The following is a 72,089-nucleotide window of genomic DNA, read 5'->3' as shown; positions in this document are numbered from 1 at the left end:
TTCAAAAACCCCAGGATGATGGAGGGAAAGATAACCTGATCCCAGAGGCTACTGCTATATTGAGGTAAATTTAAAGGCCGTCAGAGAATTTCTGGCTCAAAAAGTATATGACAAAATCCCAGCTCAATGAAGAAGTTCCGGGTCATCAGAAAGGATTCCAGTTCAAAATCCGGTTCAAGACACATCTCTCTCTTACAAAGCGTTGAAGCTCTCAGATATCCAGTTTACAATCCGGTTCAAGGGGAAATCTATCTCCCACAAATCACTGAAGCTGTCAATATCCGGTTTAAAATTCTGGTTCAAGAAGAATTTATCTCATGCAAATATGTTAAAGGTTGCCGAAGAGGACCAGCTACCCTCACGCGCGGTTCAAACATGGGTATCCTGCCTTATGGGCTCATCTTTATATGATCACTTGGGGGTTTCCTGTTCAAACATAGGTGTAGTCACCAAAGAGAACATGGTGTTACTACCCTCTTGATGCAGCTATCAAGCCAATAATATCAAAAGGGGCCAAAAAGAGTTTGTTGCATAGCAGAACTCAAACATAGGCACCCGACGAGCACAGCTCAGAAATATATCACATGGGGGCTTCTGCTTATAAAGCGGAGTTCCGATTATCCATTAAACCGGCTTATAAAGCCACGACAAAGCTTGGGAGCTTCACACCCAAGGGGCCAAAGAGAGTTTGTTGCCAAGCACAACTCAAACATAGGCACCCACTGAGCACAACTCACAATGTTACTTGGGGGCTCTTTGTGCAAAGCAACAAAGAGTTTGAAAGGACCCTTGTAATATGCTATCAAGCACGGCTTGGAAGCCTGGTGTATTCACCTAAAACCCCGGGTTAACCTGCCTTCATCAAGTAACCACTCCTTTCCAGGTAATCCTGGCATGACCCGCCGAATGTTTGACAAGTCAATCTTACACAGACCCTGAACTTGTCAAAGTTAAAACAACGATTGGTTAGTTGGAGGCCCATCTTAAAAGGCTTTGCAAAAATGGTTTAACTCAGCGGCCTGGCAGCCCATGAAAAGCCTCGAATTTGGGCCTGGCAGCCCTTGAAAAGCCTCGACTACACAGTTTTATTTGCCTTTGTCAAGATTTTTTCTTTTTTGATAATTTTATGTTGAACCGGCGTCTATTGACCCGGCATGACTATCAGTCATCAAATTAACCCGGTGTTCATTAACCCGGCTCGACTTTCAACTACCAGTTGTCAGTACATAATCACTTATAATCCGGTGTTTATTGACCCGGCCTAGCTTTGGACTATAAGTCGCCAGTATATATTTGGATTGTGCCATTGGAATTATGCGCTTATAAATCATTGGGTATATTATTCAAATAGCCAACATGGCTGGATTTTTATTATGGTTACCAATAACTAGTATTATGATTAAGGTTTTCAAAGTCGCTTTAGCGCAATGGCTATCATATTATCAATAGATATGATTTATTCTACAATTGAAGGAATAGTCCCGAGTTGCTGCAGGCTTACAACCCGGCACTTGGGGGCTACATTATTTCAGTTGAAATTACATCAAATACACAAGTCTCATGTCACTGCAAGCATGCACCATGACACTTGGGGGCTAATGCAAAGTCATTTTTTGCTCACCTTATTGAAGACCCGACTCATCACATTGTAATGAGCCGGCCCTTGGGGGCTACCAATTGCTTCTGTCAACAATTTAAGGAACAAAGCTTTTTATCCATTACATTGAAGGGTCCACTGCTCAGTTGGTAAAGCACAAGGCTCTTAACCTGTGGACGTGGAATTCAAGCCCCATGATGGGGGTTACATCATATGATGTTATTTTCATTGAAGTATATATCAAAGTCCCAGCTCAATATTATCTTACTGAGCCGGCCCTTGGGGGCTACACGTTGTTGTTCAAAGTTTACAAGATTATATTTACAAAGTCCCTGCTCATTATTGCATAATGACCCGGCCCTTGGGGGCTACACTGGTTGAAGTTTTTATGAGCATCAGGCAATTACAAGTCCCAGGTTGCTGCAAGCATGACAACTCGACACTTGGGGGCTACATATGTGGAATACTCAATTCTGACTAGTGATTGAGATGAACAACCTAGATTTTTTCAAGATTGTGATATTTATATTGAAGCAAGTCTTAAGTTGTTGCTATGCTACCTTCTTAAGACTTGGGGGCTACAAGTGATAGGCATATAAGAGGTACATTTTCAAGCTGGTTGTTAACTACAAGTATGGCTCGGTGCTATCAATATTTATAAACCGGTGATCTTGGCAATGATAAACCGGCAAGTTCTACGTCCTTAAACCGGTTGAACATCAGATGAGTATTTCAAGGACCAATATTGTTTTTAAGCATTGGGAGCTGAATCAAAGGAGTTATTCTTTACAATATATTTTCTATGAGAAACCAATGTCAGCAAGTTGATTATGAAGCTGGCCTATTAAACCGGATTTTCTAGAAGAAGGAAGTGACAAGGACTTAAGGATGATGAGGATCAGTTTAACATGGATAAATCCAAATTAAACTGGGGGCTAATGTCGGGGATATACCCCGCGGTATGACCCGGCCGGAGTCATAATCCGGCTGGGACTTGGTAAACCGGGGCGGTCTTAAACCGGCAGACAGTTAAGACAGATGGCTAACACAAACGGTAAACTGGCGACTGTTAAATCGGCAGAGTTAAGACAGATGGTAGCACCGGTAGGTGTTAAGTCAATCATAACCCGACAGACAATGTTAAACCGGAAGACAGTGTTAAACTGGCAGACAATGTTAAACCGGCAGACAATGTTAAACCGGCAGACAATGTTAAACCGGCAGACGTTAAGAATCCCAGGAAAGGAAGTCAAAATAGTTTAAGTCTTAGTCCGAGATGGACTCTACATGTAACCCGCCTCTTTAACTTATATAAGGAGGGGCAGGGCTCCCCAAAGAGGGAGAAGCAAGAAACAATCTCTAGGGCTAGACACAATTAGAGGAGAGTCGCTTTACAGCAACTCCCTCGTGATGATAATGAGATTTAGCCTCAAACAACATGTAGGGTTGTTACCGAATGATGCTTCCCGGGGCCCGAAGCTGTCTAAATCTTTGTCTTGCGTATTGCGTCTCTCGATTCCACTCAACCCCTCTCAAGCTACCACATGATGCGTTGGCCTCGCGACTAAGTCCTCACACTAAGGACATCTGTCGTGTTAATTCCACGACACTACACATAGACAAGTCGTGGTGGTAACCCTATGGGCCATGACAATGTGGCAGGCCAGTCATCAACCCGTGGTGCCCCTGTAGTGGTGTATTTGCAGTCAGAGAGCCATACTCTTGATGACGGGAACCGCGGCGAATGTTCTTGGTCCAACCAGGACTGAGCTAGGAGCTGGGGCTATTGACAGAGCTGTGCAAGGAGAAGAAGGAGAGGATGAGGCTGGTTCTCAACCTATGGAACCCTATGTTGGCACGAGGTTTGATAGCCTTCAAATTGCTAAGGATCACTACAAAAGCTACGCACTACGGATGGGTTTCTCTGTCAAGATGAACACCTCTAGGCGGACACCCCACACCAATGTATTGGTAAAATAGCAGTTTTGCTGCAACAAGTCCAAGAAGCCCAAAGCTGATGATAGAGGAGCTGAGGCTCCTCCTGTCCTGGACCCTATTCCAGATCCAAAAACTGTTGACAGTGATGAGGAAATGGAAGATGAACCTCCAATCTTTGCTGAAGAGGAGGCTGGTCCTAGTAAGAAGAAGAAGAAACGGAAACGCGAGACAATAAAGCAGACTCAATGCAAGGCGAAAATGTTGGTGAAGCTGATAGATGGGCGATGGGAGGTGACGCACTTTGTTCGTGACCACAATCATCCGTTCGTGAACAAACCTTCGGTGTCCAAATACTTGAGATCCCACCAAGGCATCTCACCTGATGAAAAAGAGTTTTTGCGCATCTTGTATAACTGCAACTTGACTACATGTGTAGTGTTTCTATATCCCTTAAAGAATTAAGTTTCCCTCTAGGCAGTCCAGTGTGCAACTGTTATGGTACTATTGTGCAACTTAAATGACTTAACTGTGCAACTGGTGTCCAACTTCCCATGCTGTTTGTATATCACTTTTGCTGCTTGTTGTGCAACTAGATTGCCTTCACTATGCAACTACACAATGTCCTGTATGCAAAAAGTGCAAAGTGTTTTTAAAAAGGTGCAGCTAGGTGTCCATTTCCTGCAATTATCTTCTGTGCCAACACATGTCCTATTACTGTGCAGCTGGATGTGCGCATTCGTGCAACTAAAAAAGGATATACTGTTTTGTTTTTGTATTATGCAGGACGTATGATGCATATAATGGCAGAGTTCTATGGATCTGAGATGATGGTGCCGTTCGGACCAAAGGCAATAACAAATGTGTGTACAAGTTTCCGTAGAGATGACACAAAGGAGGGTGACATGATTGAGACAATTGCGCACTTCAAGGATATACAGAAAACCGATCCAGACTTCTTCTATAAGGCAAAATATGATGAAGATGACAGAGTTGTCAACATATTTTGGGTGGATGGCTTAGCTCGAAAAGCTTATGCTGAGGCGTACCACGATTGCATATCGTTTGACACTACCTACATGACCAACATGTATAATATGCCATTCACACCCTTTATTGGAATAAACCGACATGGCCAAGCTTTCATACTCGGTTGCGCGTTTGTGAGGCTGGAGTTGGCATCAAGCTTTGATTAGGTCTTCCAAACATTCCTAGAGGCTATGGGTGGCAAACCTCCTGACAACTTCATAACCGATCAAGATGGTGCAATAAGGCAGTCAATACAGAGCATCTTTCCAACCACCGTGCATCGATGTTGCCGATGGCACATCATGAAGAAGGCCCAGGAAAAAGTTGGTTGGCTGTTGTTCCAGGGCTCTCTGATGATTTCAACTACTGTGTTGACTTTAGCTTCACTCCAGACAAGTTTGAACAGAATTGGGCTGGGTTAATGGTGAAGTATGAGGCTATTACACACACACACTTTGAGAAGTTGTACGAATACAGGTCAACTTGGGTGCCGTGCTACTTCAAACACAGGTTCTTCCCCTTCCTGCAGTCTACACAGCATAGTGAGGGATTCAACGCTCTCCTAAAAAGATATGTGAAACCACACAACTCGATGCTGAACTTCGTCAAGCAATATGAAAAAAATTCAGAACCACATCCTTGCCAAGGAAGGCTGCAATGATTACATGACAGAACACCTTGAGATTGAGCTATGGTCCAACTTCCCAATAGAGAACCAAGCTTATAAGACCTACACTAGGGACCTTTACCGCAAGTTCAGAGAAGAGTTTGAGCTAATTGGCCGTTATAATGCATTACAAGTTGGTGCTGATATATTTGAGCTCAGATCGAACCAGGAATTTGTTGCCAAATATGGTTCTCGAAACTACTTGGTGCAGGCAAGGGCGGAGGATGGTTCCTATTTGTGTGAGTGCTGTAAAATGGACAAGGACGGCATCCTCTGTTGCCACATCCTCAAGGTGTTCACCCATATTGGAGTTGATGTCATACCGGAAAGGTACCTGCTAAGACGGTGGACACCTACTTCTGTACCTAGTGTGCCAGGGACTGGTTATGAGCAACCAGATGAAATGCCTCCTCAATCAAAGAAGCAGATAAGGGAGAGGAACATGATATACGATTTTCGAAAACTAGCAAAGTTTGCGTGGTTCTGATCCAGCACAAGCTATTGTATACAAGCATATGCGCGCAACACGTACCGAGATTGGCCACCTGAACAAGTCCAAGAAAAAGAAAAAACCGACTGCTGCCATGGGGCCATCAGATGATGGCAACCCTCGAGGACCTCCTCCACCTCGAGGCCCTACACAGCATGGTCCACCACCTGCTCCCCCACCTGGCCCAACAAGCAGAGCCCCGCGTGCTCCTCCCAATGGCCCTACAGGGAGTACTCATGGGCCTCATCATCCAGGTAATTACCTACCCAACAACTCCATCTAACTAGGTGTGTGATTTCAGTTGCACACATCATGGTGCCCAGTTGCACAGAACATGCTATCCAGTTGCACAGAACATGCTACCCAGTTGCGCATGCTATGAGCATCAAGATAAAACAACTAACTGGGTTTTCCTGTTCTGGCTATACTTGATGGAAACCCTTGAGGACCTCCTCCACCTCCAGGCCCTACATGACATGGTCCACCACCTCCTCTCCCGCCTGGCCCAACAAGCAGTGCCCCGCATGCTCCTCCCAATGGCCCTACAGGGAGTACTCACGGGCCTGATCATCCAGGTAATTACCTGCCCAACCCCCATCTAACTAGGTGTGTGATTTCAGTTGCACACATCATGGTGCCCAGTTGCACAGAACATGCTACCCAGTTGCGCATGCTATGTTATTTTGAGCATCAAGATAAAACAACTAACTAGGTTTTCCTGTTCTGGCTATAGTTGATGGCAACCCTCGAGGATCTCCTCCACCTCCAGGCCCTACACAGCATGGTCCTCCACCTCCTTCCTTGCCTGGACCAACAAGCAGTGCCCCGCGTGCTCCTTCCAGTGGCACTACAGGGAGTACTCAGAGGGCTCATCATCCGGGTAATTACATGCCCCAACTCCCCAAGCAAGTGTGTGTGTGATTTCAGTTCCGCACATCATGGTGCCCAGTTGCTATTAGAACAGGCTACCCAGTTGCACGCGCTCTGTTAATTCAAGCATCAAGACAAACAAACTAACTTGCTTTTTCCTGTTCTAGCTACAGGTGATTACCAACCAAGTGGCATGACGGGCCATGCTACTACAGGTTTTATTTTTAACTTAATTTGCACACAACAACCAATTAGTTGCACAACATAAGCTGTGTGGTTGGAGAGAACATTAGTCATGGTTGCGTGAAAAAAACTAAACTTTTTATATGATTATTCCACAGGTGATCAAACACAAGCTTGTGATGGTCCTGCCCAGTTGGAGGCTCCATCCCCAGCACAAGCCTATGATGATTTTGTGCCTAGGGATCCTCCAAGGTCTACTACAAAGGGTAGGGCGAAGAGTCGACGGTACAAATCGACGCTGGAGCTACACCCAAAGAAGAAAAAAAAATGCAACCACTGCTAATCTACAGAGCACACTGTTGGTGTGTGTCCACTCAGGCTGCTGTGATTCTCTTGTATCGTTTGTATCAAAAAAGGGAAAAAGGAAAAGAATGATGGTTTTTGAGCAATTTAGGGGGCAAAAAGTGGACACATACAACAACTATGCTTTCTCCTCTCTAAGTTGTTTTCCTTGAACTAGTTAATGCACTGTGTAAAAATGATGGCTATTTGTGCCTTTGTTGGAAAATCATTTAATATTTAGTTATCGAACAATTGTATGCCCAGTTCTTGTAATGTGTGAACAAAAGTGATGACATTGAGTTGCAAAAGAAATACTACTAGTATGCAACTACAAAATGTTTATAAAAATTGTGCAAACCTGCAAGGCATCGAAAAAATGGCAAAAGAATAAAAAAGTGTACTGACCCAGTCCTTTTTGTATCTCAGCACCTTCCTCCATGGGGCAGAGTTGTGCGGGCTGGTGACCCAATCATATGCCAGCTTCTTCCTGAGGTTGAGATCTTCCTTGGCCTCATAGTTGGGCAGTAGGCTCCCGTTCCACTCAGTGGCGTTAAGCAGTGCGAACATACCACACTCATTGCTGTAGTGAGGAAAAACAAAAGAATGTTGGAGGCTTTTAAAACCAATAAGACAATATACTCTGTGGCACTGTGCAACTATTTATGTGTTAATGTGCAACTACTTATGTGGCACTGTGCAACTACTGATGTTCAACTGAGAAAGTCATAAAAATGAAAAACAGATTGCAAACTAGTTTTGTGTCTTAAAAAACTAAATATTGTACAAGTAGGAAATTTTAAAAGACTACAGATTGATTGAAAAAAATAACAAAGAATGTAATGCTTCTTGTCTTACTTGCTAATCTGCTTCGGTACATCGATGTCAATAATCTGGAAGTGCTCGACGCTCTGCTTTGGGTAATGCTTCCTCCATAGCTGGCGTACTGCCCCCGCAATCGTAGAGGCGGTGTCCATCAACTCAATGTCTTATAGATTTCTGTTTGAATCAAGGACTTCGAAACGTCCGTCCCTCATGTTGATGTTGAAGACCCAATAATGCCTGCCTCCTTCGCGGTCGTTTACATTATCGCACTCAAGCACTGGCAGCATGACCTGCACGCGTGAACAATTCAGATACAGATACACATTGTAGGTAAGAAAAAATACTACAAAAATGAGATGTGAAAGTTGAAACAGGTTGGCAGAAGGGTATTTGCCAACTAATAGATGTGTCATGTGCAAATGAACATGCTGTGAGTGCCAAATATGAGATGGATCATGTGGGCACAACACTCACCAAATCTTTCTTGCCGAGACGGTTCTTGTGTTCAAACTTCTTGTTTATCTCATTCGTATTGTAGATACCCTGATGTAAATTGATCTGCAGAAAAATTATAAACATGCCTCACGCTCTAGGGTATGAAAAGACTTCCTGGTTGGTCAACAAAAGTGGTACAAAAGAAAGGAAGAGGGTATAAAGTTTTTGAAAAACTTACAGAAAACCTCAGTGACATGACAACTTTCTTTTACCCTTCTGGTAAGTTATCTAGGATGTGTATGATTCCAGTCTCAATAACAATTTTTGAAAGCCACTGCTTTGGCTTCATCGGATCAACTAACTCCTTCAAAAAAATGAAGAAATTACCATACCTGATTAACTCAGGGTTGCATAAAGAAAGACAAGTTAGCTTGAAGGGTCATATAAAGAAAAGAAAAAAATGTGCAATTAAAAAAACAAGAGTCTGCAATTTAAAGCATTGTTTTGTGCAACATGCTCTGCTTGATGTGCAACTAAGTGGGTGGTACTGTGCAACTGAAAAAAGATATGTATATAGGCTGTGGGGAGTTGGCTTGCCTGGTGTTCTCATCATCTAGTACACTAAATAGACAGCCAACCCCCAACTAAGCTGACTAATAGACAAACCAACCTAGTACAAACAGGAAGCCAACTAAACATGACACCTAGTGCTTAGTACCACCCAGCCAAAAAAACTATAAAAACATGAGGACAGCCAACTACTACAGTGATGCAGCCAACTTGGCAATCAGCCTTGTGCAACTGCACAGCTTATAAGCCAACTAGTTTCACTAAGGCAAGAAATAACTAGGTCGAAAAATAGTTTACTAAAGACAACCAGTTGAGTATGAAAATTTGTGCAACTGGGACAAACAAAGGACTAGGGCAAAAAGAAATGCAAAACATGAAGCAGAGCAACTTTCTGCAACTCAACAGCATATAGACAACCAACATACTACAAAACAGGAGCAAACCTAAAGCATGACAACTAGTGCAAAAAAGCAAAACACGTGGACAACCAACTAGTACATGGATGTAGAAACCTAATCAGGCAACTTGTGCAAACTGAACGACGCGTAGACAGCCAACCTAGCACAAAACAGCAAGCAAACTAAGCAGGGCAACTAGTGTCCAGTGTAGAACACATGGACAGCCAACTAGTATAGTGATGCAGCCAACTCAGTAGGCAAACTTGTGCGCCTGAACAACGTGTAGATAACCAACTAGTACAAACAGTAAGACAACTAGTGCAACAGTAGAGCATATGGACAACTAACTAATATATGGTTGCAGCCAACTTGAAAGAACAACACAGAACTTGAACTCGACATAGAACTTGAAGAAGAACTAGGGAAATCATGAACAGATCTCAAACCCCCTGCCCTTGACAGCAACAGCCCTGGACAACGAACAAACGCTCTCCATCGCCTTAAAATCGCACAACGGGCGCCCTGGACATGCATCCCCTGCTAGCTTTCGAACACCGTAGCAATACAAGTGCCTGTGCCCTACCCAACTACACCACTCTGCTTTGCAATTAAAAAAACAAAGAGTGTGCAATTTAAAGCACTATTCTATGCAACATGCTCTGCTTGTTGTGCAACAAAGTGGGTTGTATTGTGCAACTGAAAAAAGATATGTACATGGGCTGTGGGGAGTTGGCTTGCCTGGTATTCTCATCATCTGCTTCTCGGATATGCCTGACCCAATAGACAATGGCAGCGTAAAGCTTGTTGACTGCCTCGTTGGAGTTGAAGGTATTCTTTTTGTTGTAATCAATGAATGGAGACCTTTGAGATGCTCCGGGCCTTATTACCCTCCTATGTCTTCGTGCAACAGGTGGTCCTGAAGAACTGCTCGTGCCAACTGCTGGTTCTCCGCATATCGGGGTGTGGCAGCTGTCTGGTGATCCAACATCTGGTTGGTGAGCTAATCCCTTGCCAACATCAGCAGCAATGCATCCTTCATTTGTTGTTGCTGGGTCCAACTCATCCTCGTCTATGACAACCATGTTTGCTTCCCCTGTTTGTGCTGCTGGAGCAAGTGCTGCAGCATGCCCAGCATCATCATCTATGTCCAGGTCAAAAGTTGGTGCATCGCAGTACCCGTCACCATGATAGTGTTGGAAATATACCCTAGAGGCAATAATAAAAGTGTTATTATTATATTTCTTTGTTCATGATAATAGTCTTTTATTCATGCTATAACTGTATTATCCGGAAATCGTAATACACGTGTGAATACATAGACCACAATATGTCCCTAGTGAGCCTCTAGTTGACTAGCTCGTTGTGATCAACAGATAGTCATGGTTTCCTGGCTATGGACATTGGATGTCGTTGATAACGGGATCACATCATTAGGAGAATGATGTGATGGACAAGACCCAATCCTAAGACTAGCACAAAAGATCGTGTAGTTCATTTGCTAGAGCTTTGCCAATGTCAAGTATCTCTTCCTTTGACCATGAGAGCGTGTAACTCCTGGATACCGTAGGAGTTCTTTGGGTGTATCAAACGTCACAACGTAACTGGGTGACTATAAAGGTGCACTACAGGTATCTCCGAAAGTATCTATTGTTTTATGCGGATCGAGACTGGGATTTGTCACTCTGTGTAAACGGAGAGGTATCTCTGGGCCCACTCGGTAGGACATCATCATATGCGCAATGTGACCAAGGAGTTGATCACGGGATGATGTGTTACGGAACGAGTAAAGTGACTTGCCGGTAAAGAGATTGAACAAGGTATTGGATACCGACGATCGAGTCTCGGGCAAGTAAAATACCGATAGACAAAGGGAATTGAATACATGATTGATTAAGTCCTTGACATCGTGGTTCATCCGATGAGATCATCGTGGAACATTTGGGAGCCATCATGGGTATCCAGATCCCGCTGTTGGTTATTGACCAGAGAACGTCTCGGTCATGTCTGCATGGTTCTCGAACCCGTAGGGTCTACACACTTAAGGTTCGATGACGCTAGGGTTATAAAGGAAGTTTGTATGTGGTTACCGAATGTTGTTCGGAGTCCCAGATGAGATCCCGGACATCACGAGGAGTTCCGGAATGGTCCGGAGGTAAAGATTTATATATAGGAAGTCCTGTTTTGGCCATCGGGACAAGTTTCGGGGTCATCGGTATTGTACCGGGACCACCGGAAGGGTCCCGGGGGCCCACCGGGTGGGGCCACCTGCCCCGGGGGGCCACATGGTCTGTAGGGGGTGCGCCTTGGCCTACATGGGCCAAGGGCACCAGCCCCTAGAGGCCCATGCGCCAAGATATAGGAAAAAGGGGAGAGTCCTAAAGGGGGAAGGCACCTCCGAGGTGCCTTGGGGAGGATGGACTCCTCCCCCCCTCTTAGCCGCACCCCTTCCTTGGAGGAAGGGGCAAGGCTGCGCCTCCCCCCTCTCCCCTGCCCCTATATATAGTGGAGGGGAGGGAGGGCATCCACACCTGAGCCCTTGGCGCCTCCCTCCCTCCCGTGACACCTCCTCCTCTCCCGTAGGTGCTTGGCGAAGCCCTGCAGGATTGCCACGCTCCTCCATCACCACCACGCCGTTGTGCTGCTGCTGGATGGAGTCTTCCTCAACCTCTCCCTCTCTCCTTGCTGGATCAAGGCGTGGGAGACATCGTCGAGCTGTACGTGTGTTGAACGCGGAGGTGCCGTCCGTTCGACACTAGGATCATCGGTGATCTGAATCACGACGAGTACGTCCATCAACCCCGTTCACTTGAACGCTTCCGCTTAGCGATCTACAAGGGTATGTAGATGCACTCTCCTTCTACTCGTAGCTGGTTTCTCCATAGATAGATCTTGGTGACGCGTAGGAAAATTTTGAATTTCTGCTACGTTCCCCAATAGTGGCATCATGAGCTAGGTCTATTGCGTAGATTCTTTGCACGAGTAGAACACAAAGTAGTTGTGGGCGTTGATGTTGTTCAATATGCTTACCGTTACTAGTCCAATCTTGTTTTGACGGTATTGTGGGATGAAGCGGCCCGGACCGACCTTACACGTACTCTTACGTGAGACAGGTTCCACCGATTGACATGCACTTGGTGCATAAGGTGGCTAGCGGGTGCCAGTCTCTCCCACTTTACTCGGAACGGATTCGATGAAAAGGGTCCTTATGAAGGGTAAATAGCAATTGGCATATCACGTTGTGGTTTTGCGTAGGTAAGAAACGTTCTTGCTAGAAACCCATAGCAGCCACGTAAAACATGCAAACAACAATTAGAGGACGTCTAACTTGTTTTTGCAGGGTATGCTATGTGATGTGATATGGCCAAAAGGATGTGATGAATGATATATGTGATGTATGAGATTGATCATGTTCTTGTAATAGGATTCACGACTTGCATGTCGATGAGTATGACAACCGGCAGGAGCCATAGGAGTTGTCTTTATTTATTGTATGACCTGCGTGTCATTGAAGAACGCCATGTAAACTACTTTACTTTATTGCTAAACGCGTTAGTCATAGAAGTAGAAGTAGTCGTTGGCGTGACAACTTCATGAAGACACGATGATGGAGATCATGATGATGGAGATCATGGTGTCATGCCGGTGACAAGATGATCATGGAGCCCCGAAGATGAAGATCAAAGGAGCTATATGATATTGGCCATATCATGTCACTACTCTATTTGATTGCATGTGATGTTTATCATGTTTATGCATCTTGTTTGCTTAGAACGACGGTAGTAAATAAGATGATCCCTTACAAAATTTCAAGAAGTGTTCTCCCCTAACTGTGCACCGTTGCTACAGTTCGTCGCTTCTAAGCACCACGTGATGATCGGGTGTGATGGATTCTTACGTTCACATACAACGGGTGTAAGACAGTTTTACACAGCGAAAACACTTAGGGTTAACTTGACGAGCCTAGCATGTACAGACATGGCCTCGGAACACGGAGACCGAAAGGTCGAGCATGAGTCGTATGGTAGATACGATCAACATGAAGATGTTCACCGATGATGACTAGTCCGTCTCACGTGATGATCGGACACGGCCTAGTTGACTCGGATCATGTGATCACTTAGATGACCAGAGGGATGTCTATCTAAGTGGGAGTTCATAAGATGAACTTAATTATCCTGAACATAGTCAAAAGACCTTTTGCAAATTATGTCGTAGTTCACGCTATAGTTCTACTGTTTTAGTTATGTTCCTAGAGAAAATATAGTTGAAAGTTGACAGTAGCGATTATGCGGACACTAGAACGCTTATGTCCTTAATGCACTGCTTAGTGTGCTGAACCCCAAACGTCATTTGTGGATGTTTCGAACATCGAACATACACGTTTTGATAACTACGTGATAGTTCAGTTAAATGGTTTAAGTAGAGGCACCAAAGACGTTTTCGAAACGTCGCGGAACATATGAGATGTTTCGAGGGCTGAAATTGGGATTTCAGGCTCGTGCTCACGTCAAGAGGTATAAGACCTCCGACGATTCTCTTAGCCTGCAAACTAAGGGAGAAAGTCTCAATCGTTGAGCTTGTGCTCAGATTGTCTGAGTGCAACAATCACTTGAATTGAGTGGGAGTTGATCTTCCAAATGAGATAGTGATGTTTCTCCAAAGTCATTGCCACTAAGCTGCTAGAGCTTCGTGATGAACTATAACATATCAGGGATAGATATGATGATCCTTGAAATATTCATGATGTTTGACACCGCGAAAGTAGAGATCAAGAAGGAGCATCAATTGTTGATGGTTGGTGAAACCACTAGTTTCAAGAAGGGCAAGGGAACAAAGGGATACTTCATGAAACGGCAATTCAGCTGCTGCTCAAGTGAAGAAACCCAAAGTTGAACCCAAACCCGAGACTAAGTGCTTCTGTAATAAGGGGAACAACCACTGGAGCAACATTACCCTAGATACTTGGTAGATGAGAAGGCTGGCAAGGTCGATAGAAGTATATTGGATATACATTATGTTAATGTGTACTTTACTAGTACTCCTAGTAGCACCAGGGTATTGGATACCGGTTCGGTTGCTAAGTGTTAGTAACTCGAAATAAAAGCTAGGGAATAAACGGAGACTAGCTAAAGGTGAGCTGACGATATATGTTGGAAGTGTTTCCAAGGTTGATATGATCAAGCATCGCACGCTCCCTCTACCACCGAGATTGGTGTTTGCGTTGAGCATAGACATGATTGGATTATGTCTATCGCAATACGGTTATTCATTTAAGGAGAATAATGGTTACTCTATTTTGAATAATACCTTCAATGGTCTTGCACCTAAAGGAATGGTTTATTGAATCTCGGTCGTAGTGATACACATTTTCATGCCAAAAGATATAAGATAGTAATGATAGTACCACTTACTTGTGGCACTGCCATGTAAGTCATAATGGTATAAAATGCATGAAGAAGCTCCATGTTGATGGATCTTTGGACTCACTCGTTTTTGGAAAGTTTGAGACATGCGAACCATGTCTATTGGTGTATATGCATGAAGAAACTCCATGCAAATGGATCGTTCGGACTCACTTGATTTTGAATCACTTGAGATATGCAAATCATACCACATGGGCAAGATGACTGAAAAGCCTCATTTTCAGTAAGATGGAACAAGATAGCAACTTGTTGGAAGTAACACATTTTGATGTGTGCAGTCGAATGAGTGCTGAGGCATGCCGTGAATATCGTTATGTTCTTACTTCACAGATGATTCGAGTAGATGTTGAGAATATTTACTTGATAAAACACAAGTCTGAATTATTGAATGGTTCAAGTAATTTCAGAGTGAAGTAGAAGATCATTGTGACAAGAGGATAAAATGTCTATGATATGATCATAGAGATGAATATCTGAGTTACGAGTTTTGGCACACAATTAAGACATTGTGGAAATTGTTTCATAATTAATACCGCCTGGAACACCATAGTGTGATGGTGTGTCCGAACATCATAGTTGCACCCTATTGGATATGGTGCGTACCATGATGTCTCTTATCGAATTACCACTATCGTTCATGAGTTAGGCATTAGAGACAACCACATTCACTTTAAATAGGGCACCACAAAATTCCGTTGAGATGACACCGTATGAATTATGGTTTAGAGAAACCTAAGTTGTCGTTTCTTGAAAGTTTGGGGTTGCGACGCTTATGTGGAAAAGTTTCAGGATTGATAAGCTCGAACCCAAAGCGGATAAAATACATCTTCATAGGACACCCAAAACAGTTGGGTATACCTCCTAATTCAGATCCGAAAGCAATATGAATTGTTTCTACAATCGGGTCCTTTCTCGAGGAAAGGTTTCTCTCGAAAGAGTTGAGTGGGAGGATGGTGGAGACTTGATGAGGTTATTGAACCATCACTTCAACCAGTGTGTAGCAGGGCACAGGAAGTTGTTCCTGTGGCACCTACACCAATTGAAGTGGAAGCTTATGATATTGATCATGAAGTTTCGGATCAAATCACTGCCGTGCCTCGTAGGGTGACAAGGATACGTGCTACTTCAGAGTGGTACGGTAATCCTGTCTTGAAGGTCATGTTGCTAGACAACAATGAACCTACGAGCTATGGAGAAGCGATGGTGGGCCCGGATTTTGATAAATGGCTCGAGGCCATAAAATCCGAGAACGGATCCATGGACTTTGGTGGACTTGCCCGATGATCGGCAAGCCATTAAGATAAATGGATCTTTAAGAAGAAGACGGACGTGGATGGTAATGTCACCGTCCATGAAGCTCGACTTGTGGCGAAAAGTTTTTCACAAGTTCAAGGAGTTGACTACGATGAGATTTTCTCATCCGTAGCGATGCTTAAAGTCCGTCGGATTCATGTTAGCATTGGCTGTATTTATGAAATCTGGCAGATGGATATCAAAACGAGTTTCCTTACCAGTTTTCGTGAGGAAAGGTTGTATGTAATACAATCAGAAAGTTTTTGTCGATCCTAAGGATGCTAAAAGGTATGCTAGCTCCAGCGTTCCTTCTAAGGACTGGAGTGAGCATCTCGGAGTTGGAATGTATGCTTTGATGATGATAAAATTTTTTGGGTTTGTACAAAGTTTATGAGAAACTTGTATTTCCAAAGAAGTGAGTGGGAGCACTATAGAATTTCTGATGAGTATATGTTGTTAACATATTGTTGATCAGAAATAACGTAGAATTTCTGGAAAGCATATAGGGTTATTTTGAAAGTGTTTTTCAATGGAAAGCCTGGATTAAGCTACTTGAACATTGAGCATCAAGATCTATAAGGATAGATCAAAATGCTTAATAATACTTTCAAATGAGCACATACCTTGACATGATCTTGAAGGTGTTCAAGATGGACCAGTCAAAGAAGGAGTTCTTGCCTGAGTTGTAAGGTACGAAGTTAAGACTTAAAGCTCGACCACGGCAGAATAGAGAGAAAGGACGAAGGTCGTCCCCTATGCTTAAGACGTAGGCTCTTCAGTATGCTATGCTGTGTACCGCACCTGAAATGTGCCTTGCCATGAGTCAGTCAAGGGGTACAAGAGTGATCCAAGAAAGGCTCACAGGACAGCGGTCAAAGTTATCCTTAGTAACTAGTGGACTAAGGAATTTTCTCGATTATGGAGGTGGTAAAAGAGTTCGTCGTAAAGGTTACGTCGATGCAAGCTTAACACCTATCCGGATAGCTCTGAGTAGAGAGACCGGATACATATAATGGAGCAATAATTTAGAATAGCTCAAAGTAGAACAGTTATTTGGAATAGCTCCAAATAGAGCGTGGTAGCTGCATCTAGGAGATGACATAGAGATTTGTAAAGCACACACGGATCTGAAAGGTTCAGACCCGTTGACTAAAACCTCTCCCACAAGCAACATGATCAAACATAAAACTCATTGAGTGTTAATCACATAGTGATGTGAACTAGACTACTGACTCTAGTAAACTCTTGGGTATTAGTCACATGGCGATGTGACCTGTGAGTGTTAATCACATGGCGATGTGAACTAGATTATTGACTCTAGTGCAAGTGGGAGACTGTTGGAAATATACCCTAGAGGCAATAATAAAAGTGTTATTATTATATTTCTTTGTTCATGATAATAGTCTTTTATTCATGCTATAACTGTATTATCCGGAAATCGTAATACACGTGTGAATACATAGACCACAATATGTCCCTAGTGAGCCTCTAGTTGACTAGCTCGTTGTGATCAACAGATAGTCATGGTTTCCTGGCTATGGACATTGGATGTCGTTGATAACGGGATCACATCATTAGGAGAATGATGTGATGGACAAGACCCAATCCTAAGACTAGCACAAAAGATCGTGTAGTTCATTTGCTAGAGCTTTGCCAATGTCAAGTATCTCTTCCTTTGACCATGAGAGCGTGTAACTCCTGGATACCGTAGGAGTGCTTTGGGTGTATCAAACGTCACAACGTAACTGGGTGACTATAAAGGTGCACTACAGGTATCTCCGAAAGTATCTATTGTTTTATGCGGATCGAGACTGGGATTTGTCACTCCGTGTAAACGGAGAGGTATCTCTGGGCCCACTCGGTAGGACATCATCATATGCGCAATGTGACCAAGGAGTTGATCACGGGATGATGTGTTACGAAACGAGTAAAGTGACTTGCCGGTAACGAGATTGAACAAGGTATTGGATACCGACGATCGAGTCTCGGGCAAGTAAAATACCGATAGACAAAGGGAATTGAATACGGGATTGATTAAGTCCTTGACATCGTGGTTCATCCGATGAGATCATCATGGAACATGTGGGAGCCATCATGGGTATCCAGATCCCGTTGTTGGTTATTGACCAGAGAACGTCTCGGTCATGTCTGCATGGTTCCCGAACCCGTAGGGTCTACACACTTAAGGTTCGATGACGCTAGGGTTATAAAGGAAGTTTGTATGTGGTTACCGAATGTTGTTCGGAGTCCCAGATGAGATCCCGGACGTCACGAGGAGTTCCGGAATGGTCCGGAGGTAAAGATTTATATATAGGAAGTCCTGTTTTGGCCATCGGGACAAGTTTCGGGGTCATCGGTATTGTACCGGGACCACCGGAAGGGTCCCGGGGGCCCACCGGGTGGGGCCACCTGCCCCGGGGGGCCACATGGGCTGTAGGGGGTGCGCCTTGGCCTACATGGGCCAAGGGCACCAGCCCCTAGAGGCCCATGCACCAAGATATAGGAAAAAGGGGAGAGTCCTAAAGGGGGAAGGCACCTCCGAGGTGCCTTGGGGAGGATGGACTCCTCCCCCCCTCTTAGCCGCACCCCTTCCTTGGAGGAAGGGGCAAGGATGCGCCTCCCCCCTCTCCCCTGCCCCTATATATAGTGGAGGGGAGGGAGGGCATCCACACCTGAGCCCTTGGCGCCTCCCTCCCTCCCGTGACACCTCCTCCTCTCCCGTAGGTGCTTGGCGAAGCCCTGCAGGATTGCCACGCTCCTCCATCACCACCACGCCGTTGTGCTGCTGCTGGATGGAGTCTTCCTCAACCTCTCCCTCTCTCCTTGCTGGATCAAGGCGTGGGAGACATCGTCGAGCTGTACGTGTGTTGAACGCGGAGGTGCCGTCCGTTCGGCACTAGGATCATCGGTGATCTGAATCACGACGAGTACGACTCCATCAACCCCGTTCACTTGAACGCTTCCGCTTAGCGATCTACAAGGGTATGTAGATGCACTCTCCTTCTACTCGTAGCTGGTTTCTCCATAGATAGATCTTGGTGACGCATAGGAAAATTTTGAATTTCTGCTACGTTCCCCAACAGATAGCTGCAAGAATTTGATCTGCGTATGGGTTGAAGGCCAGGGGTATCTTCTTGCGGCACATTCACATGTGCATCGTTCGCTGACTTGGTTCGCAGTAATGTTGTAGTTGGCAGCCTGGGAGGCTTGCACCTGCTTACAATGTTGAACACCTCCTCTTGTGTTAATTTGTTCTGAAAATCAGCTCTTGGTGATGCGGACTTGCTTGGATGCTCTGTGGTAGCTCTTGGAGACGGCAGTTTGACAGATTGACAACCTCCTTCCATGTTTGGCATTGAAGAATCTGTATGAATTGTCACCTTGGGGCTTGCGGTTGTAGTTGAGTCTTCCTGAACAACTCTGCTAGTTTTAACTGTGATCACTTCAGTTGGCACACTGGTATCTGCAGTTGGCACACTGGTATCTACAGTTGGCACCTTTGCAGCCTGAGTTGGCACCAAACTAGAAGAACTTGCCAGTCCTGCAGCGTTGGCTGTGGCACGTTGTTCTGTCTCGTGTCTGGACCCCACACCTTCCCTGCCCTGTTCTTCCTTTGTGCACTTGGCAAACTTGACAATCTTTTGCTGCATAGCTGGTTTAGGTGGGGCTGTTGACAGAGGAATCTTCCCCTTGATCTGTTGAACTCCTATGATGGTTGTAGGCTCAACAGGTATTGCTGACACATCTTCAGTGGTGGTTGGCTCTCTGACCACTACAGTTGGCATAACAGTTTGCGCCGCAGCTTCCTTGTCCACATTTATTTCTGCATCTTCCCTCGGCATCTGTTACTTGGTTTGAGGCAACTTCAGATTCTTCTTCATTGTAACTCCTTTGCTCTTTTGGACCACATGAGGGTTTGCCACAGATGCTGCCTTGGTTGCTGGAGCTGATATCTGGAAGCTGCTTCAAATATTCCTTGTATTTCTCCTTCGAATGAACCCAATCAAGACCCTTCCCTGCTTCCTCTATGTCAATTGGATTCTTTTTAACCTCACTCGAGAAGAACAGATTCTGGTCAACAGCAAAATCAATCTTCTCACACAACTCTTGCTCCTGGAAATCTGGCACAGGGAAGAGGTGGTTGGCAAAGCTGGCTTCATGTTGCACAGCTTGAACATGTCAATGCTGCCCTGAGACTCCATGTCATCATTTTTCTTTGACTTTGGCAGATTCTTGTCTTTCCAGCAAGTTTTGTCAATCAACATCTGTAGTGTGCTCCTGCTGCTCATTGAGTTGCTGCTGCTAGCAGGGTTGGCAGATCTGGTTGTGTTGCCGCCTATACCACCAGAACCAGGGGCATTGTCATCATCATCATCTGAACTGTCACTACCTCCATTCGATCCCTCTTGATCATCAGGATCGACATCCTCGTCTTCTTCCTTGTCCTCTCCTTCCCCTCACTACCATCGACTACTGCAGCTTTGTTTCCATCTCCTTCTTTGCCAACATTTTCTTGTTCCTCCTCCTCTGCCTCACTATCTTCTTCCTTGTCCTCTTCCTCTCCTTTGTCCTATTTTCCTTTGTCCTCCTCCTCCTCTTCCTCCTCCTCCTCCTCCTCTTCCTCCTCCTCCTCATCATCATCATCACCCTCTTCTTCTTTGTCCTCCTCCTCTTTGTCCTCCTCCTCTTTGTCCTCCTCCTCTGATTCATCCTCATTTGTCCCCCCGTCGTCTTCAACTTCTTGTGGTACTTCCATTTCATCATCTTCGTCTGACTCCTCTTCATCGAACTCTTCTTCTTCTGGAATAGGTGAAACCCGTCTCTTCCTTTTTGGAGCACGGCGTGACAGAGCGGTTCCCGTTGATGTCTGATGTACATACGGATCAACATCCAGTTCCTCATCATCGATCTTGGCAACTGCTTCAATGAAGGTGCCAACTTGTTCAGTTACTGCCTTGCACAAGTCATTGACCACTTTGGCAATCTTTGCCTTTTTCTACATCAAAAAATTGAGTACTCATTCAATTATAAACAGTTTAAAAAAAGAAATGTTGGTAAATGATCGAAACTGATTTATGCAAAAGACTTGCCTGGGGATTGTATGTTAGTGGTAATTTGGATGTAACTAATGCTTGAGCTTGCAAAAGACCACCAAACAGCGGTGTCTGCTCCGTGCCCCTATACTCCTCTTTAAGATGATGTGAAAAGGAGAAAAAGAAAAGGACAAGGTTATTAAAGTAGATATTGTGTTGAAGGAAAAACAGAATGTTATAACTTGTGAAACTACAACAAAATGCTGGGCAGAAAGGATTCTACATGAAGCAACTGCACAAAACCAAAAAAAATTGCACCCAAGAGGTCACCTGCAAAAAATGTTTCTGCCAACTGTTGTCACACATCTGTGCAACAAGATAAGTAAAAATGTGCAACTTGAAACATATGATGTCTCATACAAAAATGAACATGTGACCACATGCCAAAAAGTAGAGCTACAAGATGTGCAACTACAGGCATTATTGTGCCATCTAATTACAGTTTTTGCGCAACTACCAAAAAGTGTCTACCTAAATTTCTACTAACTTGTGCAACTGAACAACATATGCAATCAACTGCAGAGCATAAGGACAGCCAACCCCAACTAAGCAAACTAATAGACAACCAACATAGTACAAACGGGAAGACAACTAATGCAAAGAGCAGAACATGTGAACAGCTAACTAAAAAAAGGGATGCAACCAACTGGGTTGAATTTTGTGCAACTAAACCAAAAACTAGTTCAATCAGCAATTGAATTTTCTGCCAACTGTTGTCACACATCTCTGCAACAAGATAAGTAAAACTATGCAACTTGAAACATGTGACCACATGCCAAATTAGGGCTACAAGCTGTGCAACTACAGGCATTATTGTGCCAACTGATTACTGTTTTTATGCAACTACCAAGAAGTGTCGAAAAGCTGGTCTCAAAATCATATATGCACCTACCAAGGAATTAAAACTGGGCAGAAATGAATAGAACATAAAATAGCCACTGTTAAAAAAACCGGAACTCACTTGTAATTTGCCGAACACACCAGGAGAGATCGTGTCCTTCTTGATCACCTTGGCAATTAGGTTACTGTCCCATGCATTCGATCGTATAGCACAGTTGCTTACTGGGATGTCATGAACGAGCGCGTCAAGGTATAGGATCTGCCGCAGAACCAAAAAAGAAAAACCAAATTTCAGTTATTATGAGGGGTATTTTTCAGAAACTATGACTACACAAAAAGAAGAAAAACACATTGAAGTACTAGTTTTCACTCACCATCAAGTAATACAAGCAGCAACAAACAGTTTGCTTCGCCTGGTCCATGTTCCGGAAAGCTTCATTGATGTGTTCTGCTACAAAAAGGTAGATGTTCATGTTCTTCAGGTTTTCATGATCTAGCACGAGTTCGTAGCACTTTGGGCTCAGCTTCAGGGCCGTGGTTGGTGCTAAGAAAGTGCTGAATGCAACCGCAAGCCAAGCCATAAAGAATGTGTCATCCGTTCTTCCCCCCATATCCTTAATCATCTTGGTCCATGTACTGATCTGGGGATGAGAAGTTCCAGTTATGTTGAAAGTCTCTCTGAATCTCCTTGTTGTATCCTTGTCAACTTTATAACTGACTTTAAGACCCCTGTTAGGAAGATCAAATACCCTTTGAACACTTTCAGCATCGACACGGATACTTCCCCTGTCTGGGAACACCATTTCAGATGTCTCTGGCTGGTAGGACTGCACTAGGAATTTACTGAAGTCCCTTGGAAGTGTATTTGATAAGTTCAAGAGGCCCCCAAACAACCTTGAAACTAGCTCTGACTTCTGTGGCGGGGTGTCACGCCCAATATGCGACCCTATCCTAAAGGAACTCAAAGGTCCCATCAAGGATAGAAGCGCATATTGGAGACGCTTTTGCAAGGTGGATATCATTACATAGTACCATTACATAATAGTTGGGGATACATACAAAAGGCATACAATGCCACATGAATACAACAACATCATACATAAGAGCAACATACGACTACGGATGAAACACAAACAGAAAATCAAACGACATCCACCCTGCTAGCTCAGGCTGCCGACCAGGAACCTATCCCCTAAATGACGGAGCAGAAGAAGAACTCAAAGCAGGCAAGCATTGCTCTCACGTCATGACCATCGCATTACCTGTACCTACAGCTGTTGTTGTAGTAATATGTGAGCCACGAGGACTCATCAATCCCATTACGATGGGTTTCAAGACTAGCAAAGCTTAATGGGTATGGAATGGATAAGTAGTGAGGTTGCAGCAAGCGACTAAGCAATGTATGGTGGCTAAGTTACGAGTACAAGAATAAGATGAGAAGCTACACAAACGGTCACAAACTAGTAATGATCAAGAAGTGATCCTGAACTACTTATGTTCAAACATAACCCCACCATGTTCTCTTCTCGACCCACTCAAAAAGAGAGCGTCACGGTTACGCACATGGTTGGTGTATTTTAAATCGAATCTGGTGTCAAGTTCTCTACAACCGAACATTAAAAATTCTCATCTGCCACATAACCACGGGCACGACTTTCGAAAGTTTAAACCCTGCAGGGGTGTCCCAACTTAGCCCATTATAAGCTCACGATCCGCAGAGACAATCCTCCATCGTGGGACATCCGATCAGACTCGGGATCCCGGTGCACAAGACATTTCGACAATGGTAAAACTAATCCAGCAAAACCTCCCGGCGTGCCGACACCCTGATAGTAGCCGCGCGTATCTCGTCTCAGGCCACGATGGATGAGCTACGCTACAGGTGACAAAATAACCCAGGTTGCCCTAGGGCGGCCCTGCACCGTGCTCTAGTTTGGGACCAACACCATCAGCACTGGCCCCTCCCTGCTATGTAGAAAAAAATCCTCGGGTTCATGACGCCCTATGCAAATTACTTATTTAGTTTTAAGTATTATTATGGCAAATGTTAAAACCAATGTTGGGCCTTGCTGGAAGAGTTTTATTCAAAGCGAACTATCAAGAGGGGCCCATAAACCCACGCCGTGTTAGGGATGCAAAATCAGGAACATAACACCGGTATGACGAAAACTAGGGCGGCAAGAGTGGAACAAAACACCAGGCATAAGGTCGAGTCTTCCACCCTTTACCAGGTATATAGATGCATTAATTAAATAAGAGATATTGTGATATCCCAACATAAACATGGTCCAACATGGAGCAATCTTCAACTTCACCTCCAACTAACAACGCTATAAGAGGGGCTGAGCAAAGCAGTAACATAGCCAAACAACGGTTTGCTGGGAAGGGTGAGAAGGTTAGAGGCTGACATGGCAATTTGGAGGCTTGATAAGCAAGTGATAGGTAGTGCAGCATAGCGATAGAACGAAGCAACTAGCATAGCAATGATAGTAGTGAGATCCAAGGTGACGATCATCTTGCCTGAAATCCCACTAGGAAGAAGAACGAGTCCTTGAAGAAGATGAACCAAGCATAGACGAACGAATCCTCACGATCACAACGAAATCGGAACTATCAAGAAGTAGCACAACCGAAAAGAAGCAAACAACACGGTAAACACACAACACATAAACATGACATGATGCTCAACCAAGAATTATGCATGACAAGGCTATATGATGCTACTCATGACAAGAGATGATGCAAACAAGAATAACATGTGAAAGCAAGTTTAAATGAGGCCGGAAACAACATATAACAAATCCGGTAAGTCCTCACATGCAAATTTCAAAATTGGTCCAGATCTGAACAAACATTAAGTTGAAGTTGTTAAACAGCAAGTTAAAGAGCACCATGATGATCTACACAAAATTTTAATCAAGTTACATATAAAGTTCATTTAATTTGAAGCTACGCCTAGAAGATATGAGCAAAACAAGTTGAACATGGCATTGATGCAAAATGCATTCAAACATCAAGCAAACACCTCAAAACAAGGATGCAACATGATAATATGAAACTACATGCAATTCTAAGGAAGTTTCATATAGAGCATGCTCAAAACGGAGCAACGGTGCAACACATACACTCCAAAGAAGATATAACAACAATCTGCCCAAAACAGCAAGTAGGCACTTAGCGAACATCAAAATAACATGCTACAGGAATCATATGAGCACAAACTTGACATGCACTTCAAGTACAGATAACATACTTCAAATATAATTAAGGTTCAGGTTCATAAGCATCAAGATTAAACCAAGATGATCAATGCAAAATGCAACTTTGTAACACAAGAGCATATACATGAGCAGAGTTAATATGATGGCAACTTGATAGCAAGAAAGAGATAAGCTATAGCAAGTTTATATAGCAACCATGGGCATGGAATCAAAGTACACATAACAAAGAGAAAATAACATCATGGCATCAAATACATATGGCTCATGGATTAGTAGGAACCAAGATGACGAGATTGAATGTTGAAACAGCTTCAGCAAGTGTAAAACAGCAACATTATGATAGAATGTTTGCAAGCATGGAACAGAGGCATATGACATCCAAAATTAGCAAACATGGAATGTGAACATAGTACTCATAGCATATTTCAAAACATGTAATTGGAGAATCTCCAGAAGAGGCATGGATCACTCAATAACAAGCTCACAACAAGACATCATGAAGTTAATAGAAATCTGGAACATTATATAAGCACGTTTATGGCAATGAAAACATATGCTACAGGACATATATAGAGCATCAAAAGGCATGGCATGATAGATCATAACATATACAACCAAACATGTCAACTAAGCATCTCCAGATTATGCATGGATTAAATGGTAGCATCAAGGAAAGATGGCATCATGATATGGCAGAAACAGACTTGACAGAAAGTTAACAGCAAGTAGCCCACTTCACAAGCTTGATGCACTCGCTAAAGGGCACATAAAAATACATGGATTGCACCCCTGAAAATATGGCATAAAAATGCATCTAAAATATGTAGACATCATGCTCATAGGATGCACACAAAAAATGCAATAAAAATGACAAATCAGCAAGTTACAGCAATTTTCAGCAGATAACAGCAACATGCACTTCTGTAACATGGATTAATATGTCAAGATACACCCTAACATGAATGAAAATCACACCAACATGAAGAGCATGAAGAGCAGAACATGTGCATATCAAGATCATTACCATAGGGTCAACAGAGACAAAGTTGTGGCACTCACAAGATGCATACATAAAATTAACAACCAGCAGATTTCAGCAACTTATATCAATTAGCAGTTTTGCAATGAAGGTTAAGGCATCAAGATGAATCCTAACATGCATGCAAACTACCTCATCATGAAGGGCACTGTGAGATGGACATTTTGACATATCATACGTCATCACAGGGTAAACATGCACAAAGTTGTCAGCAGTCAAACATGCCTATATGATGATGAAATTCAGGGACTTAGTCAAATCACATGAAAAAAATAACCGAGCGCAACATAGCTATATGTCGCTCGGGCGCTAGATGGGCAGCGGGGCTCACATTGGGCCCGTGGGCCAGAGGAGGCTGCGACGCGGCTGGGCCGGGGAGACTGGGCTGGGCCTTGGCCAGACCGTGGCCCACGCGAGGTCGACACAGACAACGGGGCGCCGGGGCGTCGAGCTCCTGCTCGATGTGGCCGACGCGGGGGAGGCGGCAGCGCTGCTCCGGCGAAGCAGGGCGGCGCTCCGATGAGGCGGGGCGGCGCTCCGGCGAGCGGGACAAGGCCGAAGTGGTCGGGAACGGGCGGATCCGGGCATGGGGACCCCGGATCCGGCCTCGGGCGAGGGCGCCGGGCCTCACATGGCTGTCAGTGAGGTCATTGAGCGGCGTCGGCGGGGCTGTCCACGGAGAGAGAGAATAGGTGAGGAGAGAGAGAGAGAGGAGAAAGCAGGACGGGGCGGCGTAGGCTCACCGGCGACGAGCGCGAAGACGGCGGCGGCGCTCCAGCGGTGTGCTCGCCAGCGATGGGCGGGGAGGTCCGGCGAGGCGGGCAGGAGCTCCTCGTTCCCTCGATCCAGATCGGGATCGAGGAGGGAGCGACTCGGGCGAGTGGGCTGGAGCGGAGGGCGCGGTCGGGCTGAACGGCCGCGGATGGGCCACGGCGGGCCGTGGCAGTGGGGAGGCGTGGGAGGACGTGGAGAAGCCACATGGCGGCTCGCGGTTGGCCAGGGGGCGCGGTTCGGGTGATGTGGCGGCGGCTGAGTGGCTGAAGGGGCGCTGACGGCGGCGCCAAGTGGCGGCGGGGCTGTGGTCGTGCACGGATCCTGAGGAGGGTGGCGGCGGGACAAAGGTAGGGGAAGGCTAGGGGATAGGGTTTGTCCAAAAATGGAGAGGGAGTGTCCATTTATAGCAGGTAGGCTAGGTTAAGGGGGTTTTGGGGGCTTTCGGAGCCCTCCGATCGCGATCCGATGGCTCCGATTGGAGGGGGGTTTTAGGATGGCTAGGTGACTGTGTAGAAGGCCTCGGGCTGAGAAGAGAGGGGGAGAAGTGTGGCCTGGCGACTGTTTCAGAGACCGAAACGTCTGACGAAGGTACCAGCAGCGGTACCGCTATATGTTTAACGATTGGGCTATCAAACGGACTCCGAATGCGACGAAATTTGACAGGCAGTCTACCTACTCTATAATAAGACCGCAAGCCAACTTTCAACCCATTCCGAGAACATTTTTATGCCACTTATAAAATAATATTTCAGAGGTGCCGCAGGCGCGTGCGAGTGTGGTTGGGCTTAGAACGGCCAACGGAGAGAACCGGGGGAAGCCGAACGGATGCAAGTTTTGAAAAAACATGTAGATGAAATGCAGATGATGACATGGCAAAGTGCAACACACAAGCAAATGACATGCCAACGACGGCGAATAACTGGATGACACCTGGCGCATCAGATTCGAGGCGTTACACGGGGATAGCAAGCTGTTGAACTTCGCAAACCGCCCTAGTGATGCCATTAACCTGCCAGCTTGTGATGGTCGCTCCACATCTTCCCGGGCGGCCACCTCAACTCCTTCACCGCTGGCCTGATGATGAAAAAATAAAAAAAATATACATAGGACAGAAAACTGAACTGTGAAAAAACTAGCAATGATCATGTGGATCAGTATTGCAAAAACTATATAAACATAAAATGGATCATGCCAACTGATTTGGTGTTTTTGTGCAACTAAGAAAGCTCATCATGACAACTGAAGACTACCAGTGTGCAAACAACAAGAAAACTAGAAAAACATACTAGACCTGACAACTATAGAAAGTTCTAGGGGATGTGCAACAATAAAGCATGATGTTGGAAAGAAGATAACAGCAACTAAAAAAAGGTTTGCAAGAAACAGTTCAATAGCTCATAAACACACGCAAAAAAACCACATACCTCAGCATCTGCTGCGGAAGATGAGGCAGCTCCTCCACCAACTGCTGCCTGCACAAAAATGGTGACAAATGATGTCAACTATAAAGATGTCAACTTCTCTGAAAATTATATGTACAGTGATGTCAACTACAAGATGGTAATTAAGCAATTAGAACAAAAATAGTTGTGCCAACAGCATCATAAACTCATCAGCCCCTAAAACCCGAGAAACATTGATATTCAAGGATTTACTTACCCTAGTAGATGATTCAGCTCGCCCTGCTGTTGATGCACGTTTAGTCCGCTTTACAACCCGAAACCGATCAACATCCTAATAAAATAAAAAAACATAGGTGTGGGAAAAAATTATTATATGACCCAAAATAAGGTGAATGTGTAATCAGCATGCCCTTACCTCAACTTCCTCTCCCTGCTCAACACTACGTTTTGGGCGTGGCTGGCGATTAGCAGCACGCTTTGTCCTCCGGCGAATGGTCTGACTTCCAGAACCCTAATTAAGTAACCATAAAAACATGAAAAAAAGGACATAAGCATACATGGATAAGTTGAAAACAACTCAAATATGCAGAAAAAATGAGAAAAATACATCTCCTTCATTGCCATCAGCTTCTCCTCCTATTATAACCATTTTTAGCTTGTGGGGGAAATACAAGAAAAGAAAACATAGTTAGAAGAAGCGCAAATGAAATACAGAACCAACTAGTACATGGATGCAGCCAACTAATCAGGCAACTTGTGCAACTGAACGACGCGTAGACAGACAACCTAGCACAAAACAGCAAGCAAACTAAGCAGGGCAACTAGTGTTAGTGATGCAGCCAAATCAGTAGGCAACTTGTGCAACTGAACAACGTGTAGACAACCAACTAGTACAAACAGTTAGGAACAGTAAACCAACTGACCAAGACAACTAGTGCAACTGCAGAGCATATGAACAATCAACTAATATATGGATGCAGCCAACTGGGGAGAATTTTGTGCAACTACAAACATATACAACAAGTTCAATCAGCCATTGCATTGCACACATCATGCGCACATCTAACAAACAACAACATGAACTCAGCATAAAACTTGAAGAAGGACTAGGAGAAATCATATAAACCAACTAAACTTTAACTATAGCAAAGTAATAACTAGGCAGAAAATAGTTTACTAAAGGCAACAAGCTCATGATGATAACTTGTGCAACTGGGACAAACAGAACTTGTGCAACAAGAATATACAATATTGGAAAATTGTAAGGCATTGTAACTAATTTGCACAAATAATGGTCCCTGGTTGCACACATCAGGGGAAACACACATGAACAACCACATACACAACAAGACTGGCAGATTGGGTAGACCATGATGATAACTTGTGCAACTGGGACAAACAGAACTTGTGCAACAAGAATATACAATATTGGAAAACTGAAAGGCATTGCAACTAATTTGCACAAATAATGGTCCCTGGTTGCACACATCAGGGGAAACACACATGAACAACCACATACACAACAAGACTGACAGATTGGGTAGACCATACTGAAAAACTGGCAAGCATTGGTGTTAAATTGCACAAACAAGGGACCAGATCCAGCACAATGGCTGGCAGAAAAATCAGTAGACTATATTGGAAAATTGTGAACAATTGGTACTAATTTGCACAAGTGATGATATCTATTTACACACAGCCGAATAAAAACATGTGGACCACCACATCCACCACAAGGCTGGCAGATTGGGTACACTATATTGCAAAAAATGGTAATCATTGGTGCTAAATTGCACAAACAAGGGTTCCTAGTTGCACACAGCAACGGAAAAACATAAGGACCACCAGATCAATCACAAAGGATGACAGCTTGGATAGTTAATGTTGGGAAATTGGCAAGCATAGATACTAATTTGCACAAGTAATGGTCCCTGATTGCACACAACAGGGAAAAACACATGGCCCAGGAGAACCACCACAAGGCTGATATTATCTCAAAAATTGACTACTACTGCTCCTAATTTGCATGCAAGGGGCAACACAGTTGCACACCGCCGGGGAAAACACTTATCAAAAACACCAGATCCACCACGAGGCTACAATCCAAAGACGAGGCTCTATCGCCGCGAACCACTCATCCTCCCTGAACCACTTATCCCGTACGTAGATGCACGAGCTCCCTCCCTATTGCAACGCAAAAACGACGGGATGAGCACGACCCTAGCCCACCCTTGCCAATCGGGCAGTTTCCCAAACGAAGTAGTTCGCGGGGGTGACCTCAACCTCGCCGGAAAATGAGTTCGACCTCCCTAACCCCGACCGCGACCTTGAGTTCGACCTCTACCTCGACCTCCCTAACAACGACCGCGACCTCACCGGAAAACGTGCGACCTCACCGAAAAAAAAGGAGAGCGGGCGAGTGGAGAAACAAGCAGGGATGAAGAACGGGGAACGCGCATAGGAGCAGTATCTGTGCCGCCGCGGACGACGACCCTCGCGGCGCGCCCCGCCGTCGACCACAACCCGGCGGATTTGGAACCGTCTCCGAGCACCAACCAACAGCGAAAGCAAGGGGGAAAGAGGAGGAATGCGGCACGATAGGTGGGGAATGGACGGGGTAATGGCACGAAATTCAAAACCGCCGCCCACTACGCATGACAGCTAACACGCTGGGAAACTGCCTAAACTCTCTATGACATGTGGGTCCCACGGGGAGTTAATCTCGCGCGGCGCGGTGCAATCGGACCAGGCGACCGGTCCACGCGCGAGTCTGAGCAGCGCGGCTCCACCATCCAACCAGGAGACACCTGGACACCCCGCGCCGTCAATCGGGACGAGATCGAGCGGCTCTGAGCCGGCCGCTCGTTCTGTCTGTTTAGTGGGCGGCCACTTTTTAGATTTTAGGTATTTTTATTTTAGATAAACCGCTTGCCGGCTGCGGTGAGCCTCCCGCGTCCTCGCCGGTTGGGGCTCAACTCCTGCATCATCGACAGGGGCGGCGAGGTCCCCGTGCAGCAGCCGTGTCCTCGATTGGCGGAACACCGATGGGCGGCGGCTCTGCGCGGCTCCGCATCCTGGCCTGGAGCGAAACGGCAGCGGCGACGGCGCTGTGGAACCAACGGTGCAGCGGATCTTGAATGGGAGACGAACAATTCGCGATGCGGAGAGGATTGGGGATTGATTATCACTGCATCACAGGCAATCGAGCGACGGTTCCTCTCTCTCCAACACAGGCAAGCGGAGGCGAGCGGTTCCACTTCTGCGGCCGCTTAGGAGCGGACTCTCCGTCTCTCCTCTCGTCGCTCCGGCGGCGGCAGGAGGGTGGGGGAGCCCGGCTCCTTTCATCTATAGTAGGTAGGATAGGTTTCTTGCTGTGACGAGCGGTGCCAACGTCGCCACCATGAATAATGTCTTCCGGGCCACCGACTCGCCAGCGTTCCGCTACGACCGCGAGCTGCTGCGGACTTGTTTCTCCACCGTGCTTTCAGACCGGTGGACGTAGTTGTTCCAGGCAAGGCCATCAAGGCCATGGCGGAGACCTCGCTTCGGGAGTTTGTTCTCCGTCTCTGTCTGCGTCACGTCAGTGTCTTCTCCATCGCCGGCAAGGAGCGGGAAGTTTCTGTTTAGGGGATGATCGGCGTAGCAGCGTCGACTTCGTCCAGGAGGTGGCTCGCCTGAAAGTTGGGCAGTGGAAGAAGGCCAACGGGTCTGCAGTTTCTCCAGCAGCAGAGTTGTTTGAAGACGTCAGGGCCGAGATCCAAGGGCGTGGGCATTTTCCCCGGTCGACGATCCACGTCGTCAAGCACGTCGTCATTCGCGACCACGTCTATTCCGAGGTTCGTAACGCAGCAAGGTTGTCATGGCGCTTTATTGGATCGTGGCAAGTAGGTGTCCTGGGTTTCTCTCCTCCACCTGATGCTATGGCAAGGTGGCGGCTGATTTCCATGGGCGTGAAGATGGTGGTTACAGGGACCTTCTGCAAATTTTCTTATTTTTAGGGTTTCCCTGTAATTTTCTTGGTGAGTTGTCTCTTTGGAATGTTCTATAGAGATGCCATGTTTTGTGTAACTTGTTTGCTATTTGAATGGAACTTGGCAATTTCCTAAAAAAAAAAAAGAAAAAAGAACGGGGCTCGATTACTAGGTTGCGGGCGATGACTCTGCTCGTTTTGCTCGCCTTCATGGTGGGTTTTTTCTTTTCTTGATTCTGCATACCCAATACCTAGTGACTTGGGGCCCCAAAACTTTTGGGGGGCCCTGTGCGGTCGGCCATTTGGCCCGCCCCATCGACGGGCCTACATTGGTCCGTTCGGGCCTTAGCATGATGACTTTTTGACTATCTACTTCAACAGTGTTTTTAGTTGGGGAAGGGGCGATGACAACGGCACATCTTTGATTCATTTCAATGCTTATAGTTGTTTGATGGTCTATGAACATGTATGTAATCATTTTTACTTTCGATGTTCTTTGTACTATCATAATGTTTGATGAACCCATCCAGAGTTTTTTTTAAAAACAAACATGCAGCATGTCGAATTTGTGCGTAAACTGTTGACATTTGACAAGGTCGTGGGAGAAAAAACTTAACCAATGATTAAAAAAAAAGGCCGCCCCTGCAAGGACGACGGGCTTTCATGGTTAGTTTCCGTAATCCATCAACAAGGCCTGTGTTTTGAATCATAGAGAGAGTAGTTACCTTGTCGGGGTAGCTCAATAGGCTGTTGCTTTACCGTGCTTGCCGCACGGTGGAACAGCCTCCCGGGCGCCACGTTTTATGCTGTGGGGTGTTGGCCGAAGTTGGCGATGTGGTACTAAACAACACACATTTTTTTTTTGAGACAAACTAAACAACACACATGAATCGCGGGAAGTAGACGAGTGTTGCAAGTGGGCCGGGCTGCTGGTGGACGACACTGGTCAGGAATCAACGGGATAACTATTAATTAGGCCTTGGAGGCTTGGCCTGGGCTAGAGCCCGGAGATGCTTATATTTTTTTTTCTCAACGAAAGAAAAAAAGAACCAAAACCTATTTATTCTCCATGGTAAAATTAGCCCGGTCAAGACTCAAGACAAACGCACTAGAGAAAGAAGAAGATATAAGGTGGCATGCCTTTTCAAAACACTTACGACAACAAACAAGACGATGCAATCAACTACGCGTTGGGAGCATACGTACAAGCACGTCAAACAACTTAATATAAGACCGTTTTGGACACCACTAGTGTCAGAAACGCTCTTATATTATGGGACAGAGGGAGTAAGTAACGGTCTGAGAACTATCGTCAGGTAGTCGGGCCAGTGGCCACGCTGCCATAGTGTGAAGGCGCTATGGAGAAAAACAATTTTCTTTTGTTTTCCTAAGCTCCTCTAGTAACGAGAGAGCACGCCGCCAAGACCGAGCGAAATACACACTTTTTTTAATACAGTACAGACTCAAGCGCTCACGCTTGACCAAATGACGCGCTAAATTCATGGTCTACCTACATCAACGCGACGCATTGACGTGTTGAAATACATGCTTGGTCCATAGGCTGACACGCCAAATACAACATGTGGCTCAACGCAAAATAAATAAATAAACAAATAATGAACTGTTGCCAGTCTCTTGTGTTATGTTCTTCAGTCCGCGCTGTATCTGATAATTGTAACATGCACAAATCCTGCCTTGCTGCACCCAACAGCACAAAACAGAGACATCACTGATACATGCTAAACATGACAACAAAGGGGATGCACTGCCAACTATGGAGTGAGCCTTAATCATGTAGAGCGTCAGCCACTCGCTATATTTTTCTTCAATCAGGGTGGAAAATCATTAACCACATACACACTGATCAATGATAGAGCGGGGCATATAAGAAATAGAAATACTCCCTCCGTCCTGTAATGTAAGACGATTTTGTAAGCTTAGTTAGCATGCAAAACATCTTACATTATGAAATGGAGGGAGTAATGATGATACAGTGCAGCTAACATCAGCACATCATTATCATCCAATAACTAAACTAAACTTGTACCCAAAAAGAAACGTGATTCTTATACAACACCAATTATATTCAGCTAATAAAGTATTAACGCTATAACTAATACGCGGTTCGGTTCCAAAGGACCATGTCCACACAGCACAAGCGTTCCCACAACCCCAAGTGATCAACCGGCCTGCCACTGCCAGACTCACACGCTATCCTGTTTACTTTGAACTGCCTCCAAATTCAGATGAAAACCACAGTCCATGATCCACAATAGTGCGCAAGTGTGAGCCAGTACAATGGAAACTAACATCAAATGTAAACATCAGAAGAAGCTAGCACGCGTGATAAGGGAAAGTTAACGTGTCAGGTCAAGAGGATGAACCGGAGAACAGTTTTTTTTTTTTTTTTTTTTTTTTTTTTTTTTTTTTGCGAAAGAACGGAGAACAGATTACCCAGCAGGTCAATCATCCACCCCGTCCATTAAGCAAGAAAATTGCACTTCTTCTTGCCCTCCACTTGGGTTTGTTCACACACTGACAGAGACACCAATGATCACTCTCAAGCTCAAGCACAAGCACCTTCCGGTAATAATTACCCGTGCACTATCTCGGCGGCTGAATTTCCTGCATATCTTCAGCAACCGTTTTCGCAGAAACGTGCCTCCTTCTGTTCCCAAAAGGCAAATGATGCCTCAAGAAGTAATAGTTTAGGTCAGTGCTAGTGGGAAACAGGTGAGATTTAAATAGTGAAGCCAGTTAGAGAAGTGATGTCAGGGCAATTAAACTAAGGCACGCTGTAAAAAATCATCGAGGATTGAGTCAAGGAGGACTAGAAAATCTACAATGCAGTTTTTTTTTGTACGGAAGGTGTTCGGCAATTGACTTTTCAGTAGATTCCAGCATGCAACCGATGGTGAAACATCAGTGTGAACTTGGAAGCTGCCTGGTGGGCTGGGGGCAGTTGTGTAAAATCCAATCGTGCTGACTACCACTACAAGGGACAGAACAAATGGGAGCAAGATCTGCTTCTTTCTTTCCCATCATGCTCTTTCATGATTAGATCACCATTGATGCATCCAGTCAGGGCACAACTTAAGCTCTGGTTCCTGTGCTAGTTCCACCAATAAACCATGCAGGCACTCCAGTTTCCCAACAAGACATACAGCAAGAGTTTGCACATACCTTCCCTTGGCCTTGCTCTCGTGCTGCTGATCTGCTTGGCCTCTCCTACGAGTTGCTGCACGGAGCAGGAGAAGGGCTACCTTCTCCAGTTCCTAGGAGGGCTTTCACAAGACGGTGGTCTCGCTGCGTCCTGGCAGCATGACACGGATTGCTGCCAGTGGGAAGGGATCACCTGCCAGAAAGATGGGACGATCACCGATGTCTTGCTGGCTTCAAAGGGTCTTGAGGGGCATATTTCAAAGTCCATTGCAAATCTAACAGGGCTGCAGCACCTTAACCTCTCCCACAACGCTCTGTCCGGTGGACTGCCACTGGAGTTGGTATCGTCCAGCAGCATCGTTGTCCTTGACATCAGCTTTAATCAGTTCAGCGGAACGCTGCACGAGCTGCCAACTTCGGCTCCTGCCCAGCTACTCAAGGTATTGAACATCTCAAGCAACCTGTTTACAGGACAGTTCCCATCCACCATATGGAAAGCAATGGAGAATCTGGTTGAGCTCAATGCCAGTAATAATAGCTTTAGTGGGCAGATACCAACTCAATTCTGTAACACCTCTCCATCCTTTTCTGTGCTTGATCTGTGTTTAAACAAATTCAGTGGCAGCATCCCCCAAGGCCTTGGTGATTGCTCAAAGCTGAGAGAGCTCAGGGCCGGGTACAACGACCTCAGTGGAACAATCCCGGATGAACTCTTCAATGCTACTTCGTTGGAATACCTGTCCTTTTCTAACAATGAATTGCATGGAGATCTTGATGGTACACACATATTCAACCTCAGAAATCTGTCTACTCTTGATCTAGGAGGAAACAATTTCAGTGGCAAGATTCCAGATTCCATAGGTCAGCTCAAGAAATTGCAGGAGCTCCATTTGAACAACAACAATATGTCAGGGGAGCTGCCATTTGCTGTGAGCAATTGCACGAATCTGATAACAATTGACCTCAAGAGCAACAATTTCAGTGGTCAGCTCTCCAATGTCAATTTCTCCAACCTGCCCAATCTAAAAACACTAGACCTTCTGGAGAACAACTTCACTGGCACAATTCCAGAAAGTATATACTCTTGCACCAGTCTGACTGCACTGCGACTGGCAAGCAACCATTTAGATGGACAGCTTTCACCACGAATTGGTGATCTGAAGTACCTCAGCTTCCTATCACTTGCTGAAAATTCTTTCAGAAACATCACAAATGCACTTCGGATCCTTAAGAGCTGCAGGAACCTTACCACCCTGCTTCTCGGGGGAAATTTCAGGGGAGAGCTCATGCCAGATGATGACATACTTGATGGTTTTCAGAATCTTCAGGTTCTTGCGATAAATAGGTGCTCATTATTGGGGGAAATACCTCGTTGGTTATCAAAGATAAAAAACTTGGAAATGCTATTTTTACATAGCAATCAACTTACTGGACCGATACCTGACTGGATCAGCAGCCTAAATTTCCTCTTCTATCTAGACATAAGAAACAACAGCCTCACTGGAGAAATTCCAACAGCACTGATGGATATGCATATGCTGAAGTCAGAAACGACTGAAGCCCATTTGGACCCAAGTGTCTTCGAGCTACCAGTTTATAAAGGCCAATCACTTCAATACCGTGTACCCACTGCATTCCCTAAAGTGCTGGATTTAAGCAACAATAAATTCACTGGTGAGATACCCCTGGATATTGGTCAATTGAAAGGCCTTCTGTCAGTCAATTTGAGCTTCAACGACTTCACAGGACAGATACCACAATCAATATGCAATCTCACAAAACTGCAGGAGCTAGATTTGTCCAGCAACTATCTCACAGGTGGTATCCCAGCTGCATTGAACAACCTGAACTTCCTTTCAGCATTCAACATTTCACACAATGACCTAGAAGGGCCTATTCCATCTGGAGGCCAGTTTAATACATTTCAAAATTCTAGTTTCGATGGGAATCAAAAGCTCTGTGGCTCTATGCTCACTCATAAATGTCGTCCAGGATCAACACCTTTAGTTCCCAGAAAACAAGGCAATAAGAAGGCCATTTTTGCAATTGCATTTGGTGTGTTCTTTGGAGGTATTGCTGTTCTTTTGTTGCTGGGGCGTCTCCTTGTCTCAGACCGGATGAAAGGTTTTATAGCAAAAAATCGAAGGGAGAATAACGGAGGTAATGAAGCAACTTCATTCTACTCCAGTTCAGTGCAAACACTAGTGGCGATGCGGATGCCACAAGGAAAGGGAGAAGAAAACAAGCTCAAATTCACCGACATTGTGAAAGCTACAAACAACTTTGACAAGGAGAACATCATAGGATGTGGAGGTTATGGATTAGTCTACAAGGCAGAGCTACCTGATGGTTCCAAGCTTGCAATTAAAAAACTCTACGATGAAATGTGTCTGATGGAAAGGGAGTTCACTGCAGAGGTTGATGCTCTCTCCATGGCACAACATGAAAACCTTGTACCGCTGTGGGGTTACTGCATTCAGGGGAACTTAAGGTTTCTCGTATATTCCTATATGGAGAATGGCAGCCTGGATGACTGGCTCCATAACAGAGATGATGATGCTAGCTCATTTCTTGACTGGTCGGCGCGGCTCAAGATCGCACAAGGAGCAAGCTTGGGTCTTTCTTATATTCATGATGTCTGCAAGCCTCATATCGTCCACCGTGACATAAAGTCCAGTAACATCCTACTGGACAAAGAATTCAAAGCTTATGTTGCCGATTTTGGGCTAGCCAGATTGATCCTTCCCAACAAAACTCATGTTACAACTGAGTTGGTCGGCACGATGGGTTACATCCCCCCCGAGTATGGGCAAGCATGGGTTGCTACTTTAAGAGGTGATGTATACAGTTTTGGAGTAGTCTTGCTTGAGCTGCTCACAGGAAGGAGACCTGTTCCAGTCCTGAGTACATCAAAAGAACTTGTCCCATGGGTTCTACAGATGAGGTCTGAGGGTAAGCAGACTGAAGTCTTGGATCCAACACTTCGACGAACAGGAAATGAAGAGCAAATGCTGAAAGTGCTTGAAACCGCTTGCAAGTGTGTTGATAACAATCAATTCAGAAGGCCAGCTATCATAGAAGTGGTCTCCTCCCTGGCCAGTACAGAGGCTGACCCATAGATGCAAAGATCAGCCAAGATAAAATGAACTACACATGATGGATAATCTGGTATTTTCGTGCATGATGTACATGTAACATTCGTAGTTTCAGTGAAACCACTACTTCTGATAAACCTTAGAGTTTGTTTTGTACTTTGTGCAGAGCCTAACAGGTTGTCATTTTGAGCTTTAGTACTTCTTTAAGGAAAGGTTTTTGGAAAATTCATCTAATTACCCTATGTTTCTTAGTTACTACTTAAGTTTCACAAGCATACAATATTCTATGTAAAGCATGGGACAAAGTTACACATGCGAAATGCCTTTTCCTTCACAGCTCGTTTGGCTCCCCAGATTTCATTTCATTTGGTAGAAATGAAATGGAATGAAATCTACATCCAGATTTCATTTGGTGAATCCTGATTCCAAATCCAAATTTTATGTTTGGCTGGCACTAGGATTTTTAGTTGAAATCCTTACCAACACCAAGATGAGCAAGTATATAGCACTGAACCTCTACTGTTCACACATACAACAATATGTTGCATTAAACTAAACCATGCCATTACACATAAAACAAAACAAAAGGAGAAAAGATTGCGCACAAGCTCTACACTGGTAACTTATAAGTTGTGCACACGCTCTACACTTGTGACTACAAATTTCTGAAGAAAAGGTTGGGGTATCACAAGGACACATCATTTTCACAGGGGACACTTGTGGTCCGGTGTCAACAAAAAGTATACATGAAAGGACAATTTTCTCACTTGATCTTGCGTACAAGCCTGCACATCACTTAAAACTTAACACACTATAAGTTTCAGAGAACTAGATAATTAATTAGCACGTGCTTTCTTACAATAATCACAAAACAGCAGATGTCTGAATTCAGTTTCAAAGAACTGAAATATTCACACTGCTACATTCCAAATGGTTTCCATTCAAGTACAGATAAGCATTGAAAATGATGTCCATTAAAGTGCAGATGTTATGTGCTGTCCCCCATTTGCTTTGTATCAGATGTTTCGAGAAACCACCAGAGTTGGAGGTGAATTATCGAATTACTAGACACCAAACGTTTGGTTGGTCCACCCGTTGAACAAATGGAATGAGAATTTGATAATGTAATACAAGTACTGTCTTCAGAATGTACATAACTCAGCACGCACAACAAAATGTAGTCGCTAGCAGAACACGAGAGGAATGGCACCTTAGGTAGTACGTACCATGTCGAAGGATTCACGCTGCCAAGAAACCACGGGCCTTGCAACGTAGCTCGCTAGTCGCCCCTCCGGCGTATACAAGTACGCATCAGAACGCTTCCCAGGCCTGTTCTACGAGCCAACCTGGGTTCTCGACGGCAACCGTCGCAGTCCAAGAAAAGGCACCCGGGTCGGCATTCCGCCGAACGGCCTGAGCGCGCTGCTGCCGAGGCGGCCGACGCTGGGCAGAGAAGGTGGGCATTGTGCCAGAGAAATAGATGCCAGCGTGCACGTGGAACGGAGGGGACGTGGAAGCGAGGATGCGGTGCGAGCACGGCAGCGTGCGAGGAGGAGGAAGGAAGGACTTCCCGTGAGAATGCGAGAGTTGCGACTCGCCGGGGGGCCGGGAGCGATGGCGATAGAGAGCGGGGACACAGCGGTAACTAGGTTCTGGGATGGGCCGACTCACTCGTGGGTAAACTAGGTTCGTTCGCTAGGTCCAGTAGGCTATGTACGATTTGTTGTTTTTTTGCCTTTTATTTCTTTTTCCCTAAAAAAATATAATTTTAATTCATTAATATTTATCTTTAGCTTTAGGGAAACGCTATGGTTCAGCCGGCGGATTAACAAGCTTGTGTCTGCCGCCTTGATTGCGCGCTAGGCGTCCCACATAACATGGTGAACCGGCCCCATGATCTCTCCTTTCTGCAACAACACCTTTGTTGCAAAAAAAAAACCTGCGACAAAACCTCTATTTCAAAAACAATTTAATTGCAACAAGGCATCTATTGCAAAAAAGAAAATCGTAACAAGACCTCTATTGCAAAAAAAAAAAACTGTAACGCGACCTCTCTGTTGCAGAAAAACCTGTAACAAGAGCTCTGTTGCAAAAAAACTATAACACGAGCTCTGCTGAAAAAATAAATTTACAACCTGACCTATGTTTTGGGAAAATTTCTGCAACATGTCTCGTGTTGCAGAAAATTACTGCAACACGACCTTTATTGCAAGTGGTAGAGGGTGATGCTCGCAGCTCAATCCACTATATTTGATGTCTCGCGAGGCGGCGGATATTTTAAAAAGATCCGTCGGCCCGACGCATAGCAGTGCCCTTATCTTTACCTAACCTATCTAATAATAAAGGGGCTAATACTTCAGTCCATACGTCGTAATAAATACCTTCAAAGTTGCTATAAATTATCCACAATGCACCCATAAGTTAAAAAGATTCTTTTTTGTTTCCAAAGTCAAAGTCACGCTTCTTTTTTTATAGGCATAATAATGATATAAATAGCAGAATCACAAGCAACATAGTGGCTAACGACTAGCTTTTCTAGCCAGGGGGTTTGATCCCCAGTCTCCTCACTTTTTCCATCCTTTTTCTAAGGCAAAGTCCTTCTCCACTTATGTGTTCATGGGCCAGCCCATGTGTGGGGCTTGTAATATTGAAGGGGTGATCGCTTCTTACCTCAGATGTTTTGTCTGTTTCTTCGGGAGTTCCTATGTGACGCATTTTGCGTCAAATTGCCGCGCTTTCGCATAGGCACATCGCTCGTGGTGCATCGATTGGGCCGGCCCATTGCAGTGCGCTGCAAAAACCAAGTGGAAAAAAGATCGCTAAAAAGGTAGGTCGCGATAGCTGGGAATCAAACTCCGGACTGCCTACTTGTGCTCGTTGGGTACTAGCCACCACGATGGAAGAGCTTAGTGGACCAATGTACAGAGAAAAACTAGAAGGACTAACAAAAGTATAAGAGTTAACACTGTTTGAAAAAAATCCTTTACCATTTTCCAAATTTTAGTTAAATTTTTGAACGTACGATTTTGTTTTGACAAAAGGGAACAATTTATGATATCGCGAACAAATTTTGAATTTCCCAAAACATTTTTTGAAAATGTGAACCTTTTCAGAATTTGTGAACAATTTTCTAAAGCACGGACATTTTTTGAATTTGAGAACAAATTTTGAAACGGAGAACGATTTTGAAAATCCCGAACAAATTTTAAAGAACAAACATTTTTTGAATACATGAACAAAAATTTGAAATCCAGAACATTTTTTAAAAATTTTGAACAAATTTTTTGAAACACGAACATTTTTTTATAAAAAAAGCAATCTTTTATTTGAAAAATCCTGGCACTTGTTGGAAAGGCAAAGAAATTTCCAATATTTTTCACATTTTTTAATTTTCATTTTATAAACACTTTTTGCAAAAACACGAACATTTTTTCAATTTTTAGAACTAAAATTTGAAACTTCTGAACAATTTATAGAAACACGAACAAATTTTGAACATTTTAATGAAAAAAGCAGAACAAAAGAAAAAACAAACAGAGAAATAAAAAAAAGATAACAGGAAAAAACAAAGAAAAGGAAACTACATTATTTGAATTGGGTAACAATTTTCCAAAAATGAGAGTTTTTTGAAAACTAGAACAATCTTTGAAAAAATGGAACACATTTTGAAATTCCTGAACATTTTTCTATTTTGTGAACAAATTTTTCAAAATGGGAATATTTTTTGAAATTCAGGAATAATTTTTGGATATTTGAACAAATTCTAGAAACGGGAACATTTTTTGAAATTTGGTAACATGCTTCGGAATTTATTGAAAAATTGTTTTGAAATGCAAACATTTTCTTAATGTCCAAAACTTGTTATGGATTTGTGAACAATTTATTAAAATGGTAGGATTTTTTGTAAAAGAAAAGAACAAAAACAAAGAATAAAGAAAAAAAGAAACAGAAACAGAAAAGGAGCAAAAAACAAAAAAAGAACAAACCGTAAAAGGAACCTTCTAGAAGTTCCCAAACTAGAAAAACCGGTTGGGAATCTTCTAGAAGTTTCACAAAATCGGAACTGGCAAGTGATGCGAACGTGGTTTATGGGCCGGCCCAACTTGTCGCGCCCCTGTGCGATCGCCGGACACTTTGATGCAGAGAGCGTCAAGTAGGGTTTTCCTGTTTCTTCGTACGTCGTTGTTTTTACCTGTTGTGGTTCGTTTTCTTCATATTTGTCGGCTGCATGTGTTTTGCACGCTCAGCTGGGCCTCTACATTATGGGCCACCAAGTGAGCTTTCTTGGAAGCCTTGATAAATATAAGCCCAAAAGAAAGGAGCCAGAGAGGATCAAACTTACAACCTCAGGTAACAACTAAGGCACCAACTGGACAATAATATCTCATGTTGTGTTAGTCCCACCTTGCTCTCTATGCAGCTGGGCGTCCGCACCGTATCATCTTGCCGATTGTCGTGCTCCACGTCCATGTCTGGACGCGCACGCGTTGCAACGATCAATTTTCGACAGGTTAAACTTTCCCTTTGAGCAAATCAAGGGAGAGATGTTTAAGACTATCCAGAGTCTCTACTTCTAATGGAGCAGTAGTTGATGAATAGTCCGTCGGTTATTTTTCGTTAGGTTTTTTTCGTCCTCACCTTCACTGGGTTTTTTTCTCCGGTTTTTATCGTCCCACCTCCCCCATACCTAGAAAAAAAATGTACCCCGCCCGTCCTCTCGATCCGTCCCCTCCCGCTGCGGCCTCTCTCTTTCCCTCGTCTCCCGCTCCACCGCCGCCGCCCCATCTTCTGCTCCTCCGCCGCCGCCCCATCTCCTGCTCCGCCGCCGAGAGGAGTTGCCCTTCGCCGCCGCCGAGATCCCGTGCCTCTCTACAGATCCCTCCCTCTCTCCTCTTCGTCCATCCACCTAATCAAAAATCGAAACCCGCCGCCCCTCTGTCTCCGCTGGTGCTCGAAGGAAGACAAGGGCTCCTCCTCCCGGCGATTCCCTGTGGTCCTCGGCGGCGGAGACAGCTAGGTCAATCCTCTTTCTCTGGCTCACCGAATTTGCCCGGGCCGGCGAGCTAGGGTTAGGGTTACCAGCTCGACGCCGCCGCCCCGTGATGTCGCAGGTGCCGCTATTACCCGCCGTCGACCCCATGTGCTCGTGGCCGGCCCGTATCGATGTTGTTGTTCGTGGCTGGGCCCCCTTGTTGTGTTCGTGCTGCTGCTGCTTACTGTGCTCACATGCAGAGGTCGTGCGTCCGCCTTGATTTATACATCGCCTTTCTTGCGGACCTCTAGGTCGCCGTCAGGCCACGTCGACGCCACTTGCATCAAACCCGAGGGCAGGGCTCTTCGAACCCCGTGGAAGGGCGGCCTGGGATGAGCGAACCATACAAAGGGACTAAACCTCGCTACGTTCATCTATTATAAGATCCCACATCTCTGTATACTTGTATTTGTAGTTTTGTACACATATGTTGAGGTCACATGGCCGCTCGTCTGTACACATATGTTAAGATCACACATGCTGCCCTAGGACGAGGTGTTAAGATCCCACATCTGGAACCTCTGGAAGTAATACATTTTTGGTTAAATGTTGTGTCACTGGCTGGGCGCTGAGATCCCCATCAGTGAGCAGCCATTAACGCCTCTTCAAAAAGCATAGCAGTGGACATGTTGTTAGACCTAGCTCCCAATTCTGTTCCTCTTGTCTGTTAAGGTTCAATTGTCGCTTCATTTTGTGAATGTCAACCTCGTGGACCTAGCTCCCAATTCTGTTCCTCAGTTTGTATTAGTAAATATGTAGTTCACACGCACTTGAATGTCATGGTATTGCAATCACATCCATTCTTATGCTATATGTTGTTTGTTTACAATAGGCAGTTTTTGTGTTAGTTTAACTCATATTTCTGCATACTTTGTACCTGTTCTGTTGTTTCAATCCATTGGAGCCTCTGTTGTCTTCACTATGTTGTTTCAATCCATTGGAGCCTCTATGGTTAAACTCATATTTCTGCATACTTTGTACCTGTACCTGTTCTGTTGTCTTCACTATGCTGTGTCCATTGATCCATAACTGAGCATAACTATGATGCCTTGTTTGGTTAATACTTGCAGGGCAGAACATCCGGAAGCTGGTAAAGGATGGTTTAACCATCAAGAAGCCTCAGAACATCCGGAAGCTGGTAAAGGATGGTTTAACCATCAAGAAGCCTCAGAAGATCCACTACAGGTTTCATGCAAGGAGGGCACATGAGGCCAAGCAGAAGGGCCATCACTCTGGATATGGTTTGTAGCTGCAACTTTAATTGGCACGAGGGTGTTCATTTGTGCATATATATGTTGTAACCTATGATTTTGTTCTCTGCACGGGTAAGCATATGGGTACTAGGGAGGCTAGGCTCCCCACCAAGATCCTGTCGATGAAGAGAATACGCATCCTGAGGCCTCTTCCGCGCAAGTACCGTGAGGCCAAGAAGATTGACACGCACATGTACCGTGACATGTACCTGAAAGTCAAGGTAACATGTTCAATCACAGGAGGTGTTTGCATGTAAAGTATCTACAAGTCCAAGGCTGAGAAGAAAAGAGAGAAGACCCTCTCTGACCAGTTTGAGGCCATGTGCGCTAATACCAAGGTAATTTGGAGAGGAAGATTGCGAGGAAGGAGGAGAGATTGGCTCAGGTAAGATGATGTTTTCACTTGAGCCCTCTCATTTCCTTGCATAGTTAGATTTGTGTTGCATTATATTGGCACTGAAATACATAATGTGTGCGCATGTCTCCTGTTGGATGTTTCAGAGATGCTTATGCAGAGTTTCTTTAAACATTTGGGTTCACAGAACCAGCTAATGAAATTTACGTGCTCTGATGATGAATTCATGCCATGTCGAGTAAGATGATGCTTATCCATTCACTTGCAAGTTGCAATCATGAGAGGATTCCGGACCTTAAAATTTCAATGCATTTTGTTTAGCACTAAATGTCGGAAACTGAAAATCATAAGAGGATCGGATGCATCCGTCTGTAGTTTTTACCAGTAGATATGTGGAACAATACTTCTGCTTGTGTTTCCTACCATGTTTGTTTACATTCACTGATCCTTTGGTTTACCAAGAAATTCCTGAAACACAGCCATCTAAGTACTTTTACTATTGCATCAGGTGGTCGAATCAAGCATGCTATCAACAGTACTTTAGTTAATACGATTGTGATTTCACATAATAAATACTGAAGTTCAGTACTAGCTCCAAGGTGAGTAGTTCAATTACTGATAATGGAGGTAATTAAGTGGTTAGCTAAAATGATAAGGAGTTGATGTGTTCACTCCAGTCATGTGTCTGATTTCCTGAAAGTTGTTAATCTGTCGGATGCATATTTTTTCCTAGATGCCCCCACTCCTCCATCGCCAGGTTCTCCATCTTCTTAGATCCCTCCCTGCCATGACGAACATCTCCCTTGACGCCGGAAACTGCATTTTGTGTTCACTAACCTACCGATCCTTTAGAGGCCCACTATCCAGATTTGATGTGATAGGGTACAACATGTAAATATATATAATTCAGCTATCCATGATCTATCAATCTTACCAAGATGGTTTTATCTTATAGGACATCATAAGTGCACATGTCTCCTGTTGGATGTTTCAGAGATGCTTATGCAGAGTTTCTTTAAACATTTGGGTTCACAGAACCAGCTAATGAAATTTACGTGCTCTGATGATGAATTCGTGCCATGTTGAGTTGGATTGGCAGCGGCGTATTTTTCTTCTTCTGGTTTAGTCAAATTAGTGAGATGATTTGTTCTCTTCTTTATATGAACGTACGTGCTTATACAATGTAATTAGGTGCAGTACTTTTGGTCAGTCAAAGCAGAAGAAAGCTACATGTATGACCAGTATTGGGTCACGACGAGAGCATAATGTAGCTTCGTCCCTCCCTGATGCTGCTAATGCGAGATGCATAGGAATCGTATTCAAAATCAAAAACTGACATACCATGCAATCTTGTCTAATGTCTTTCATTAAATCTACTCAGAGGTGCTGGCCGGCCGGTACATACGTCAGTGCATCATCTATCTCAGACTCTCAGTCACATCTATGATAATTGGAGTATATTCATCTCCAGTTATAGCCTCATATTTTTTTTGGACATTCATTTACAGCCCCATCTACATGGATGTGCAGGCCTAGGAGTTGGAACAATTCACCAAGAGAAGCCACCAGTTCGTGTATGACAGAATAGGTGAGGAGTAAAGCCGTGTCATACTCCACATCTCCATTCACATTTCAGAGAACAAGACAGTAATTTTTGATATTTTGCTCTACAGGTGGAATTTATTGTGAGATCTTACCCAAATCCGAGTACTTCTCCAAGGCACTGTAGATATTCCATCATGCCCAAAATGATCTCACCAAGGAGCGGTTCACTGCAGCAATGTAGGTACAATTCAAGCTAATTTGCTGACAATCTTGCTCACAGCCAAGAAAATTTTAGTTCTGATTCTTTGAAAAAAATCAAGTTCTTGGCACAATTAATATTGCATGATCTGTGTTGGCTACAATTTATTCATGCTTGCTTTGAATTCTTGGTTCATGGGAATAATTTATAATTTTATCTCTGTACTACACATGTAATATAACTTGTACAAGGAGAAGAAGCTTGTCAAGTTTTACCTCTATACTAGACATGTAATATAACTTGTAGAAGAAGAGTACTAGACATGTACTCCCTCTTCCCAAAATTCTTGTCTTAGATTTATCTAGATACGGATGTATCTAACACTAAAATGTGAATAGATACATCCGTATGTAGACAAATCTAAGACAAGAATTTTGGGACAGAGGGAGTACATTTTAAGGCCGAACCAGGCTTGTATTTACTTGTAGAGAAGAAGAAGCTTGTCCATTTGCTCTCAACGAATTTGCCAGGCTGGTCTCACAACCGAGCCATATCTACGATGCTCAATATCTTGTTGCTTTTCTCTCTGAACCCTTCGGTATGAGGCCCAAGCTTTGCCAAATTAGTAATCTGGCTTATCCATTCACTTGCAAGTTGCAATCATGAGAGGATTCCGGACCTTAAAATTTCAATGCATTTTGTTTAGCACTAAATGTCGGAAACTGAAAATCATAAGAGGATCGGATGCATCCGTCTGTAGTTTTTACCAGTAGATATGTGGAACAATACTTCTGCTTGTGTTTCCTACCATGTTTGTTTACATTCACTGATCCTTTGGTTTACCAAGAAATTCCTGAAACACAGCCATCTAAGTACTTTTACTATTGCATCAGGTGGTCGAATCAAGCATGCTATCAACAGTACTTTAGTTAATACGATTGTGATTTCACATAATAAATACTGAAGTTCAGTACTAGCTCCAAGGTGAGTAGTTCAATTACTGATAATGGAGGTAATTAAGTGGTTAGCTAAAATGATAAGGAGTTGATGTGTTCACTCCAGTCATGTGTCTGATTTCCTGAAAGTTGTTAATCTGTCGGATGCATATTTTTTCCTAGATGCCCCCACTCCTCCATCGCCAGGTTCTCCATCTTCTTAGATCCCTCCCTGCCATGACGAACATCTCCCTTGACGCCGGAAACTGCATTTTGTGTTCACTAACCTACCGATCCTTTAGAGGCCCACTATCCAGATTTGATGTGATAGGGTACAACATGTAAATATATATAATTCAGCTATCCATGATCTATCAATCTTACCAAGATGGTTTTTATCTTATAGGACATCATAAGTGCACATGTCTCCTGTTGGATGTTTCAGAGATGCTTATGCAGAGTTTCTTTAAACATTTGGGTTCACAGAACCAGCTAATGAAATTTACGTGCTCTGATGATGAATTCATGCCATGTCGAGTAAGATGATGCTTATCCATTCACTTGCAAGTTGCAATCATGAGAGGATTCCGGACCTTAAAATTTCAATGCATTTTGTTTAGCACTAAATGTCGGAAACTGAAAATCATAAGAGGATCGGATGCATCCGTCTGTAGTTTTTACCAGTAGATATGTGGAACAATACTTCTGCTTGTGTTTCCTACCATGTTTGTTTACATTCACTGATCCTTTGGTTTACCAAGAAATTCCTGAAACACAGCCATCTAAGTACTTTTACTATTGCATCAGGTGGTCGAATCAAGCATGCTATCAACAGTACTTTAGTTAATACGATTGTGATTTCACATAATAAATACTGAAGTTCAGTACTAGCTCCAAGGTGAGTAGTTCAATTACTGATAATGGAGGTAATTAAGTGGTTAGCTAAAATGATAAGGAGTTGATGTATTCACTCCAGTCATGTGTCTGATTTCCTGAAAGTTGTTAATCTGTCGGATGCATATTTTTTCCTAGATGCCCCCACTCCTCCATCGCCAGGTTCTCCATCTTCTTAGATCCCTCCCTGCCATGACGAACATCTCCCTTGACGCCGGAAACTGCATTTTGTGTTCACTAACCTACCGATCCTCTAGAGGCCCACTATCCAGATTTGATGTGATAGGGTACAACATGTAAATATATATAATTCAGCTATCCATGATCTATCAATCTTACCAAGATGGTTTTTATCTTATAGGACATCATAAGTGCAAATAGGAGTTGAAGGAAAGCATGTTCCAGCAGAAAAAATTGTTTATGTGCACACAACTTAAGTAGCGAACGCTGAATGTCAAGAGCTCGATGAGAAGGTTCGCAATATTTGGAATATCCTGAGGACATGCGGTGTACATCCGCTGAAAATTACAATCGAAACCAAACAACCAGGCTTATGTCGTAAGTTAGCTATGATCAGAGGGTCGACCGCTACCACTCCTTGCCCGCCACCAGCAACGATGCGTCCTTCCCATCACTCCACCACCTTATAGCCAAGAGGACCAGACGCCTCTTTGCCTCATGTTCTACCAGCGCTCAAGGCAAACATGTAGCCCTTCGAGACCTACAATGACAATATCAGATTTCTCCACACCTACAAGAACTTAAGTGGCTTTCTTGATTCCTAATGGTGAGATTCTCCATGTCCAGTACTGTACCATAAATAACTTCAATATGTATTAAACAGTGCTGATGAATGTGTGGGTGGGGAAATGTATAATTCAGCACATTTCTCAGTTCTATAGGAAGTTTTATCCTTGAGCTGGACCATCAGGTATCCACCTCTGAAACCACACTTCTGGTGTCCCCCTCTTTTGTTACCTCAAGTATGGATTACCCATGTGCTACGATTACTTAGATTTGCACATGAATTTAATATGAATACTTGCACTGAACTATTATTCATTGAGCTAAGTATTAAGTCTGGTTTGAAATCTTTATGTTTTTAGACCAGCGTATATCTGAAGTTCACTTTTTAGGACCCAAAGGGACGCTACTGGACATGTTGAATGGTAAGTATGCATTTTTGTCTAATTCTAAGTTAGCGGTGGATGTATTCCATGCTACCATGTTGATCAGAATTGGGACTCTGATTTCAATCTTCGAGTCCGTGATTGATGCATACAAGAGTTATACATTGTATGGAAGATAGTATGAAGAAGTAAAGAGAATATTGGTAAAAAGCATGGTGAGCAACAAGGTTTTCTTTATCATGTCAACCTGTGGTCTGATTTGTATTTTCTCGTTGGTTATCGTAAATAGTAGGTGTGTATATATGTGTCTGAGGATCATAAACAGTGTGTTAAACATGATTGATGTTGAACCACTAAATATGTGACGCACGGGCAATATCCTAATTCAGGGATGGAAATTTTAAACTTCAGTTTATGCTTTATTGGCCGTTTTTCTCTAATAAATATATTCCATGTAGTATAAACATCTCGAGGTATGATGGGTTTTTCTTTAATTCTGTACAAGACAACAACTGCGCGAAAATACAAAGGTGAACATGGGTGTGCTCGCACCAACGTGAATAGTAGATTCATAAAAAATACAAGAAAAAATAAAATTTTTAGAAATTTCGTGGTATGAACCTTAGTAGATCATTCTACTCATGTGTGAAGTTTCATGATGTATTGACACCCATGGTATTCTTAGTAATTAAATACACATGCGACCATACTATTCATTAAACAGTGCTTTTTTTAATATAACTTCAATTAGCCCGAGCGAATGAGGAAGGAATGAGCTTCGACCTAGGATATGAGCTTAATCATTTTTTTAATTCATTTATATGCATTGCAGCCGTAGCAACTCACGGACATTCTACTATATATTTAAGTTGCCATGGAAATGAAAATTGAGTTGCCATGGTGAAATGTTTATTGTATTCAATGATGATGATGTAAAAATAAAATGTTATACACGAAATTGCCATGTTGGAAATAATAAAATTGACATGCCATTTAAAAATAAAACTGTTGCCGTATATTTTCATTGTCATAGCAAAACATGACAAACAGGAAATTGCCATAATTGAAATAATGAAATTGCCATGCCATTTAAAATAAAACTAGCATGATTTATATAAATTAATTTTGGTGCGAACTTATAAGAAAATTGATGAGGTATATATTTTCTTCGTCGTCACATAAAATCACACATAGAAATTTACCATGGTGGAAATAATAAAATTGCCATGGAATGTAGAAAATAGTTGCCATGGTACGTTCAATGAAAGTGCATGTCCTAAGATTGAAAACGAAACTACATAATATAAATTTGCCGCTAATAAACCTTTCACACCAAAAAATTGCATTCATGAAGCTGGAGCTCGCTGGAAGCCGAATAGAATAAACCGCTCTATGGTGAAGCTGCAATTCATGAGTGCGACTGCTCCAAAGTTAATTTGGTGGAGTGAAGTTGTACTAAAAATACTTCAACTCCTTTAAGGCAGGGGAGTCCATCAAAAATATTTTATACGATCAATAGGCACTATGCCACATTATAGAATCAGGCTAATTAATTTAGCAAGCATAGAGGATTTAGTATTTAAGCCTGAATAACGCATCCCCACCCCACCCCACGCACACAACTGGTTTGTGGAATGACAATAACACAGCTTTGTTCTGCGTTGTTGTACGTCTATTTATGATCAATAGGAATATAAAGTTAAGTGATGGAGGTGCCGAGGGAGAAAAAGACCATCTTATGTGGAGAAGAAGGCATAGCCCATGTGTAGGTTGGAGGCAAACAAAACATCATTCAAATGAGTCGCTAAATGAGGGTGTAGTGGAATGAATGTTTTCTTGCCGAGTCCCTTCTCTTATTTCACTTTTTAATTCATTTTCTTATTATTTGTACTAAGGTGAGGCGCCTTATGAATCACCATTCGGTGATGGTTTGAAATATATTAGAGAGCAACAAAACGACAAAGAAGCCACAAACATAGTCAAAGGGCAATGAATTAAAAAATCAATGATGTAGGGACGTAGAAGATGATTGATAACAACTTGGATGAAAAGGTCTCCGGAGGGGTGAATGTTCTTTGTTAAAAATAGAGAGGAAGATGCTTGTGTTGTCTCGTGGAATATCACACACAATATACACACTCATGGTAAAAAAACGAGCAATATTTACATTTAATTTTTGGCCCGTGGCAACGCACGGGCACTCTACTGGTAAGAGTAACATCTCTACTCCTAATGCAACAGTTGGTGAATAATCTCCACGGTTTATTTTTGTTGGGTTTTTTTCGTCTCTCCTCCCACCACCCCCTCCCATCCTGGTCCACCGGTTTATTTTTCTCTCCACTCTTTATTACAAACAGGACTTTCCTAACGTGTAACAAATCACGAATCTAACTTTCTTAAATTATTCATATCAATCGATTCCTTTTATTGGTTCAATTTGTCTTAGGAAACAAATAACAAATTTTTAAGAAATAAATAATATATTTGAATCTAACTTTCCTAACTTATCTAAATCAATCGATTTCTCTCATTAGTGAAATTTGTTTTAGGAAACAAATAACAGACACGTCACAAACTTTCCTCCCAATAAATAGTTTCTTAACATTTGCAAACTTTCCTAATCAGACACGTCACAAACGGGCAGGTACTGATATCATGTTACCAAACAATAAAACCCCATTTGCATATAAATTAGTTCAAAATCCTAACTTTCCTAAATTTTTACCTTTCCTTGATAACATCCAATATTTTCTATGTTTTCCACCTATTGAAGGAAATTACCCCTCCATCGATATTAGCATTTTTTTTGAATGAGATCTCCGGGTTATGATTTTTTTGCGATTCTTTCCAATTGTGACCTCTCCTTCCGCTCCGGCTCCTTCTCGCATAATCACCTCCACCACAGCCAGCTGACTCCACCCTAGACCTCTTGCCTCTCCACACCTTCTCCGCCACCTCCTCCTCGTACTCCATTGACAATCCCTCCACCACGTTTGTCCACGGTGGTGTTGAGGGCATGGCGCAACATCGTATCAGTGGTAGAGCAGCGCATAGCAGCAGGAAGAAGCACGTAGCAGGCGAGGCGAGCGGCCGACAGTGGAGGGCAGAGATGCGGTCGGCGTGACTGAGGGGGCGGCCGGCAGAAGATGGCCACGATAGGAGGCAACGCGAGGCAGGGGCGCAATAGAGGGGCGAGTGAAGGGATAGGCGACAATAGACGGGGCGAGCGCAGCCAGCGAGCGTGTGACGCGCGGTCAGGGTGTGTGTCGCGCGGGGCACAGTGCTGCGGTGGCTGTGGCGAGCGTGATGGCAACGGCGGGCGCGACGGACGAGGTGTGGCACGTGCGTGGGCATGGAGAGCCAGAGAGGGAGTGGCCCCGCGGGCGCGGAAGAAGAGCTGAAGGCTCGGGCATGGGCGTGCATAGGAGCGGGCATGTGCCACGGGTTCAATCCGAGGAGCTCAGTGGCTACCCCTGCAATGGCCATGGCGGACGGCGGTTCTCGGCCACGGTGAAATACCTAACGAGAGCAAACAAGAGGGGAAACTGAGGAAAGGCAAGAGGAGATCACGGCGGTGTCAATGACACTCTAGGGGAAGACAGGGGAGCTCGGGGCGGCGCGGATCGAACGACAATGTTGCGGTGGCCGAAGGTTGAGGAAGACAGCAACGACGTCGATCTGGGGGTGCTGGACTTGATCTCGTTGGCGCAGACGAAGTAGCGAAGGCATTCAGAGCTCCTCGACAAGCTCCTAGCTAGCAGGAAGGGCAGTGGTCGTGTGGACGGGGTCGGTCATGGTGGCCGTGGCATCTGACTTCGTCCAGATCACCGGGATCGAGCGAGTGAGGAGGAAAAGTGGATCTGGGAGGGGGCGTCGAGGAGGAGTGAGGCCATGGGGGCAGGGGAGGCAGGGCGTCACCCTTATCCATTCCCGTTCGATGCCGGCGAGGTGGTCGGGCGAGAGCCCGGCTCTGTAGCGACGGGCTCGGGGAACAGGAGAAGACGACAGTGTGGGGACTGGACCACTGGGCTGGTTCGGTGGCAAGGCCCGGGGGTAGGGGGAATCCCCTTTTTCATCGTCCTTTTGATTTTTAATGTGTTCTAATCCGTTTCTCCCTTTTAATACCGTTTTTTATTTATTCTTATATCAACTAAATGGATTTTATTAATTGTGAAACTATGCACACAATTTGAGCACAATATTTTTAGGTGGCACAAAACGTTTGGGGCTAAAAGGAAATACATAAAATTAGGTTTATATTTAATTGGTTATTTTAACTACTGTTGGACCTCTTATTAATTTGACAAGATTTAATTTTTGGGTCAAATAATGTTGGGCTCAACATGTCAAAGATCAGTGGAATTTATAGAATATGGTGAACATTTTAGTTTTACTGGTTGACAAAATAATTTATTTGACTTTATTTTAAATTTGAATTGGGCTTTGATTTTTATCAAGTGGCAGTTTGGCTTAGCTAGCCTGATGATATGGCATCATTAGGGGGAGGTCACTGTAGCTAACGACTTGAGGTGTTACATAATCTTCCCATTTCTGAAATTTCATTGTTAAATGATTAGGAAATATATCACACTATCCATTAGTTCAGTCAAACTCACCACAAGTCCACACATTATTGCCAATTGAGTAAGTCTTATTGGCGAGAAGAATATACTATATGTGTGTGTGTCTGTGTGTTAGAGAGAGAGAGAGGAAAAGATAGTGAGGAAGAGGGAGGGGGAGAGAGTGTGTGCGTGAGGATTTGATGGTAAAAAAGGCCGCCAATGTCGTAATATTGAACTCCTAAAGTTAAAGTGGCCCCGTTGCAATGCACGGGCGTTCTTCTAGTAGGTGATAACATCACACATCTTTGGGCAAAACATATTACATGACGAGTAATTAATGAGAAAAGAGGGGCATGTGGTAATATACTACATCCGTCCTAGTTTATTGGACCCTTAAGTCAAAATGCAAAGACCAAGAAAAGCACGCAGACAGAGAAATTGAAAATAAATCTCCTATCTAATCACCCTTAGTAAGTAGGCCTATTAACTACCCTTGTGCATGCAATGGCTAATGCACGCATGCAGAGCCTCCATGCATATCCAATCAAAGAGCCCCATGCGACTTGGTTCCATGGAGAGAGCACCTGCATCGGAGAATGGAAGAAATAATAAAGGGTATGCTTCAATGTAGGGGTCTAATAAAAATGGTACAACCTTTTGCAGCCCACGGGACCAATAAATCAGGACGGAGATAGTAGCTAATTACTGTAACATCACACATATCAAGACAAGATGAATCTACAACCTAATAAATGAAGTGTTGCATGACACCATACATATGTTACTCCTCACTATAGAGATAGTAATATAGGCTAGTAATATATTATATATGCATGTTATTACCCGTTGTGACTAGTCTAGGGGAAATCGAGCCCCACCCGGGCCCCACCCGTTGAATCGAGGGGCGGTGGTGAGATTAGTTAAGAGGGAGAGAGAGAGTATATCCCGTGATGTATGCTGTTCCTCAGATATAAAATGCGGACTTGGGTGGGCCCTTCTATCCCGTGATGTTCCAACGCTCGTGTGCGAAGGAGCGTTTCTGTTCTTAAACTTTTCTCATCTTGATTTATATTCTGTTTGGTTAAATAGACTAATGTGGCCTTGGTTTTGTCATATATCCATCCAGGGTCCGAGGCTTAGTACTGCGACGATGATGCTGCTCCCATAGTCACATGTGATGTTTGTGTTCTTGGAGGCGTAAGGTCTCCATCTATGAGGACGAGGCTTTGTATATGAAATTATTTATTTACCATTTATATTTGTAATGTTTATTTGCTTAGTACTTCGCTTGATTAAACCCACAACATTACCAGAGAACTTACGATATATGCTCCATGATTTTGTCCCGCTATTCTGAATAATGACGGAATATGTACATTCAGGTTCTCTTTAAATGTTACTCCCTCCGCTTCATAATGTAAGATGTTTTTTGAAAATAATGTAATGTCAAAAAATGTCTTACATTATGAGACGGAGAAAGTACTACTTATAAGTGCATCTCTTTTAAATTAGAAAACAAATGTTAGCATTCAAATAGAAACATATGCATGCCCACTCTTGAACAATTGAACTATCCCGTGATGCATGTCATTTTGGTTCTTGGTAAACTGTTCGGTAAATACTATGAACCTCCAAGTGTGAATGCACATGGAAGAACTGAAATCCCAACAATCAGAGTATGCTTTGCGTGGTCATCAAGTGTGGTAGATCTTCAGACCCTATAAGTACTACTCCCTCCGTCCCCTAATTCTTGTCGCGGGCGCAGTTCATTGGTGATTTTGCAAAGAAGCCCTTGTAGTTTCAAATCAATCTAAAACAAGTCCTTCTGCCCCCGTCTTCTTCCTCCGTCGTCGCCAGGGGCCGGCGCCGCCCATCTGCGCGATTCGTCGCACAACAGGAAGTGCTCCGCCGCCGTCGCCACGTACCTGCTCCACCTCTGTCGCCGTCGCCAAGTACCTGTTGCACCGCCGCCACCCAGACCCGCGCCGCCGCGATCCCCTCCCGCCGCGATTACCTGCGGGCGTCGTCGGAACCTCCCGACACGTCCTCCTCAAGCTCGCTTGCATCCTCTTCGAGCTCCTGTGCATCCTCCTCAAGCTCACGCGCGTCCTCCTTGAGCTCTCGCGCATCCTCCTCGAGCCCCGCGCGTGCGCCGCCGCAATTCCTCCCGGCCGCAATTCCTCGCGGGCATCGCCGGAACCTGCCTCAACGATCAGGTGGACCAGGAGCTCGCACGCTTCCTCCTTGATCTCCCGCGCGTCCTCCTCAATCTCCCGCGCGAGCCCGCGCTGCTCCTTCTCTCCTGGCCGCGCGCCCGTGCATCTGCTTCTACCCTGGCGGCGGTGGAGCTCCTCTGCCCATACTGCTGCTCGTCTGCCCATACTGCTGCTCATTTGCTGTTGCTCGTCTGCCCATACTGCTGCTCGTTTGCCCATATTGTTGCTGCTCGTTTGCCCATACTGGTGCTGCTCCTCTACACGGCTGCTTGTGCTGCCACCAAAGCTCCTATCATCAGGAAGAAGAAGGTACAATATTGTACAGAGTTGCTTCTCCGCTCATTGTGCTCTGAACAATGTTAACTGAAAAAAATTCAGTAGATGCAGAGCAATCATGATCTGAACAAACACTGTCTCTAGAACTGTTACCACATCAGATTTTAATGTTGATAATCTGCTGATAATTTAGTCAGTCAGTGGAGTAGATGCATAATTCAGTGGATGCATGATCTGTTGATAATCTTCTGTTAGTAAAGTAAAGGAACATATTTCTACCTTCTCCATAAGTGAAACACACAAACTACTGATGCTAAAGTTAAATTCAGTTGGCAGTATTACTCCTACCAGTATTGTCAAGATTCACTAATGTAAAATTCAGTTAAACTACTCATGCTAAAGTTAAATTCAGTTAAACTACTGTAAGTAAAGTAAAATTTAGTTAAAACTATTGCAACTAGAGTAAAGTTCAGTTAAACTACCTTTGATAGAGTAAATTCAGTTAAAACTACTGTAAATAGAGTAAAATTCTGTTAAAACTAATGTAAGTAGAGTAAATTCAGTTAAATTTACTATAAGTAGAGTAAAATAAAATTAAAACTACTATAAGTAGAGTAAATTCAGTTAAAACTATTGTAAGTAGAGTAAAATTCAGTTAAAACTACTGTAAGTAGAGTAAATTCAGCTAAACTACTCTAACTAGAGAAAAAGGGCTATGGTTAGAGCAAAATGTTTGGCTGCCATGGCAACCTTTCTATAAATGGTGCCATGGCAGCCATTTGTAGAAATGGTGCCATGGCAGCTTTTTTTGTTTGGCTACCGTGGCAACCAAACTAGAAATGGTGTCATGGCACCTATTTCTTGTTTGACTTGCATACTCATTGTGTGTGTGTGTATATATATTCTTGTTATGGTTGTTGGGGAACATAGCAGAAATTTAAAATTTTCTACGCAACACCAAGATCAATCTATGCAGATTCTAGCAGCAAGAGAGAGAGCGAGTGCATCTTCATACCTCTTGAAGATCGTGCAAACATAAGCGTTACAAGAACGCGGTTGGTGGAGTCGTACATGTAGCGATTCAGATCACAGAAGATCCGATCTAGCGCCGAACGGACGGCGCCTCCGCGTTCAACACACGTACATCCCGGGGACGTCTCCTCCTTCTTGATCCAGCAAGGGGAGAGGAGAAGTTGAGGGAAAACTCCAGCAGCACGACGGCGTGGTGGCGATGGAGCTCGTGGTTCTCCGGCAGTGCTTCGCCAAGCACTATAGACGAGGAGGAGGTGTTGGAGGAGGGAGAGGGCTGCGCCAGGGGAAGGGTGCGGTTGCCCTCTCTCTCCCTCACTATATATAGGGGAAGGGGTGGAGGAGGCGCCCTAGGGTTCCCTAGGGGATGGGTTGAAGGAAATATGCCCTAGAGGCAATAATAAAGTTATTATTTATTTCCTTATATCATGATAAATGTTTATTATTCATGCTAGAATTGTATTAACCGGAAACATAATACATGTGTGAATACATAGACAAACATAGTGTCACTAGTATGCCTCTACTTGACTAGCTCGTTTATCAAAGATGGTTATGTTTCCTAACCATGGACAAAAGAGTTGTCATTTGATTAACGGGATCACATCATTAGGAGAATGATGTGATTGACTTGACCCATTCCGTTAGCCTTAGCACTTGATCGTTTAGTATGTTGCTACTGCTTTCTTCATGACTTATACATGTTCATATAACTATGAGATTATGCAACTCCCGTTTACCGGAGGAACACTTTGGGTGCTACCAAACGTCACAACGTAACTGGGTGATTATAAAGGAGTACTACAGGTGTCTCCAAAGGTACATGTTGGGTTGGCGTATTTCGAGATTAGGTTTTGTCACCCCGATTGTCGGAGAGGTATCTCTGGGCCCTCTCGGTAATGCACATCACTATAAGCCTTGCAAGCAATGTAGCTAATAAGTTAGTTACGGAATGATGCATTACGTAAACGAGTAAAGAGACTTGCAGGTAACGAGATTGAACTAGGTATTGAGATACCGACGATCGAATCTCGGGCAAGTAACATACCGATGACAAAGGCAACAACGTATGTTGTTATGTGGTTTGACCGATAAAGATCTTCGTAGAATATGTGGGAGCCAATATGAGCATCCAGGTTCCGCTATTGGTTATTGACCGGAGACGTGTCTCGGTCATGTCTACATTGTTCTCGAACCCGTAGGGTCCGCACGCTTAAGGTTTTGATGACAGTTATATTATGAGTTTATGAGTTTTGATGTACCGAAGGAGTTCGGAATCCCGGATGAGATCGGGGACATGACGAGGAGTCTCGAAATGGTCGAGATGTAAAGATCGATATATTGGACGACTATATTCGGAGTTCGGAAAGGTTCCGAGTGATTCGGGTATTTTTCGGAGTACCGGAGAGTTACGGGAATTCGCCGGGGAGTATATGGGCCTTATTGGGCCATACGGGAATAGAGGAGAGAGGCCAAAAGGAAGTAGGCCTGCGCCCCCCCTTTGGTCCGAATTGGACAAGGGGGGCAGCCCCCTTTTCCTTCTCCCTCTCCTCCTCTTTCCTTCTCCAACAAGGAAAGGAGGAGTCCTACTCCCGGTGGGAGTAGGACTCCCCCCTTGGCGCGCCTCCTCCCTGGGCCGGCCGCCTCCCCCCTTGCTCCTTTATATACGGGGGTAGGGGGCACCCCATAGACACAATAAAAATTGATCCTTGAGATCTATTAGCCGTGTGCGGTGCCCCCCTCCACCATAGTCCTCCTCAATAATATTGTAGCGGTGCTTAGGCGAAGCCCTGCGACGGTAGAACATCAAGATCGTCACCACGCCGTCGTGCTGACGGAACTCTCCCTCGACACTCGGCTGGATCAGAGTTCGAGGGACGTCATCGAGCTGAACATGTGCTAGAACTCGGAGGTGCCATAGTTTCGGTGCTTGATCGGTCGGCCCGTGAAGACGTACGACTACATCAACCGCGTTGTTCTAACGCTTCCGCTTTCGGTCTACAAGGATATGTAGATTACACTCTCCCCTCTCGTTGCTATGCATCACCATGATCTTGCGTGTGCATAGGAAATTTTGAAATTACTACGTTCCCCATCAGTGGCATCCGAGCCAGGTTTTATGCGTAGATGTCATATGCACGAGTAGAACACAAGTGAGTTGTGGGCGATACAAGTCATACTGCTTACCAGCATGTCATACTTTGGCTCAGCGGTATTGTGAGATGAAGCGGCCCGGACCAACATTACGCGTATGCTTACGCGAGACTGGTTTCACCGTTACGAGCACTCGTGCTTAAAGGTGACTGGCGGGTGTCTGTCTCTCTCACTTTAGTTGAACCGAGTGTGGCTACGCCCGGTCCTTGAGAAGGTTAAAACAACACTAACTTGACGAACTATCGTTGTGGTTTTGATGCATAGGTAAGAACGGTTCTTGCTCAGCCCGTAGCAGCCACGTAAAAATTTGCAACAACAATGTAGAGGACGTCTAACTTGTTTTTGCAGGGCATGTTGTGATGTGATATGGTCAAGACGTTATGAGATATAAGTTGTTGTATGAGATGATCATGTTTTGTTGAAGTTATCGGCGACTGGCAGAAGCCCTATGGTTGTCTCTTTGTTGCATAAGATGCAAGTGCCAAATAATTGCTTTACTTTATCGCTATGCGATAGCAATAGTTGCAAGAGTAATAGTTGGCGAGACGACCATGTGACGACACATTGATATAGATCAAGATGATGAAGATCATGGTGTCGTGCCGGTGACGATAGAGATCATGATAGTACTTTGGAGATGGAGATCAAAGGCGCAAGATGATCATGGCCATATCATGACACATATTTTGATTGCATATGATGTTTATCTATTATACATCTTATTTTGCTTAGTTCGACAGTAGCTTTTTAAGATGATCTCTCACTAATTATCAAGAAGTGTTCTCCCTGAGTATGCACCGTTGCAAAAGTTCTTCGTGCCGAGACACCACGTGATGATCGGGTGTGATAGGCTCTACGTTCAAATACAACGGGTGCAAAACAGTTGCACATGCGGAATACTCGGGTTAAACTTGACGAGCCTAGCATATAACAGATATGGCCTCGGAACACAGAGATCGAAAGGTCGAGCGTGAATCATATAGTAGATATGATCAACATATTGATGTTCACTGTTGAAACTACTCCATCTCACGTGATGATCGAACATGGTGTAGTTGATATGGATCACATAATCACTTAGTCCTGGTAGTATTTTGCAAATTATGTTGTAGATCAATAGCTTGCATTGTTGCTTTCATATGTTTATTTTGATATGTTCCTAGAGAAAGCTAAGTTGAAAGATGTTAGTAGCAATGATGCGGACTTGGTCCGTGATCTGAGGTTTATCCTCATTGCTGCATAGAAGAATTATGTCCTTGATGCACCGCTAGGTGGTAGACCTATTACAGGAGCAGATGCAGACGTTATGAACGTTTGGCTAGCTCAATATGATGACTACTTGATAGTTTAGTGCACCATGCTTAACGGCTTAGAATCGGGACTTCAAAGACGTTTTGAACGTCATGGACCATATGAGATGTTCCAGGAGTTGAAGTTAATATTTCAAGCAAATACCCGAGTTGAGAGATATGAAGTCCCCAACAAGTTCTATGGCTAAAATATGGAGGAGAATCGCTCAACTAGTGAGCATGTGCTTAGATTGTCTGGGTACTACAATCGCTTGAATCAAGTGGGAGTTAATCTTCCAGATAAGATAGTGATTGACAGAGTTTTCTAGTCACCATCACCAAGTTAGTAGAACTTTGTGATGAACTATAGTATGCAAGGGATGACGAAAACGATTCCCGAGCTCTTCGTGATGTTGAAATCGACGAAGGTAGAAATCAAGAAAGAGCATCAAGTGTTGATGGTTGACAAGATCACTAGTTTCAAGTAAAGGGCAAAGGGAAAGAAAGGGAACTTCAAGTAGAATGACAAGCAAGTTGTCACTCCCACGAAGAAGCCCAAAGCTGAACCAAAGCCTGAAACTGAGTGCTTACACTACAAAGGAAATGGTCACTGGAAACGGAAATACCCTGAATATTTGGTGGATAAGAAGGATGGCAGAGTGAACAAGGGTATATTTGATATACAGATTATTGATGTATACCTTACTAGTGTTTATAGTAGCCCCTGAGTATTTGATACTTGTTCGGTTGCTAACAATTAGTGACTCGAAACAGGAGTTACAGAATAAACAGAGACTAGTTGAGGGTGAAGTGACGATGAGTGTTGGAAGTAGTTCCAAGATTGATATGATCATCATCGCATACTCCCTATACTTTCGGGATTAGTGTTAAACCTAAATAAATGTTATTTGGCGTTTGCGTTGAGCATGAATATGATTTGATCATGTTTATTGCGATACGGTTATTCATTTAAAGTCAAAGAATAATTGTTGTTCTATTTACATGAATAAAACCTTCGATGGTCATACACCCAATGAAAATAGTTTGTTGGATCTCGATCATAGTAATACACATATTCATAATATTGATGCCAAAAGATGCGAAGTTGATAATGATAGTGCAACTTATTTGTGGCACTACCGTTTGGGTCATATCGGTGTAAAGCGCATGAAGAAACTCCATAAAGATGGATTTTTGGAATCTCTTGGTTATGAATCATTTGATGCTTGCGAACCGTGCCTTTTGGGCAAGATAACTAAAGCTCCGTTCTCTGGAACAATGGAACGAGCTACTGACTTGATGGAAATAATACATACCGATGTATACGGTCCAATGAGTGTTGATGCTCGTGGTGGGTATCGTTATTTTCTGACCTTCACAAGATGAATTGAGCAGATATGAGTATATCTACTTAATGAAGCACAAGTCTGAAACATTTGGAAAGTTCAAAGGATTTCAGAGTGAAGTGGAGAATCATCGTAACAAGAAAATAAAGTTTCTACGATCTGATCATGGAGTAGAATATTTGAGTTACGAGTTTGGTCTTCAATTAAAATAATGTGGAATAGTTTCATAAACTCATGCCACCTGGAACACCACAGCTTAATGGTGTGTCCGAACGTCATAACAGTACTTTATTGGATATAGTGCAATCTACGATGTCTCTTACCGATTTACCACTATCATTTTGGGGTTATGCATTAGAGACAGTTGCATTCACTTTAAATAGGGCACCATCAAAATCCCTTGAGACGACGACTTATGAACTGTGGTTTGGCAAGAAACCAAAGTTGTCATTTCTTAAAGTTTGGGGCTGCGATGCTTATGTGAAAAAATTTCAACCTGATAAGCTCGAACCTAAATCGGAGAAGTGCGTCTTCATAGAATACCCAAAGGAAACTGCTGGGTACACCTTCTATCACAGATCCGAAGGCAAGTTATTCGTTGCTAAGATGGATCCTTTCTAGAGAAGGAGTTTCTCTCGAAAGAAGTGAGTGGGAGGAAAGTAGAACTTGATGAGGTAACTGTACCTGCTCCCTTATTGGAAAGTAGTTCATCACAGAAATCAGTTCCTGTGATTCCTACACCAATTAGTGAGGAAGCTAATGATGATGATCATGAAGCTTCAGATCAAGTTACTACCGAACCTCGTAGGTCTTCCAGAATAAGATCCGCACCAGAGTGGTACGGTAATCGTGTTCTAGAAGTCATGTTACTAGACCATGATGAACCTACGAACTATGAGGAAGCGATGATGAGCCCAGATTCCGCGAAATGGCTTGAGGCCATAAAATCTGAGATAGGATCCATATATGAGAACAAAGTGTGGACTTTGGTTGACTTGCTCGATGATCAGCAAGCCAAATTAAATAAATGGATCTTCAAGAGGAAGACGGACACTGATAGTAGTGTTACTATCTACAAAGCTCGACTTGTTGTGAAAGGTTTTTCGACAAGTTCAAGGTGTTGACTACAATGAGATTTTCTCAACTATAGCGATGCTTAAGTCTGTCCGAATCATGTTAGCAATTGCCACATTTTATGAAATCTGCCAAATGGATGTCAAAATTGCATTCCTTAATGGTTTTATTAAAGAAGAGTTGTATATGATGCAACCAGAAGGTTTTGTCAATCCTAAAGGTGCTAACAAATTGTGCAAGCTCCAGCGATCCATCAATAGACTGGTGCAAGCATCTCGGAGTTGGAATATACGCTTTGATGAGTTGATCAAAGCATATGGTTTTTATACAGACTTTTGGAAAGGTCTGTATTTACAATAAAGTGAGTGGGAGCACTACCGCCTTTCTGATAAATATATGTGAGTAACATATTGTTGATCAGAAATGATGTAGAATTTTTCTGGAAAGCATAAAGGAGTATTTGAAAGGAGTTCTTTAAAAAGAAAGACCTCAATAAAGCTACTTACATATTGAGCATCAAGATCTATTGAGATAGATCAAGACGCTTGATAAGATTTTCAATAAGTACATACCTTGACAAGATTTTGAAGTAGCTCAAAATGGAACAGTCAAAAAAAGAGTTCTTGCCTGTGTTGCAAAGGTATGAAATTGAGTAAGACTCAAATCCCGACCACAGCAGAAAATAGAAAGAGAATAAAAGTCATTCCCTATGCATCAGTCATAGGTTCTATAAAAGTATGCCATGCTATGGACCAGAACTATTGTATACTCTGCCCTGGTTTGGCAAGGGAGTACAATAGTAATCTAAGAGTAGATCACTGGACATTGGTCAAAATTATCCTTAGTGGAATAAGGAGATGTTTCTCGATTATGGAGGTGATAAAAGAGTTCGTCGTAAAAGTTACATCGATGCAAACTTTTACATTGATCCAGATGACTCTAAGTCTCAATCTGGATACATATTGAAAGTGGTAGCAATTAGCTAGAGTAGCTCCGTGCAGAGCATTGTAGACATAGAATATTTGCAAAATACATACGGCTCTGAATGTGACATACCCGTTGACTAAGCTTCTCTCACGAGCAAAACATGATCACACCTTAGTACTCTTTGGGTGTTAGCCACATAGCTATGTGAACTAGATTATTGACTCTAGTAAACCCTTTGGGTGTTGGTCACATGACGATGTGAACTATGAGTGTTAATCACATACAGATGTGAATATTGGTGTTGAATCATATGATGATGTGAACTAGATTATTGACTCTAGTGCAAGTGGGAGACTGAAGGAAATATGCCCTAGAGCCAATAATAAAGTTATTATTTATTTCCTTATATCATGATAAATGTTTATTATTCATGCTAGAATTGTATTAAGCGGAAACATAATACATGTGTGAATACATAGACAAACATATTGTCACTAGTATGCCTCTACTTGACTAGCTCGTTTTATCAAAGATGGTTATGTTTCCTAACCATGGACAAAAGAGTTGTCATTTGATTAATGGGATCACATCATTAGGAGAATGATGTGATTGACTTGACCCATTCCATTAGCCTTAGCACTTGATCGTTTAGTATGTTGCTACTGCTTTCTTCATGACGTATACATGTTCCTATAACTATGAGATTATGCAACTCCCGTTTACCGGAGGAACACTTTGGGTGCTACCAAACGTCACAACGTAACTGGGTGATTATAAAGGAGTACTACAGGTGTCTCCAAAGGTACATGTTGGGTTGGCGTATTTCGAGATTAGGTTTTGTCACTCCGATTGTCGAAGAGGTATCTCTGGGCCCTCTCGGTAATGCACATCACTATAAGCCTTGCAAGCAATGTAGCTAATAAGTTAGTTATGGAATGATGCATTACGTAAACGAGTAAAGAGACTTGCCGGTAACGAGATTGAACTAGGTATTGAGATACCGACGATCGAATCTCGGGCAAGTAACATACCGATGACAAAGGGAACAACGTATGTTGTTATGCGGTTTGACCGATAAAGATCTTCGTAGAATATGTGGGAGCCAATATGAGCATCCAGGTTCCGCTATTGCTTATTGACCGGAGACGTGTCTCGGTCATGTCTACATTGTTCTCGAACCCGTAGGGTCCGCACGCTTAAGGTTTCGATGACAGTTATATTATGAGTTTATGAGTTTTGATGTACCGAAGGAGTTCGGAGTCCCGGATGAGATCGGGGACATGAAGAGGAGTCTTGAAATGGTCGAGACGTAAAGATCAATATATTGGACGACTATATTCGGAGTTCGGAAAGGTTCCGAGTGATTCGGGTATTTTTTGGAGTACCGGAGAGTTACGGGAATTCGCCGGGGAGTATATGGGCCTTATTGGGCCATACGGGAATAGAGGAGAGAGGCCAAAAGGAAGGAGGCCTATGCCCCCCCTCTGGTCCGAATTGGACAAGGGGGGCAGCCCCCTTTTCCTTCTCCCTCTCCTCCTCTTTCCTTCTCCAACAAGGAAAGGAGGAGTCCTACTCCCGGTGGGAGTAGGACTCCCCCCTTGGCGCGCCTCCTCCCTAGGCCGGCCGCCTCCCCCTTGCTACTTTATATACGGGGGCAGGGGGGCACCCCATAGACACAGCAACAATTGATCCTTGAGATCTATTAGCCGTGTGCGGTGCCCCCCTCCACCATAGTCCTCCTCGATAATATTGTAGCGGTGCTTAGGTGAAGCCCTGCGATGGTAGAACATCAAGATCGTCACCACGCCGTCGTGCTGACGGAACTCTCCCTCGACACTCGGCTGGATCGGAGTTCGAGGGACGTCATCGAGCTGAACGTGTGCTAGAACTCGGAGGTGCCGTAGTTTTGGTGCTTGATCGGTCGGGCCGTGAAGACGTACGACTACATCAACCGCGTTGTTCTAACACTTCCGCTTTCGGTCTACAAGGGTATGTAGATTACACTCTCCCCTCTCGTTGCTATGCATCACCATGATCTTGCGTGTGCGTAGGAATTTTTGAAATTACTACGTTCCCCGTCATGGGTGGCAGCCACAGGGGAAACCCTAGATGGGTTTGGGCGCCCCCACCCCTAGGAAACTTGCCCCCCAAGCCGGGAGGGGTGGCTGCCCTAGGGGAGGTGCCCCCACCTCTCCAGGCTACATGAGAGGGGTTGGGAGGGGCGCACAGCCCCTTAGTGGGCTGGTGTGCCCCCTCACCTAGGCCCATAAGGCCCCCAACGCTTGCCGGGGCCTCCGAAACACCTTTCGGTCATGCTGGTCGTCACCCGGTACTCCCAGAACAATTCCGGACTCTAATACCCCTCGTCCAACATATCAATCTTCATCTCCAGACCATTCCATAGTTCCTCGTGACGTCCGGGATCTCATCCGGGACTCTGAACAACCTTCGGTAACCACATACTATTTCCCATAACAACTCTAGCGTCACCGAACCTTAAGTGTGTAGACCCTACGAGTTCGGGAAACATGCAGACATGACCGAGACACCTCTCCGGCCAATAACCAATAGAGGGATCTGGATACCCATATTGGCTCCCACATGTTCCATGATGATCTCATCGGATGAACCACGATGTCGAGGATTCAGTCAATCCCGTATACAATTCCCTTTGTCTATCGGTATGTTACTTGCCCGAGATTTGATCGTCGGTATCCCAATACCTTGTTCAATCTCGTTACCGGCAAGTCACTTTACTCATTCCGTAATGCATGATCCCATGACTAACTAATTAGTCACCTTGAGCTCATTATGATGATGCATTACCGAGTGGGCCCAGAGATACCTCTCTGTCACACAGAGTGACAAATCCCAGTCTCGATTCGTGCCAACCCAATAGACACTTTCGGAGATACCTGTAGTGCACCTTTATATCCACCCAGTTATGTTGTGACGTTTGGTACACCCAAAGCACTCCTACGGTATCCGGGAGTTGCACAATCTCATGGTCTAAGGAAATGATACTTGACATTAGAAAAGCTCTTAGCAAACGAACTGCACGATCTTGTGCTATGCTTAGGATTGGGTCTTGTACATCACATCATTCTCCTAATGATGTGATTCCGTTATCAATGACATCCTATGTCCATGGTCAGGAAACCATAACCATCTATTGATCAACGAGCTATTCAACTAGAGGCTCACTAGGGACATGTTGTGGTCTATGTATTCACACATGTATTACGGTTTCCAGTTAATACAATTATAGCATGAACAATAGAAAATTATCATGAACAAGGAAATATAATAATAACCATTTTATAATTGCCTCTAGGGCATATTTCCAATAGTCTCCTACTTGCACTAGAGTCAATAATCCAGTTCACATCATTGTGTGATTGTATTGAATCCAACGCCCATGGTGTTTGATCATATCTTGCTTGTGAGAGAGGTTATTAGTCAACGGGTCTGAACCTTTCAGAACCGTGCGTGCTTTACAAATCTCTATGTCATCTTGTAGATGCAACTACCACGCGCTACTTGGATCTATTCCAAATAACTGCTCTACTATATGAATCCGGTTTACTACTCGGAGTCATCCGGATTAGTGTCAAAGATTGCATCGACGTAATCCTTTACGATGAACTCTTTTACCACCTCCATAATCGAGAAAATTCCTTAGTCCACTAGTTACTAAGGATAAGTTTGATCGCTATCATGTGATCCATTCGTGGATCACTCTTGGACCCCCTTGACTGACTCATGGCAAGGCACACTTCAGGTGCGGTACACATCATAGCATACTGTAGAGCCTACGTCTAAAGCATAGGGGACGACCTTCGTCCTTTCTCTCTCTTCTGCGGTGGTCAGGTCTTGAGTCTTACTCAATACTCACACCATATAACACAGCCAAGAACTCCTTCTTTGCTGATCTATTTTGAACTCCTTCAAAATCTTGCCACGGTATGTATTCATTTGAAAGTACTATTAAGCATTTTGATCTATCCTTCTAGATCTTGATGCTCAATGTTCAAGTAGCTTAATCCAGGTTTTCCATTGAAAAACACTTTTCAAATAACTCTACATGCTTTCCAGAAATTCTACAGCATTTCTGATCAAAAATATGTCAACAACATATACTCATCAGAAATTCTATAGTGTTCTACTCACTTATTTGGAAATACAAGTTTCTCATAAACTTTGTATAAACCCAAAATGTTTGATCATCTCATCAAAGCGTATATTCCAACTCCGAGATGCTTACTCCAGTCCTTAGAAGGATTGCTGGAGCTCTGCATACTTGTTAGCATCTTCTAGGATTGACAAAACCTTCTGGTTGTATCACATACAACCTTTCCTCAAGAAAAACATCGAGGAAACAACGTTTTGACATCCTATCTGCAAAATTTCATAAATAATGCAGTAACTGCTAATATAATTTCAACAAACTCTTAGCATAGCTACGAGTGAGAGAATCTCATCATAGTCAACTTCTTGAACTTGTCGGAAAACATCTTAGCGACAAGTCGAGCTTTCTTAATGGTGACACTTACCATCATTGTCCGTCTTACTTTTAAAATCCATCTGTACCCAGCAGCCTTACGACCATTAAGTAGTTCTTCCAAAGTCTATACTTTGTTTTCATACATGGATCCTCCCTTGGATTTTATGGCCTCGAGCCATTTGTCGGAATCCGGGCCCACCATCGCTTCTCCATAGCTCGCAGGTTCATTGTTGTCTAGCAACATGACCTCCAAGATAGGATTACCGTACCACACCGAAGTAGTACGCGTCCTTGTCGACCTACGTGGTTTGGTAGTGACTTGATCCGAAGTTTCATGATCACTATCATCAGCTTCCACTTCAACTGGTGTAGGCGCCACAGGAAAAACTTCCTGTGCCCTGCTACACACTGGTTGAAGTGATGGTTCAATAACCTCATCAAGTCTCCACCATCCTCATACTCAATTCTTTCAAGAGAAACTTTTCCTCGAGAAAGGACCCATTTCTAGAAACAATCACTTTTGCTTCCGGATCTGAAATAGGAGGTATACCCAACTATTTTGGGTGTCCTATGAAGATGCATTTTATCCGTTTTGGGTTCGAGCTTATCAGGATGAAACTTTTTCACATAAGCGTCGCAGCCCCAAACTTTCAAGAAACGACATCTTAGGTTTCTCTAAACCATAGTTCATATGGTGTCATCTCAACGGAATTACGTGGTGCCCTATTTAAAGTGAATGCGGTTGTCTCTAATGCCTAACCCATAAGCGATAGTGGTAGTTCGATACGAGACATCATGGTATGCACCATATCCAATACGGTGTAGTTATGATGTTCGGACACACCATCACACTATGGTGTTACAGGCGATATTAGTTGTAAAACAATTTCCACAATGTCTTAATTGTGTACCAAACTCGTAACTCAGATGTTTATCTCTATGATCATATCATAGACATTTTATCCTCTTGTCACGACGATCTTCAACTTCACTCTGAAATTACTTGAACCTTTCAATAATTTAGACTTGTATTTCATCAAGTAAATATACTTAGCATATACTCAAATCATCTGTGAAGTAAGAACATAATGATATCCACTGTGTGCCTCAGCACTCATTGGACTGCACACATCAAAATGTATTACTTCCAACAAGTTGCTTTCTTGTTCCATCTCACTGAAAACGAGGCCTTTCAGTCATCTTGCCCATGTGGTATGATTTGCATGTATTAAGTGATTCAAAATCAAGTGAGCCCAAACGATCCATCTGTATGGATTTTCTTCATGCATATATACCAATAGACATGGTTCACATGTCTCAATCTTTTCAAAAACGAGTGAGTCCAAAGATCCATCAACATGGAGCTTCTTCATGCATTTTATACCAATATGACTCAAATGGCAGTGCCACAAGTATGTGGTACTATCATTACTACTTATATCTTTTGGCATGAACATGTGTATCACTACGATCAAGATTCAATAAACCATTCATTTTAGGTGCAAGACCATCGAAGGTATTATTCAAATAAACAGAGTATCCATTATTCTCCTTAAATGAATAACCATATTGCGATAAACATAATCCAATCATGTCTATGCTCAACGCAAACACCAAATACCAATTATTTAGGTTTAACACCGATCTCGATGGTAGAGGGAGCGTGTGATGTTTTATCACATCAACCTTGGAAACACTTCCAACACTTATCGTCGCCTCGCCTTTAGCTAGTCTCCATTATCATGTAGCCCTTTTATTTCGAGTTACTAACACTTAGCAACCGAACCGGTGTGTAATACCCTGGCGCTACTAGGAGTACTAGTAAAGTGCACATTAATATAATGTATATCCAATATACTTGTGTAGACCTTGCCAACCTTCTCATCTATCCAGTATCTAGGGTAGTTCTGCTTTAGTGACCGTTCCCCTTATTACAGAAGCACTTAGTCTCGGGTTTGGGTTCAACTTTGGGTTTCTTCACAAGAGTAGCAACTGATTTGCCGTTCCATGAAGTATCCCTTCTTTCCCTTGCCCTTCTTGAAACTAGTGGTTTTACTAACCATCAACAATTGATGCTCCTACTTGATTTCTACTTTCGCGGTGTCAAACATCGCGAACAGCTGAAGGATCATCATATTTATCCCTGATATGTTATAGTTCATCACGAAGCTCTAGTTATTGGGGAACGTAGTAATTTCAAAAAATTTCCTACGCACACGCAAGATCATGGTGATGCATAGCAACGAGAGGGGAGAGTGTGTCCACGTACCCTCGTAGACCGAAAGTGGAAGCGTTATGACAACGCAGTTGATGTAGTCGTACGTCTTCACGATCCGACCGATCCAAGCACCGAACGTACGTCACCTCCGAGTTCAGCACACGTTCAGCTCGATGACGATCCCCGGACTCCGATCCAGCAGGGTGTCGGGGATGAGTTCCGTCAGCACGACGGCGTGGTTACGATGATGATGTTCTACCTAGGCAGGGCTTGGCATAAGCACCGCAACGATATGACCAAGGTGGAATATGGTGGAGGGGGGCACCGCACACGGCTAAGGAACGATCACGAAGATCAACTTATGTGTGTAGAGGTGCCCCCCTCCTCCGTATATAAAGGGGGGGGAGGAGGAGGGGGCCGGCCAAGGGGGTGGCATGCCCTAGGAGGGGGAAACCTACTCCAAGTAGGTTTGCCCGTCCCTTTCCTAGTCCAAGGAGGGG

General features: G+C 43.9%; 1 protein-coding gene and 1 long non-coding RNA gene across 19 annotated transcripts; both read left to right on the top strand.

Annotated features, from left to right (window-relative positions):
• The first annotated feature begins 35,439 nt into the window (after positions 1–35,439).
• LOC123136355 (tyrosine-sulfated glycopeptide receptor 1) lies at positions 35,440–38,985 on the top strand. The gene has a single exon (XM_044555724.1). The coding sequence runs from the start codon at positions 35,526–35,528 to the stop codon at positions 38,673–38,675; it is 3,150 nt and encodes a 1,049-aa protein (XP_044411659.1). The 5' UTR covers positions 35,440–35,525; the 3' UTR covers positions 38,676–38,985.
• Positions 38,986–43,357: 4,372 nt separating this feature from the next.
• LOC123136354 (uncharacterized) lies at positions 43,358–50,404 on the top strand. Of its 18 annotated transcripts, none has more exons than XR_006466826.1 (5): positions 43,358–43,668; positions 44,754–44,924; positions 45,014–45,321; positions 45,800–46,879; positions 46,965–50,404. It is a non-coding gene; the product is annotated as an uncharacterized lncRNA (long non-coding RNA). The 18 variants fall into 18 exon arrangements; XR_006466828.1 differs by having other exon boundaries at positions 43,358–45,321; positions 46,965–48,868; positions 49,003–49,151; positions 49,226–50,404; XR_006466817.1 differs by having other exon boundaries at positions 44,754–45,321.
• Positions 50,405–72,089: the final 21,685 nt, after the last annotated feature.

The sequence above is a fragment of the Triticum aestivum genome, chromosome 6B (assembly GCF_018294505.1).
Source record: "Triticum aestivum cultivar Chinese Spring chromosome 6B, IWGSC CS RefSeq v2.1, whole genome shotgun sequence".
Lineage (NCBI taxonomy): Eukaryota > Viridiplantae > Streptophyta > Magnoliopsida > Poales > Poaceae > Triticum > Triticum aestivum.
This window is presented reverse-complemented; position numbering and strand designations above follow the sequence as displayed.

Bases quoted from the DNA above. Each gene is read 5' to 3' on its own strand.
- LOC123136355 (XM_044555724.1), top strand. From the start codon at position 35,526: ATGCAGGCACTCCAGTTTCCCAACAAGACATACAGCAAGAGTTTGCAC.